The sequence below is a fragment of the Tiliqua scincoides genome, chromosome 4, assembly GCF_035046505.1.
Source record: "Tiliqua scincoides isolate rTilSci1 chromosome 4, rTilSci1.hap2, whole genome shotgun sequence".
In the NCBI taxonomy this organism is placed as follows: domain Eukaryota; kingdom Metazoa; phylum Chordata; class Lepidosauria; order Squamata; family Scincidae; genus Tiliqua; species Tiliqua scincoides.
In genome coordinates, this window is record NC_089824.1 from 14,570,184 (window position 1) to 14,630,845 (window position 60,662).

The following is a 60,662-nucleotide window of genomic DNA, read 5'->3' on the forward strand; positions in this document are numbered from 1 at the left end:
TAAGCATGTGTGGACTTTAGTCCCCTTGAAGTGAATCCCTTTCCTTCAATTGCTTATTTACTTACATGTAGGATGGTTTTTGCAACAAGTTGGTGTAGGATGGTTTTTGGAAGATCAAATTAAAGCAAACACTGCAGCTTGAAGTGCATCATAGAAAGGTCAGGCCACAGGTCATGTAGCTTCCTACTGTTGATACAGGTAGCGGTTTTCCAGACTGGCATAGACAAGAATCCTTCCCCCTGCCTGGAAACACCAGGGATTGAATACAAAACCTGCATGCAAAATAGGCACTCTGTCACTGAACAATAGCCCTTCCCTGAAAGAACAGCCCAGGATTTTACCACCACTGTCTGCATAATATGTAGTAAATTAAGTTTTATGTGTGAGTGAAAGAGACTGCACAGATATGTATATAGCAGTTACTAAGCTCCCTGTGGTTGTATGAGACTACACCAACATGTTTTTGTCATGAAGCACTTTAACAGGGGTGACCAAACGGGCTTAGGAGCCCCATGTGACATATAATGTGCAGCTCTTGGAAGCAGGTCGGCTGAGCTCCTTTTTGCATCACAATTAAAAGGTAAATAAGGAATTTTCAAGCTTTCAAATTATTTACTGGCTATAAACAGAATCCACTGGATAAAATGTGTGTTTAATGTTCATGGTGGGTAAATACATTTAAGAATTTTAATGCTTCTTAAATACTGCAGCTCAAACATCTGAAGTTAGTCATATGTAGCTTTTATGATAAGTAAGTTTGGCGACCCCTGCACTACAAGGTTGTTCCTTAAGTAAGACAAATTGGTCTCTCCACTCCACGTCAGAGTGACCAGATGTCCTCTTTTTTTAACCTTGTATCCTAGACCAAAACTTAAATGTTCTTTTTCCCTGCAAGCTGTCCCTTCCAGTCAACTCATAGAAAGATTAATAAATTATATGTAATTATATGCAATATTAAATTTAAAGCTTTAAGTAACAGCATTTAAATTAACCAAATGAAATCAATGTATGAGTGTGTTTGGCTTTTGCTTTGTCATGTCCCATTTTTCTTGGATGTCCTACATTTTGGGGTGTCTTGTCCTTTTGCTGTTATGACATCCGGTCATCCTGGACTCCCTTTGCAAAGCGGGTGAACAGTTACTCTTGAGTTTTTACAGCCATCCACCCGTGCAGCATAAGTAGAACAGCACCCCTGAGCATGTGCCGAGTGTTTTCCATAGCACTGATGGGTCAGCTGTCAGCATGTCTCCCTCTTAAAAAAAAAAATTAGAACCCAATTCTATGCATATCTACTCAGGAGTAAGCCCCATTATACTCAATGGGGCTTACTCCCAGGAAAGTGTGGATACGATTGTGGGTTATAGCCCCAGTGGCTGGAGATAGGAGCTGCATTTTGGGGCCATTCTCCAGTTCCCTGTGGCCAGAGCGACCTCTTTGGGCCAATCAACTGCTTCCTTTCTGTTGGGGCTGCTTTGCTACATCTGGCCTGACCCCACCCACTCCCTGGGTTCCCACACTCCTGGGAGGGGCTCCAAAGAGGCTCTGCCAGGACTGGATTGGCTCCTCCCTCCCTCTGTTGTTCCTGCTTTTCCCCCTCTGTGTTGTGCATGATGCAGACACACACAGGAGCAGGGCTTGCTGCAAGTACACTCCTCCCTCTGGCTTTGCAAACCTCTCCTGATGTCATGGGGGAAGGGGCTTAAAGCCTGCCCTTTGCAGGCTGCATGGAAAAGGTGCATCAGGAAGGTGGGCTTGCAAGAAAAAAGTGCTGCCTGCTAGTTCAAAGTTCACAAAGCATCACCACCACCACCCCTCCTCCTCCCCCCCTCCAAAAGTGCAGTAGATGTTTTAAAATGCAAGATGGCGGCCCTGCACTGAAGAGGAGGCAGGAAAACAGAGGGAGGCATTCAGCCAGCCAGCACTGCAAGGTAGGGGGCCTTCCCAGCCTTTCATATGGGGGGTGTGAGGTGCAGGGGGACGCTGGAGGCGTGCATCGCCCACCAGGCTTTGCAGAAAAAAGGTGCAACCTTGCAAAGCCTTTTTCTCTAACATGTACACGCAATTCTACGAGTCGTTGATCCTGGACCCTAAATTTGGGGGTGCTTTAGGCTTGCACCCTCCTGCGCACCCTTCCTCCCCTTTGGATCTCCAAACACTTTTGGAGTAGTGGAGGAAGGGGCTGGTGGCTGAGGGCACCCTGCTTTCTCCTCCCTGCCCCCACTTCTTTGTGCTGTTTGGGTAAGGAGGGCTTTTTTTGGAGGGGGGAGAGAAGATCAAAGCATCCGATGAACCTCAAAAAAACCACATTTAGGTGATGAACAGCTTATTTAAAACAGGCATGTATCAGGGGTGGGGAGAGGAGATTTCAGTTTAGTATTCTAGCTCTTTCTGGTCCCAGCTCTTGGCTTCTCCATTGTTTGCTAGCTGTGTTGTGTTCTTTCCTTGTACTGGTTCGGAGGGAATTAAAACAAAAATGTGTAGTGGAGGAATGGGGGTCGCACTCAAAATGTAGATCCAGGGATGGGAAGAGAGCTTCTTAACTCAAAATAAACTCCGTTAATAATCCATGCATTTCCTTTTCCATTTAGATCCCTTCTGCAAAAACATGCTGTAAAATTCTCCATCTGGCACCAGGTTTGTTGAAATACTATTATAAACATTTTAGCTGCTGTTGATTGGGGATGAGGGTGCCTTTTCTGTCTTTCATATGCACTGATTCTCCCCCACCCCCCATGGTAGTTGGGGAGGGAGTAGCTTGTGTGTATCTATTTTACAGGATGTGTTTAACCAACAGACTACTAGAGGGAAATTAAACTAACCGAATTAAATTTGTTGCATCTGAATGGTTCCCTTTCTTTAAGGGTGGTTATATGGGCTTATCTCTGTTGATTCTCACAGCCTGAAAGGGGAGATAAACTTGAGAGAGCCTAACTTTCCAAGGCCCATCTACTTAGCTTTATGACTGGGTGGGGATTTCAACTCCCTTTACTAAATCCAACTGTCTATTCACAGTACAGAGGTACATTATCCTGTGTTCTTCTAGGCCAGTGTTTTCCAAACTGTGGGTCGGGACCCACCAGTGGACCATGAGCTGATTTTTGGTGGTTCACAAAAAGTTTCTGAAATAATTAAAAAAAATTCTTTGCAAGGACCCTTGCCCCGGAAACAAAATTGCAGTTCAGGTGCAGAGACAACTCTTCAACTGGAATGGAATGCTAACCTGTTGTATGAGGTCATCTTCTTACTCCCAAATTAAAATGTCACATTTTCCAATTTTTTCCACTAATTGGCATGCCGTTGTGTGAACCCAGTTTCAACCATTTGTCTGACCTGGAAGTCCCTAGCTGCACATCTTGCTTTCTGGGTACCCTGGAATTACTGTAAAGGTGTGGGGGGGGGGACTCCATTTCTAGGGAGATTCTAGCAAATGTCTACATGCACATATAGTATGTAAGGTCTCTAGCAAGCCTTGGAAGCAGCCAGATTTCTAAATAATAATTTAAAATGTTTCTTTCTAAATCTTTTTTTTTCTGTCTAGTGAAGCTATGTGAGTCGTGGTAGATTGTCATTTTTAAAAGTGGCTCTGGTGGTAAAGCATTTGGGAAGCACTGTTTTAGACTACTTTAAGGTCTGAATTCGCATGCATGATGTGTACAAAGACATTCCCTTTTTGGTTAAGTCAGTGGTGTCTGTGGGACTTTAGGCTGTCTTTGAAATGAAATGGTGTTTAGCAATATTGATATTTTTTTTTCCCAGTGTGCTGATCTCTGCCCTGGTTGCTGTGTGGTTGATGACACTCCCCCTCCTGCCCCCCAAGGGCAGGATGGATGTAAAAAGCTGGAGTCTCTGAGGAGACTTAAGAACAAGTGTAGAATTGCAGAAGGTCCTGCTGCTCCGAAAGCCTACTTGAACTCAGTGGTAGGTACTTGTGTGCTGTGCCTTTTCCTGGGGTGTGTGTGGCATTGTTAGTCTCAGTTCCAGCTGGCTCTCTGATCATCTCTCAGCTACTGTGATCAAATTCTCTCTGCCAGTCCCCCTACTTTATCCAGAACCTCACTGCCAAAATCACTCACCTGTCTTTCTCTGTGGCACCCTTCCTCAAACAGCACACTGCCTTCAAATCTTTTTGTAACCAGCACAGCTCTGTGTCTCCATGGTCGAGCCACATATACAATTGCCCCACTTCTCAGTGTGTATTGTATTGCCTGTCATGACGCTTGCTCCTCCAGCTCAACCACCTCCAAGTATCTTGCTCTTTCAGCTGTTTTTCCTTTCTTCCTACTTTCCACTAATGTCTTGAACCTTCTAGAACACTTAGACGTACACATATATACTCCTTCTCTACAAATCCCGCCTCTTTCAAAGAGCTGTTGCTTAATCCCCAACTCTGAAGAAGTATCTGTGTGTATAGGCTTATGTTGATCCCTGGCCTTGCCATTCTTCCCTCTGTTCTCTCCCCATTGTCAAACTTTAGCTTGCAAGTTCTTTAGTGGCAAAACTCTTACTTTTTTGTTTCTGTTGTAAACTGTAATGTGCATCAATGAGACTCTGTAAATAGTAGTGGGGGGGCAAAAGATATCTTGGCCTTGTGCCTATGGGGAAAAAATATGTGAAGATGGGTTGTTAAGAGATTGTGTCACATAGGCAGTCTACTTTGGATTTAAAATTTATGTTCAGTACAACCCTATGTGTGTTTAGAAGTAAATCCTGTTACGTTCAGTGGCACTTACTTCCAGATAAGTAGGATTGCAGCCTAAATGTAAGAGCAGTTATATGGCAGAAAACACATTGGGAGAAATCTCGTTCAGTGAAGTACATGTATCTTAAATTGGGCATGGTGCAGAAACTTTACCCAGCCTCTTGGGAGGGTGATATAAGCTAAACGCCCCTGGATGCTTCCAGGTGGTTGCTGCTTCAGCACTTGTGGGCACGGCTGAGAAGAAAATTGGAGCTTGCGAACCATTGCCGCATTCTATTGCTGAATATTCCATTTCCATCTTTCCTTTAGTGCAGTAGCCAGAGACCATGACTTTTCTCAGGTGGCCAGCATAGGCTCAGGAGTTTCCGGTGACCAATTTTATGCCAGATCTAAATCCTGGAAGCAATACAAAATGGTACATAGGTGTCTGGAGCAACAATCTTTTGTATGGATTGTGCCCCCCTCCCCAATTCTGTTCCTACCAATTCTCTTCTTCCATTAAGCATAGCAAGAGAGATTCCCATGTAGCTTTTTGGTGTTGACTACACTGAACATCTGAAAAATTCTCTGAACGTTGTTTGAGTGATGTTTTCTGCGTTTCTTTGTTGTAATGAAAAATATCAGTATTTGTATATGGATATAAATTTGGGTTTCAATTGAGGTCTAGGTTATTATGAATATTTGGCACAGTACTGACAGCGGAAAACAGCATCTCCTTAGAGAGCTTCAACTATTCTATTGCCTCTGTGCAGTCATATGTAGTGGAGTTCTGCACTGACACAGAGCCAACCTCGGAAACATCCAGAATGTTGCCAAGTGTTCTGCCCATGTGAAAAGTGTGGGTAATCTTGTGCACACCACAAGAGTGTGGCTAGAACGTCCAATCCCTCAGTTCCTTGTCAACTGCTGCTAAAGTTGTATCATGAGGAACGCTTGTGATTAGTCTTTCTGTCTCGTTCTGTAATGAAGTCAGTTTAACCTCTGTTTTTAGTCTTGGTGCTTTGTTCTTTAAAAAGAAAAAGGGGAGATAATGTCTCTACCATGGAGCCAACTCCCTTCCCCCATTGGGCACAACTCCTGCCCATTGTGTGTTGTGGAAACCCACGTCATGGAGATTTGTGCTGTTTGTTAGTAGTTCTTGTGGTTCTTGTTAGTGGTTCAGAAAGAACCATTGACTTTTCCTGGTGCCTGCACTACAGGAGTTGGTGCTCACCTCCCCCCCCTCCAACAGTCCCAGGCTTCATCTGTTTTTTCACCACTGACTCATTGGTAGCTTTCTCAAGGCAAACAACCACTGCTTCAGAAAATTCAGAAGAGATGAATTCATGTTAACCTCAGTACACAACTGAGGCCAGGGCATGTTTTCTCAATTAGAGCTACTTAAACACTCTTGATCCTGAGAGGCATTCAGTCTTGTGCAAGAATCCAAGAGCTGGATGTAAGTCTTCTGAGTCAAAACTGCCTAAGCTGGTTTAGTCCCAAGAGGGACTCCAGCATCCAATCTCATGAAGTGTGAACCTTCTGTATCAAAGCTATTTGAACAGGCCCCATCCTATATTCAATTGATTGGAGTCCTGCTGGATTTTACACACTGTCCTGCCTATCTCCTGGAATTGGAGAGTTGGACCTTGTATTATGATAGACTGTAACTGTCCTCAAACCAGGTGATAGGGAAATAAGGGAGTGAGAGACAAGGAAGGAAGGGAGTAAATACTGTTCTGTGTTTAAAACTTGGATACAGTTGTGAATAAGGATTGAGAGGATAAGCCAAAGGTCATGTGGAAAAGTTCTCAGGAGGAACTTGAAGAAATGGGGAGAGAGGTGGAATTATGTACATGTTTAGAGATGCACATGTTGGGGGCAGCAAGGGAGGAGTCCTAGTTGGAGCAGCAGACTTCTGGTTGGCTGAGAGTTGGATGAGGACTGGAATCAAGGGACATAATGAGAAGGCAAGATATGAAACAAAGCCATGGGTGGTTTCAGTAGTGAAGGCAATGAGTTTTTCCTTTGTATTAGCGATTTGGTGATGGGGAGACAATATACTGAATGTTAAGAGTTAGTGGTTCAGCTTTGCACATAAGCCTGCAAATGTTGATGCACATGCACACAGATGTACTGCCCTGCTTGCCCTCATACCTTACTCATTTGTGGCACATATTTGCTGGAAGAAAGAAAAAGTCTTAACTTCTTACCTGTTTGCAAGTACTTTTTTGTTTGTTTTCCCAGAGAGAATTATTTGTTGTTTTAGAGGATCAGGAAAGTGGCTGTTTAATCCAGCTATTATCTAAATATCTTTATTTAGGTACTTTAAGAAGAACATGAGAGATCACATTGCCTGAAGCCACAATGTAATATTGCTTAAAAGTTCTATGTGCCTGATTCCCAAGAACTGCCTTCTCTCATTTGAGCCCGCCTGAGAGCTTGGGTCATCTGAAAAGGCCCTGCTTTGAGTTCTTCCACCACTGGAAATGCAGAGGGAAGTGACACCACAGACAGGGTCTTCTGTGTGTTGGCCAGGGCCAGCCCAAGATCTCCTGACCCCCAAGGCAGCATGCGAAATCCTGCCCCCCCACCCAAAGATGTGCCAGCCTCTGCTCCTCCCAGTCTCCAGTGTTCTAACTCAGCACTGTCCTCCCCTCCACATTTCCTCTTGCTCTCTGTTCGCCTCTTCCTTTTCCAGTCCATGGATTGGAAGGAGAAGGGGGCAATGGAGGCAAGTAGCAGGCAGAGATGAGTGCCTCCCACTAATCTGCTGCTGCTTCAGCTGGTCTTATGGATGGGTCAGGCCTGGTGGCGGCACCAGGGTTTGGAAATTGTGCCACCTTGTCCCTTCTTTATTAGTTTATAGACACTGTGTGAAAACTTTTTTTATTTCAGAGGTTGTGTAGTAGGCCTTGCGCATATCTGATATGCCTTTTATATGCCTGTCTACTGAGAATTTAACTTCATGCATCTAATGAAGTCTACAAAAGCTTATGCTCAGTGCTTTTTTGTGAAAAAAATGGTGCAGGAACTCACAACTTGTTAATCTTTTATTTATTTATTTATTTTTAAACCATTTTTTATTGGAGAAATAAAAATTTTTTTATGTGCTTCCCCCCTAAAGATGAACTTACTTCTGAGTAGACATGCATAGGATTGGGCTGTCAATCTCCACATCCCCTTCCCCCTAGCTACTTTTTCTACACATGGGGAAAAATACTGTACAGGTGCACTTGTAGCGTGTAGTATGTAGTGTGGCACTACTTCGAGGAGAGGAAGCAGTGAATGGATTCCGAAAAATGGCTTATGTGAGTTCCATGTAGTAAAATTACTCTAAGCAACTGTGGGAGTAAGAACAAAAAAGGAATTCTTACATGAAAGGGGTCCTTAAGTGCACATAGAAACAGCTACTTTTGCAAACAAGCGATTAAATATGGTTTAATTCAGGTATCAGAATACTCTGTGTCTTTGGGAAGGCGCTTGGCATGCAATTGTATGTTCTCTGCTGCCCTGAGCAGCTGCTTTGCATTGCTGGAGAGGAGCTGCAAACGCTGGCTGGCAGAGGGCATGCTTGTGGGGGAAGGACGAGGAAGATCTCTGGCAAGGCTGGACAGCATGTTGTGCACGCGTAGAATCACTTTTCACCTGCCCTTAGCATGTGAAAACGGGTGCAGATCTCTGCCAGGATTAAGAGCCCAATCCTAGGTATGTCTACTCTGAAGTAAGTCTCGTTCTAGTCAATGGAGCTTATTCCCAGGAAAGTGCCTATGATTGCAGCCTAAGAGCCCAATCCTATGCATGTCTACTCAGAAGTCCACTTTAGTGAATGGGGCTTACTGTGGATAGGATGGCAGCCTTAGAGTCCAATCCTGTGCCTGTCTACTCTGCCTCTGTTTTGCTCCCCCCCTGGAATGCCTCCGAAGGGGAGGGGCCCTTGCAAAAAGGTGCCGGAACTCCGTCCCCCCGCGTTCCATTAGAAAAAAAGCCCTGCTTATGCTAAATTTAAATTGGTTTGGTTTTAAGGTGCTGCAAGAATCTTTGTTGTGTTTGCTGCAATCAATTAACACAATTTCCCCCCATTTTTTACAGTTTGGGACTCTGGTACCTAAAGGACCATCTGCACACACATGAATCTGCCCAAGTTAAGGTAATCTTCTGAGTTCCTTCTGCTGGTTTCCGGCAACTTTGAGGGTAGGTGGGTGACAGCTGGAGAAAGTGTCTTTTTTGTTGTGGTATCCTGTTTGTGATAAGTGCCCTGCATGGAAACTTGTTGTCTGGCACCACATTGTATGTCTTTCTGTTACCAGACAAAGACCTTACTTGGTCAGGCCTTTCATAATATCTTTTCGACATATTCAGTGTTGCTGCTGGTTTGTGGGGCATTTTTTAGCTACTCTACTGCTTTTAATAAGCAGTTTAGTAAAATTTAGTACAATTGGCTGGGCTAATTGTAAGATGCTCTGGAAGTTGTGAAACTGAAGGATAGGTTATCACCACATGTTTTAAACACATTGAAGTGCAATCAACAATATTTTATAGATTCAGTCTTTTTATATACTTTTTTTTATCCACGGATTAGACTCAACAGTGATGGCCACTGCAGATAAGATGGACCTGTCGATCCCTGAAGAAGGGGGAAAAACACGTCCCCCTTCTAAAAACCGCTTTTCTAGTAAACAGTCAAGGAGTCAGGTGATCACAACTGCTATTTCAGCTCACTCTGAGAAAAATAACCTCCTCCGTTTGCCCTGGCCTACCAAAGAATGGAATGCAAGTGTGGAATGTCAGACCCTTTCGCATGTCACTGCCAACCTAGGCTCAAAAGTCCGTGGAATGTACAAGAGAGCCTTTCTTCCAAATCTGATTTGATGGTAGCAAATGGAAGGAGATGGTCCTTATGTATCTTGGTCTGAACTTTTGCAAGTTTTCACAATTTTAGCCAGTAGTGGTGTCCCCCACCCCTCAAGTGCATCACCTGCTTTCTGCACCCAGCGCACCCCCCTAGTGATGCCAGTTGTTAAGCAGCACCTTGAGCCATGTCTAGAAACAAACTAGTAACTAGTGCAGCATGATAATAAAGTCTTGCATCAGTCAGAAGCCAGACAACAGCCTCGTGTACCAGTTGATGTTTCTGAGAGGTCTTTGGGGCAGCGTCATGGTGACTGAGGCATGAACCGCTATTGCCAGGTCTGTCTGAGGCAGAAACAGACACCATTGCTGCACCAACCGAAGCCAGGCAAAGGTATTCTGGGGTCACAGCTGCCCTGGACAACCAGGAACAAGGCTGGGGGACCTCTTGTACCCAAACAGTGAACCTGCTCCTTCAAAGGGAGTGCAGCCCCACATGGAACAGGCTGACACACTGTTAGAGAGCCAGCAGATCTTCTGACCAAGAGAATCTTGGTCTTGTCAGGATGTTGTTTTAGTTATCCATCCCTTTGCTTGACTGATGCTTTCATGGGTTGATGTCGTTTTTTTTTTTCTCAATTCAGCTTTTAGGCTAGGCTTTGCACAACTGTTATCCTACTAAATTGAATAAAGCTCACTAGTCGTGTATAGCGGCCTGCCAGATGCTAGACAACCCCTCTCTTTGTATAAAGCAGCAGCAGGAAGCTTATTGAGTCCCTCATAGGCCTCTGTATGTGACTGAAAAGCTGCAGGGCTACAGTATTGCTTTGGTAGCCAGACTGAAATGTTCAAGAGTAAAACACTGAGAGGGGCAAAGCCATTTTGGCTTAATGCAACAGCAGCAACTCCCTGAAAAATCTAAATGTTTCTTTTCTTTTCTTAACACAGGTGGCAGATGCAAATGTTAAGAAGCTGCTGCTCGTTCTTTTATCCTTCAGGCTGCAAGTTACTGTCTTAGATAGTTGCACTATGAAAATGTTGCCAATAGAATAGAGGTTGAGAAATTACCATGCGTTGACATTGTACCAGAAGCCATTATAGTAAAGCAAGCATCCAGGAAAGCCCAAAAGTAGTGGTATTGGTTCCAGTGTGGTCTTTTCACTAAAACAGAATGGCAAGTAAGCGAAAATCCACCACGCCCTGCATGGTCCTAACAAGTGAACCTGATCCAGACCTAGAAGTGGTATCTGATGTCGAAGAAGGACCACCCGTGATTACACCAGCAGGAAGCATCTCGAGTGACGAGGACTCTGGAGAATTTGTGGACTCAGACAATCAGCAGAATAAGAAAGTTGAAGGTGGCTATGAATGCAAATACTGCACATTTCAGACTCCAGATCTCAATATGTTTACTTTTCATGTGGATTCGGAGCACCCCAATGTCGTACTAAGTTCTTCCTATGTCTGCCTTGAATGCAAGTTTGTTACCAAAAGATACGATGCTCTTTCGGAACATAATATAAAATACCACCCTGGGGAGGAGAACTTTAAGTTGACCATGGTGAAGCGTAATAACCAGACAATCTTTGAGCAAACAGTCAACGATCTTACTTTTGATGGGAGCTTTACGCAAGAGGAGAAGGCCAAAGAACTGGAGGCTTCTGAAGTTCCCTCATCAGGTGGCATCTCAATTAGCAAAACCCCTATTATGAAAATGATGAAAAACAAGAATGAAACAAAGCGAATTGCTGTCTTCCACAGCACGGCAGAGGATGGTCCTGCAGAAGAGAAAAATACTGAAAGTGACCCTGACTGTGAGGAAATAACAGAAAAACCAGCCGCCGCAGACCCCAACACAACCAGTACGTTGCCTGCGGAAACAGTTAGCACAGTTGTGAATTCTACAGCAGTGATTCAGCCTACTCAAGTGATAACAAGCATAGCTTCCCCGCAGAACTCTAACTTGGTTTCTAAGGTCTTGATCCCTATCAATAGCATTCCGACCTACAACACAGCTTTGGATAATAGTTCCCTCTTACTTAATACTTACAACAAGTTCCCTTATCCAACGGTGTCAGAAATTGCACTTCTTGCCACTCAAGCTAAATACACAGAGGAGCAGATCAAAATCTGGTTCTCTGCCCAGCGTCTGAAACACGGGGTCAGCTGGACACCAGAGGAAGTAGAAGAAGCCAGGAGAAAGCAGTTCAACGGCACTGTACATACCGTCCCTCAAACCATTACAGTTATTCCAGCACACATTTCAGCAGCTAGCAATGGTTTGCCTTCCATCCTGCAGACATGCCAAATAGTTGGCCAGCCAGGACTAGTTCTTACACAGGTTGCAGGCGCTGGCTCGCTTCCAGTGACGGCCCCAATAGCTTTGACTGTGGCAGGAGTCCCAAATCAAACCCAGCTGCAAAAAGGACAGGTCCAGGCCACTCAGCCTGTTACTGAAACCAAGCAAGTGGCTGCTGTCCCAGCCCCTCAGCTTACCAAATCGGAAGTGGTGGTAGCAGCTGCCGATACGGTTGGAGTCCGTGCAAAAAAGACAAAGGAGCAGCTGACGGAATTAAAGATCAGCTACCTTAAAAATCACTTCCCTCATGATTTGGAGATAGTCAGGCTCATGAAAGCAACGGGGCTGACTAAAGGGGAGATTAAAAAGTGGTTCAGTGACACCAGGTACAACCAGAGAAACTCAAAGCATAACCATTACAATCATCTCAGCAACGACTCCTGTACTATTGTTATTGATTCAAGTGATGAAACAAATGAGCCCCCAACAATGGTCCCACTGCAGCAGAAATCATCATGGAATGCCTCTGATCTCAGTCCCCAGAAAGTCAAAGAAAAGACAGCTGAGCAACTTCAAGTTCTCCAAGATAGTTTCCACAATAATCCTGTCCTTACAGAGGACGAGCTGAATCGGATAAGGTCAGAAACCAAGCTAACCGGGCGAGAGATTGATACTTGGTTTGCAGAACAGAAGAAATCCACTGGCCTTCAAGATGAAGGTGAGGAGTTAAACGAAAGTAATACCACCAGCTCAAAGGAAGCGTCAGCAGAGACATCTGGGGGAGAAGGAGCAGGAGCACAAAAAGCGGTAAAACTGGCTAAAAAGACACCAGAACAGTTACATATGCTCAAAATGTCATTTGTTCGGACTCAGTGGCCATCAGCGGAAGAGTATGACAAGCTGGCAGAGGAAACTGGGCTTCCTCGACCGGAGATTGTTGGTTGGTTTGGAGATACTCGTTATGCCTGGAAAAATGGAGGCTTGAAATGGTACTACTACTATCAAGGGGCCAATGCAAATAGTATGAATGGTCAAAGCTATTCCAGAAGGAGGGGGAGAGGAAGATCAAAGGGAAGAGGAAGAGGAAGGCCTCGCGGACGACCAAGAGCAAACAGAAGGATTAAACACTGGGACAGAGCCCCAGTCATCAAATTTAAAACTGGAAAAGCAATTCTTAAGGATTATTACCTGAAACACAAGTTTCTTAATGAACAGGACCTTGATGAGCTGGTTGCCAAATCACACATGGGATATGAACAAGTCAGGGAGTGGTTTGGGGATAGACAAAGAAGAGCTGACCTGGGCCTTGAGTTGTTTGAGGAGGAGGAGGAAGAAGAGGAGCTCCTGGATTACCAGGATGATGAAGATGATGATGATGATGAAGATAATGAAGAAGAAACAGATGACAGTGACAATTGGGAACCTCCTCGACATGTTAGGCGTAAATTCTCAAAATCAGACTGACATGTAAGTTTTGGGGTTGTGGGAACATAACTTTTGCTGTGCAGTGGCCATTGATTGATGCTGGCCCTCCGTTCTAGTGATCACCTGCTTAGAAATCACTCCACTTTGGAAGGGGGAATGATAGCTAGCTCATATAGCAAATAGCTGTTTTCGCCTTGGTTAGCATAGATGGAAAAGCAACTCCAAAGTTTGGGAATTACAAAGCCCACCCCAAATTCAGCTCCCTTTCACATTTTTGCTGATAGAAGGAGTTTATATTGAATTGCCTTATGTTTGATTCCAAAATCTTTTAAGGATACAGGTTTTTTTTTATTGCAGGAGAAAAATTTCTGCAAAATGAGGGCAAAAATACAGTATTCCTACTGTACAACTGTTTCAGTTTTCTTCCCTTCCTAGCATAAGAGGAGGAAAATGAGATGGGTTTGGGGGTAAAAGATATGAATGAAAAGAACAAGCAACAAGTGGGGATTGCTTGAAGTTTTTTTCTTTTAGGACAATAAGAGAAAGAAATATCTGTTACATATGGAGCCCGTGTGCTAGGTTTACAGAAGTCATGTTGAAGGTCTGTCTTCAAGGAGTTGAGGCTGAAGTGTGTTTTTTATATGAAATCTAAACGGTGTATATCCTGTTTCAATACTAGAAACAATGAATGCAGCAAACACCAAAATTTTTTAATTGTGCATTCCTTTAGAAGCTGCAGTGTAAGGGTTGCTTCTGTACATCAAGTCTCTCAGAATTCTGTGTAGCATGTTTCTTTAATGAAAGACAACACATATTTGAAACCATGATGGCCACTTTCTTCAACCTGTGGAAGACAGATGCTCTCTGGGTTTGATATCTCCTTCTCTTCCACATATCAAGCAAGAACATCTGGTTAGTACCCCTCCTGTCCTACAAGAATTGCCTGCCAGCTTGACATGGTCTCTAGAGCTTGTTGAAGTGGCATTGCCAGACCAGCTTCAGCCACGTTGCACAGTTGGAAACCTGGCAGTTTCCAGCTTGACATTTCATTTTGTGATGGATGGGCACTTGCCAGATTACAAGAGGTGGCGTGTATTTCTGCCCTGGCTTAAGGATGGAGGGGCCTTTGGAGATATGATCATAGCTTAGTAGTAGAGCACATACTTTGCAAACAGCAAATTGCAGATTAAAACATTTGTATCTCCACATAGGGCTGAGAAATACCCTTCTCTGAAGCCTGATTGGAAAGCCAATGCCAGGCCAAATGGATCGTACTGAGCAGGACAAATTTGACTTGGTATAAGGCTGCTTCATGCATTGATTAGAATTGTGATGGGAGTTGGATGGGGCCTGCAGGTTACCAGTTTGCTGTCCCTGGTTTAGAAGAGCCAAATTGTAAAGTTTTGTCAGGATAAGACTCGTATCAAGAAGTGTATGAAGCTTTGCTAAGTAAATTTAAGACAAGCTCAGCTGGCTATAGGTGCTGTGGGTGTGTCGCTCTGTGAATAGTAACATTGAGCAGGTAGAAAGAGTTGGATCAAGACCATTGCACTTTGCATGGTGCTTTAAAGCAGAATAGAGCACAAATATAAGAACATAAGAACAACCCCACTGGATCAGGCCATAGGCCCGTCTAGTCCAGCTTCCTCTATCTCACAGCGGCCCACCAAATGCCCCAGGGAGCACACCAGATAACCTGCATCCTGGTGCCCTCCCTTGCATCTGACATAGCCCATTTCTAAAATGAGGAGGTTGCACATACACATCATGGCTTGTAACCCATAATAGATTTTTCCTCCAGAAACTTGTCCAATCCCCTTTTAAAGGCATCCAGGCCAGATGCGGTCACCACATCCTGTGGCAAGGAGTTCCACAGACCAACCACACACTGAGTAAAGAAATATTTTCTTTTGTCCTAACGCTCCCAACACTCAATTTTAGTGGCTGTCCCCTGGTTCTGGTGTTATGTGAGAGTGTAAAGAGCATCTCTCTATCCACTTTATCCTTCCCATGCATAATTTTGTATATCTCAATCATGTCCCCCCTCAGGCATCTCTTTTCTAGGCTGAAGAGGCCCAAACGCCATAGCCTTTCCTCATAAGGAAGGTGCCCCAGCCCAGCAATCATCTTAGTTGCCCTCTTGCACCTTTTCCATTTCCACTATATCCTTTTTGAGATGCGGTGACCAGAACTGGACACAATACTCCAGGTGTGGCCTTACCATAGATTTGTACAACGGCATTATAATATTAGCTGTTATATTCTCAATACCCCGAGAGCAGTCATTTTTAATATTCTCAATACCTTTTCTAATTATCCCAAGCATAGAATTGGCCTTCTTCACTGCCGCTGCACATTGGGTCGACACTTTCATCAACCTGTCCACCACCACCCCAAGATCTCTCTCCTGATCTGTCACAGACAGCTCAGAACCCATTAGCCTATATGTGAAGTTTTGATTTTTTGCCCCAATATGCATGACTTTACACTTACTTACATTGAAACGCACCTGCCATTTTGCTGCCCATTCTGCCACTTTGGAGAGATCCTTCTGGAGCTCCTCACAATCACTTCTGGTCTTCACCACTTGGAAAAGTTTGGTGTTGTCTGCAAACTTAGCCACTTCACTGCTCAACCCTGTCTCCAGGTCATTTATGAAGAGGTTGAAGAGCACCCAGGACAGATCCTTGGGGCACACCGCTTTTCACCTCTCTCCGTTGTGAAAATTGCCCATTGACACCCACTCTCTGCTTCCTGGTCTTCAAGCAGGTCTCAATCCAGGAGAGGACCTGCCCTCTGATTCCCTGACTGTGGAGTTTTTTTAGTAGCCTTTGGTGAGGGACCATGTCGAACGCCTTCTGAAAGTCCAGATATATAATGTCCATGGGTTCTCCCACATCCACATGCTTGTTGACTTTTTCAAAGAATTCTAAAAGGTTTGTGAGGCAAGACTTACCCTTACAGAAGCCATGCTGATTCTCCCTCATTCTCTTGTTCGTCTGTGTTTTGAGATTCTTTCTTTGATGAGGCATTCCACCATCTTACCAGGTATAGATATTAGGCTGACTAGCCTATAGTTTCCCGGGTCCCCCCTCTTTCCCTCTTTAAAGATCGGCATGACATTTGCTGTCCTCTGGCACTATCAGCAACTTCATTCTTCAATTCCTTAATAACTCTTGGGTAGATGCCATCAGGGCCTGGAGTTAGTGTTTGTGGTCTATCCTTGCAGTTCAGTTTTGACATGGCCCTGAAAAGCTATGCTCTGAGTGGGAAGCAGTGGCCCAATCCAGGCTCTTAGCAACCAAAAAGGCAAGAAGTTGTCAGGGCGCCAACAGCCTAAAGCCTTCCTCCTGCCTTAGGAACTTGGATTTGAAATAGATGTCTAAACTGAAGGGAAAGAGCATCTAGAGCAGGGGTGTCCAAACATTTTGGCAGGAGGGCCACATCATCTCTCTGACACTGTGTCGGGGGCCGGGGGGGAAATTAATTTACATTTCAAATTTGAATAAATTTACATAAACGAATATGTTACGAGATGGCACTTATATGAACGAATGAAGGTCTTTCAATAACTCAAGGCCTATAAAAAGCCTTGCACAAAGCAAGGCCAGCCTTTCCTTTGCTGCCGCTGCTGCATCACAGATGTGAAACAGCAAGCAGTGGAAGGAGGACTTGTCCCACAGTTCACACAGGAGGTCGAACCATGGGCCGTCACGCTTAGAGCAGTTGCATCAGGCCAGTGAGGGCTCCACAAGTCTCCGTAGGGCCAGAGGCTCATTGAAGTCTGGGGGCTCCCTGAGGGCCAGATTGGGAGTCCTCAAGGGCCGCAAGTGGCCCCAGCGCCGGGGTTTGGGCACCCCTGATCTACAGCAATGATTTTCAATCTTTTTCATCTCATGGCACACTGACAAGGCACTAAAATTGTCACGGCACACCATGAGGTTTTTGACAATTGTCAAGGCACATCATGTCACCAGTGGGGGGCTCACATCCCACATAGGCCCTACTAATAAATTACCTTCTCCCAAATTCCTGTGGCACACCTGTGGACCACTCACAGCACACCAATGTGCCATGGTACAGTGGTTGATCAAGAGCAGTCATTTTTAACCACTGTGCCATGGCACACTGGTGTGCCACAGATATTCTGCAGGTGTGCCACGGGAGTTTGGGGGAGGATCATTTGTTAGTAGGGCCACTGGGGGATGCAAGCCCCTGCTGTCAGTGTGGGATGCTTTGTCAGCTGTCAAACTAATGGTGTGCCTTGACAACTTCAGTGCCTTGTCAGTATGCCATGAGTTGAAAAAGGTTGAAAATCGCTGATCTAGAGTATCCAATTATTTTTGATGGCTGATCTGTTACATTTTCATGTGAGTTACCAGAATAGTAGTTCTGAGCCAAAGGCATAACTTTGTTTTTAGGTAATACATGTGTGTATCTTAGAAGGCATCACCTTAATAGAACCATTTCCTCCTTTTTGAGGGAGAAGGTGCGGTGTGCCAACACAACAGTTGCCTCCTACAGTTTCTGCAAGTACTTTAGTACTTGCATTATTACTATAATAGTGCAACAAATACTTGCACTATTTTTAAAAAGTAAAATAAAAAAAGATCTTCTGCCCAATTAATCAAGGCATTGTTTTGAGTCAGTCAGAAGCTTTCCTTGACTCACTTAAGCCTTGCCTCCCAAATGGCACTTACTGATTTGTTGAAAAATAACTTTTTAAAAGCATTTTTACCTGTGACCCCAGTACTTAAATTTGTGAAATATTTGAATATTTGATTTGAAATAGCATAATATTTGAAAACCTTTCCTGCCTTTCTGGTTTTAAGTGTTGCTAAATAATTTGTGCAGTTCTTAAATGCCTCATTTTTCTGCCTTTGCAATAGTAGTCAAAATGAGTGAGATTATGCAGTTAGTTCAGGGGTGTCCAAAGTTTTTGGCAGGAGGGCCACATCAGCTCTCTGACATGATGTCGGGGGCTGGGGGGAAAAAGAATTAATTTACATTTAAAATTTGAATAAATTTACATATGTTTACATAAGTGAATATATTAAAGATGAAGTTATATGAATGAATGAAGGTCTTGCAATAGCTCAAGGCCTATACAAGTCCTTGCACAAAGCAAGGCTGGCCTTATCTTTGCTGCCGCTACTGCATCACAGACATGAAAAAGCAAGCAGTGGAGGGAGCCCTCATACTACAGCTCACGCGAGAGGTCAAACAGTCGCCCTCACTTTGAGAGCAGTTGCATCGAGCCAGTGTGGGCTTCAACAAATCTCTGGAGGGCCAGAGGCTCATTGGAGACTGGGGGTTCCCTGAGGGCCGCATTGAGAGGCTTCGAGGGCCACAAGTGTCCCCAGGGCCGGGGCTTGGGCACCCCTGAGCTAGTTGAACCAGATTTCATGGTAATAATTGAAATAGTCTGTGCAGTGCAATCAAACAATACATGTTTGGAAGTTCTCCTCTCTTGATCAGTGCTGGTGGAATACTGGCTCCCAGTAAATCATGGTTTGCAATCTGGGGGGAAAAAAAGTTAGAAGTGTGTGGTCTCTTCCTTTCCCTCTCCCTGTGGTGAATTCCCCTTTTGCTTCCCTTATTGATATTAGCCATGGCGTAGTATTGAATGTGCAGCAAACATGATTTTATGCTAACCATGCTCTCAAAACCATCACCTGCTAGCTAACTTCAAATTGTGATTAATGAGACAACTATTGCTGGTGTTTATGCACATGGAATGTTAAACCATGGTTAATGCCAGTATGAAAAGGGAGGGGGGAATTTACTCCAGAGATGAGACAAGGAAGGAAGCAGCATTCCTAGACTGATGCCTGGCTTCTGAATTGGCATGATTGGCAGGAAGCTAGTATCCATCCACCTTGCATTCTGCTATACAAGCCCTGCCCTCAACACTATGCACACCAGCTGGTTCTTGTTTGAACATACCTAAAGATGCTGCCCTTCAGCCTGTCAAGCATTACAGAGTACAGTCTTTAACATGCTGATGAAGTTATGCATGATTCCTGTGTTTGTATGTTATGGGAAAGTGATCACATGGTTATTTTTCTGAGAGCCCAATCCTATGCATGTCTACTTAGAATTAATTCCCATTAAAATCAATCGGACTTCCTCCCAGATTAGTGTGGATAGAATTGCAGCCTCAGCCCAGCCATACAATGAATATTTCTTGGGAATATTTCTCTTCCCCACCAGTGGAAAGGGCTGACTTGGTTCTCAGACTTCTCACCTGTCATGGTGAATACAGTGAGCCCTTGGTATCTGTGAGAGATCCGTTCCAGGATGCCCCCCCCCATGGATACCAAATTCCAAGGATGATGAAATCTGTGGGGGGCTGTGCAGTGCCATAATTATTTACCTGAGGCTGCACCCATTCCTCCGAAAGTCACACATAGCCTTCCAGCCTCCTCAGAATCCCCCAGTTGCGTTTGGGAGGTCCTCTGAGGCCCTCCAGCTGCAGGCTTGGTATCCACACATTTTCAGATCCGCAGATAAGAAGGGCCCACTGTACCTGCTTATCACTAAATGAGGACTATGTTCATATGGGCATTCATCATGAAAATGACATAATAGAATCTTGTTGCAATAGCTTTGCCATATCAGAAGTGAATACAAGAACCAAACTTAAGAAAATGGGAGACACTATATTGGCTGAGATAGGTTTGACTTGTTAAAAAGTCTGAGATTTTCAAGGTAATTGTTTGTATGTATAGGTGGGGCCTCAGTATCTGCAGGGGATCTGTTCTTGGACTGCCCCTTGGATACTGAACATCGTGGATACAGCGATTTTTGGTCCCTTTTGGCTTCTACGAGTTTCAGACTGGTTCCTAGAGCTGGAAAAACATGACTTCCAGTTTCCTGAGGGACACTGGAGGTGACATTGTAATGCCTTTTAAGGCATTCTGAGGTCCAGGGAAGCCGTCTTGCATTCTTTTGGCTTAAGAGCCAGGCTGAAGCCCACAGAGGAAGCAGGTGGACACACGCTTCCTTTGTAGGCTTCAGAAAGCCCTCTGGAGGGGACCAGTCCTCCTCAGAGGGTTCAGGTGGGGACAAGTCTGGCCCAATGTGGGTTTACCTGCATTAAATCTGCAGATAATCAGGCTCCACCTGTATTTAAGGAACTTTTTCTTCATCATGGTTTTAATGGAAAGTGTGTAAGTCCCGACTGTTAAGATTTAAAAAACAAACAACCAAAGCTATACTGAAAGGAATAGTATGGGCAAGATGTCACCAGCTATGGATTGATGCCTTTCATGTTCTTTGCACTAATTCCACATGGACAAAATACAGGCATCAGCTGCAGACCTCTAGTGCATGAGGCTTTTCTTTGGTGCTAACCAGAGTTGCCCATTCCTGACTGAGGCACAGTTTATTGTTATTTTCAAAGATTCAAAAAAATCACCGTGAGGTGACATTTTCTCACAAAGTCTTACAAATATACACCTTTGCTTAATATTACTTCCTTTTACCACATTCAGGAAGAATGTAACCCTGTATAGAAGATAGTAAATGGTGAACTTTACTGCTCAGAACAATGAAAATTGCAGGGAGATGTTACCTCGCGAGGATTGTTTCGCCTCAGAAAAGTGCTATGTAAATAGGGACTTAAAGGACAGGCATCCAATGTTTCCCATTCTATTCAATCTCCTGTTAGGAGGACAGCATCTTTAGGTTTTATGAGCAAAATCTATTCAGATTCATCATGTTCTGAACAGGAGGACTTGGGGCTGTATGAGAGCCAGACTGTTTAGTGCCGTGGTTTTTAAGTGTTTAGTGTCAGGGACCCACTTTTTAGAATGAGAATCTGTCAGAACCCACCGGAAGTGATGTCATGACCAGAAGTGACAGCATAAAGCAGGAAAATTTTTAATAATCCTAGGCTGGAATCCTACCCACACTTACCTAGGAGTGACTATCATTGTTAAAAGTATATACACACTAACCTGTTAAAAGTAGAGATCCGTAACATTTCCTTAAATGCAGTCACATAGCAGTCTAATATATTAAAAATAAAATATTGAAATGAATGTGGACCCACCTGAAATGGGCTCGCGACCCACCTAGTGGGTCCCGACCCACAGTTTGAGAAACACTGATTTAGGGTGCAATCCTAACCCACTTTCCAGCACCAACATAAGGGTAATGCAACTTCGAGGTAAGGGAACAAATTTTGCCTTACTTTGAGAAGGCCCCCATGATTGCCCCTCAACTGCAGGATGCAGCAGATGCCCCACTGGCACAGCTATGCCAGTGCTGGAAAGTTGGTTAGGATTGCGCCCTTAGTGTGTCTGTTTTGCTTCAGTATTTTGTTAATCTGTTCCATTTAGACTGTTAGAAAATGGCAGAAAGTTGCAGGATTACTCTTAACGATGTGACCCAAGCGTGTCAAACTCATTTTACATAGTGGGCTGAATAGCATCCATGGTGCCTGGGGAGGGCTGGAAGTGACATCATTAAGCCAGGAGTGATGTCCTTAGGCAGATGATGCCCAGAAATGAGAACTTCGTTCTCTAGCAAAGCAGCACTTTTCAATTGGTGCTGCTCTTATATTTAGGAGGGGAGAGTAACTGTCCCTCTCATCCCAGCATAGTGTCTTTCTAGTGGCAGTTTGCTGGTGTTCTTCTGCATCATTTTAGATTGTGAGCCCTTTTGGGACAAGGAGCCGTTTAATTATTTGATTTTTTTTTTTTGGTCTGTAAACTACTTTGTAAATTTTTTTGTTGAAAAGCGGTATATAAATACTGTTAATAATAATAATATTAATGAAGGAACTCATTAGCTGCAAATGACAAAAGAGAAAATGTGCAAATCTTGATATTTTCAAGATATGGGAGAGCCCAATTACCATACTGGGAGAACCCAATTATAATGTGAACCATCCTTTCAGCAGTGCAACTTCTGCCACAGTGTCACTGCACAGCTCAGCAGCTGAGAGGTGGTCTGTGACACCTTGGCAGAAGCAGTGCTGCTGAGAGGGCAGTCAGTGTAATAATTGGGCTCTCCTAGCACCTTGGTAGCATCTCCCTTTCTCACCCTTTTGGTCTGCCCCCACGCTGTAGCATTCCTTGCCTTGTATGGCCTCCTTCCATCTCTCCCTGCCAGTACTTTGGCAGAAGCAATGCTACTGAAAGGGCAGTACTGGGGGAGCTCACTTATGGGGGGGATTAAAAGCTTCCAGGGGAACATATCCAACCCATGAGCCTTATGTTTCTCACCCCTGGTATAACCCATCTTTTCAGTAGCTGTACATTCATGGAGATATTGTCCCACCACACAGGGAGATAAACTAGGAAGAAGGGTCTTATGACCAAGAACTGCCAACATTTTCACCTGAGAACCTCTGAGCTGTAACATATAAAGGGTCCGATAAACCTTGCTAGAACTGTCACCACTTTGGATGTTCTATACACTCTGGTGACATTAAATTCAAATCCTCTAACTTCGGTCCTGAGGTGAGGTGAGTTGCCTCAGTAGCAGATTGTGAGGAAGGGGGCAAGATGGCGGTGGATTCACCTTGCATCTGCCGCCTGCTGTATGTACAAGCCGTATTGACCTGCCATGAGCAGGTAGAAAGTAGCTCATCCACCTTCTTACCCTGCGTCTGGCTCTGTTTCTTCAGATGCAGAAGTGCAGGACATCCAGTTTGATTTATAAGGACTGTGCAAATGAAGGAGCTTCTTCATTTGCATGAGCCCTTTAAATATGGAAGTCCTGCACTTTCAGCCTTTGAAGGAACCAAGCCAGGAGCAAGAAGGTAAGGGGCTTTTTTTTGGTATGTGCACAGAGGTATTGCAGCAGATCTGGGGTGGCATTGAATGGTTTTTCTGGGTCATACTGTCCTGCTGGAGAATTGAAGTTTCCCATTCATATGGGGTTCTTGTGTTACCATTAAACTTTCAGAAGTCCAGACCTGCTCACTTCAGATTCCACTGCCCTTGAACCTGTTCTTGGGTGTCTGGTTGCTGTGTTCTGACTTCTGTCTGGCTGTAAGGTTCACTAATACCTAGAGATGTTGTCCCATACCAACCCCCTGTCTCTCCACACTTGACAATACTGCAGGCCTGTCCAAATTGGTAATCTGGTTTTCCATCCTGTGAGGGTTCAACATTCTGCAGTTGGCAGGTTGTATGTATTGTCAAAAATGCCAAAGACACTCAGTGTTTTTTGAACAATTCTTTGTCGGAGATATCAACCCTACATCACATTCGTCAAGTGTCAGGTTACTTGTGAGGAGTGTTTGCTTTTAGCATGGATTTTGATAAGCCTTTATAAATTGTAGCACTACAAGTTTGAATTGATTAGGTCAGTCAACTAAAGCCTTAATAGATTAATATGCAGGATATCACAACACCTTTATGACCCCACTCAGCTGTTCTGTAGGGAAGAACCAAAATCCTGCCAGGCCAGCTGAGGTATCAGTCATGTGTTGGCTTGAAAAGACCACAGATCAGCTAAACTTAGCCCAAAGGTAGACTTCTACCACCCTGTTACTAGCGGTCCTTAAACCCAGGAAAGGCAAACGGTCTCATAGAATCCCAGCTGCTCATAGGAACAGAAGCACTTAAGCCTCATGTCTCCCTTAAGCCTGACAGTGCTGTGGGATATGGTTTCATCCCGGATTTGTTTAGAGCCCAATTTTCCTAACTCTTCTAAAAGCACAATGTGTTGCAAGGCCGTGACCAGCACTGTGAAGAGACAAGCAGCAGGACTTCCTGTTGTCTTACGCTTTCCAAGTGGCTTTTTCCCCCAGCTTCTGGAAAATCAGTACAACACACACTAATTCTCCATAGCAGGAAATATTTGTGTATAATACAGGGTGAAATAATTGCACTGAATACAAAGGATTTAAAATCCCAAATTTACTTTAGTGAAACTACTGCAGCTTTGTTCAGTACATCCATCTTATTTGTCCTATTTTATGATTGAACTACTACATTTGTTTTGAATCTGAACCCGTGAGACTGGTGCTTCTGTATTTGCCAGTAAAGATTTGAGATCAATATGTAGCAAGTTACTAAATCTGTTCCTAGTGTATTGTACTTGCAGATGACTGATGCTATTAGGCTCCTTAGAAATGAAGACTTTTTGCTTAACTGGTGCACAGCAGCTTGCAGTTCTCATTTTCTAGCTGCCCAGTGTGGTGAAGGAAAAGCAGTTCAAGGGAAAGAGGGAGGGGAAGAATATACGAGTCCTAGAGCTCTGGTTTACTGTGAAGGGGGGGAGGGGTGCCTGTCCTTTAATGAAAGCAAGAGAAGAATTGGATGCGCACAACCCCAGGATTGGAATATGTCCCAAGGACTGGATCATCCCTGTCGTGCCAAAGCTAAAAACTACTGCAGCTGGTAGAAGTTCTGCACTGTAAATAAGAATGGTTAAATGACACCTTGTAAAAAGGAAGAAAAAGATTTTAATACAAAACATTTTTTATTCTGCTACATGATGGAAACTTTCTGTCTTAAAGAACTTTATTTGGAAGGGGAATCAATTACCACTAGATTTTCGTCTGGCTTGTACTGAACTGTATGTTCCTAGCATAAAGATGGGCTTTATCGCCTGTGATCTTTGATATGTGATTTAAGCTTATAGCTTTGAGTGACCAAACATTTTACAGAGTAAAAGTTCATAGAAATAAGTAAACTGATATTTCTGAGTCTTATTTATCAGGACTTGTACATGTATTTGTACAACTGTTTAGAAAAAACACACCAGGATATTCAGTGAATCTCTAAGTATCCTGCAAACTTCTGTGGCACAATGGATGCTACAGATAATTGATTTTTTTTTAAAAGCAGATACTACTGCTTTAAGATGTTTGTAATATTTCAGAATGAATAACTTCCCTTTTGAACATGCAGCTGAAGAAAAAACACACTTGGGATTGGGAGTGAAGGGGGGCATAAATGTTGCTGGAAGAGGTGCCAAAGGTGAATGCAGAAATAAAACTCTGTACCAAAAAAATGTTGACAACAAATAAATATTTTCTTGTTGGTTGTATGTTGTTTTTCCCTGATGGAAGGTAGGAAAAACTAGACAATGTGTGTGCAAAAGTTCTCACTTTTCTTCACCTTACTGTGACATTGCACAAAGTATAAGCCTCGCAGGCAACTAATTTTTAATTGAGCAACTGTTGAAAGGATGCCTTGCTCTGCATAGCACCTCTACTCTTGCAAAGGATTCTTCCTCCACCTGCACACTATTAACAATGACAGCTTTACATTTCTATTTTATCTTGCCCTTTCTCCATTGACCTCAGAATAACACACAACATTGTCTACCCTCCTGATTTACCCTCATAACAACCTTGTGGGGTAGGCAAAGAAGTAGCTTCTGGGGAATTTTTACAAGATCTGTGCATAGGGCGGTATGTGTGTGTGTTATATTTCTGCAGAAAAGTCCCATAAAATAATACTAGATGCAGAGTAGAGTTGTCCCCAAATCACAAGCTGTCATTGCAAATGTCGCTTTTGTGATTGCAAAGTTGTACTTGGAAATGTATGCACAACAGCAGTGAAATCTTAGCATCAGATTTCAGTGTTTGGAGTCCCTTGCATCTCCTCATCCCTTCCCAGCTGGAATTATGCAAAATTGGGGAGACATGGCAGGGTACTCTGCAAATGTTCGTATTTTATAGTGGGTACAGAAATTCAGGGTTTTCTTTATGTAGAATTTGGATTACTTTGACATAGAATCTTAATTTTTTTTTTTTTTTACAGAGTACACTGATCCCTGCCTATACCTGAATATAGCTAGACGGTACTGGCACATTGTATTCTACCATCAGTCTGTTTTACACAACCTGCTGTACAACGGTCATTATAAATGCACTCATCTTTTTGCCTTTAAGAAAAAAATTAAAACATTTGTCTCTTAACAAGAATTTTTTTGAACAGTCTGGAATATATGTACGTCGCTTTCATTTTTGTAAACTGTCACCTTTTATAATTGCAGTTAAACTATAGTGATTTCACAATATACCACAGCTTAGTTTAGTAGTATTGGCCCCATTCGCTTGAATGGAAACAGAACTTCAACCATGCACTTTTAAGGATAGGGCCAGACTGAAATTTGTTTAGCAGGTGAGCTGGATTGTCTAGGGACGGTTTTCTCTGGATCTTGATTTTTTTCATATTAGTCAACACTTTTAAAAACAAGAGTTGTGCTATTTTTGTTTTCATGTGTGGTCATTGGCTCAGCTTGCCAATTGTCAGGATTTGATCCAGATCTTGGGGCACAGACCACCTCTAGGGTGTAAGTAGGTAGCATAGTTTAGTAACTTACAATGGATAGGGCCAGCTCCTGCCCTCTTCCTTTCCTACATCTTCAGTTCCTTATTGTAAAAGTGATGTATACAGACAGGGTTGCATCACACATGTATGTTCATCAGGATATTAAGTCTTGCAGGTGTGACTGGGATGACACAGATTTCCCATCACTGAAACAGCTTTCACACCTTTTCAGATGCAGTGCTTGTCTGTATGGTTCAGCCCATTCATATATTCAGCAGCCATTCATAAAGCATACCGTAATTGCACAATCATGTATGTATTTATGCAGAATTAAATCCTGGAATGATCCATAGAGCTAACTTCCAGGTAAACATGGACTGGATTGCACTCCAAGTAAGGTGCATGCTTTTAAAGCCCAAAGTATTGCCTTTTAATAGCATTGTTCCCAAGCATCTAAGCACAGCATGCACTACAATGCTTTTCTTAAGAAAGGATGAAGTTTACCAATTTGAGAATTTATTGTTTTGGGTTTTTTTGTTAACAAGAACCAAACTTCTAGTCCTCAAGTTAGGCCCTAAAGATAAGATAGAAAAAGTATGAATAATGCCCATTGTAATTCAAAAGTTAAAGGGGTTGGGGGTTATTAGACCAGCTTTCCTGTGGTTAGATCCTGAGAGCACTATTCTATGCATATCTGCTAAGAAGTAAATCTCACTGTGTTCAATGGGACCTGCTCCCAGGAAAGTGTAGAATTGCAGCCTGAGTAACTGCCTATAAGCACTTATATGGAGATTTGCATAATTTATACAACATAAAATTCAACCTCTTTTTTTGTTCAGGATTCTGTTTTTAAAGTGCACGGTTGTCTCTATAGAGATAAGGTTGTCCTTGCTGAGGAAGTGAACAAGGGCATCCCCAATAGTGTTGTGCCCTGAAAATGTGGGAGAGTTGAACAGCAACAGTCAAATGTTGATTTAAATATGGCATGGGATCAATGGAGGATCAATCAACTACTATGCTCCTTGGCCCAGTGACATAATGGCAAATTCACTGTCTTCTGTAATTTTATTATGTTCTCCTCTTTGCTGATTATGTTCTTTGGTTGGTCTGTAATCTCTTTTTACAGATTTATTTGTCATGATTCACATGGTGTAAAATGAAGCCTTTGAATATATACTATCACCCATTTCCACTGTTAACGCAACTGCCTGGTAAACGGCCTTCTTACCTGCCTGTGTTTCTTTTTCAGGATTGATGATTGCTAGCTTAAAATGTCTGGAGAGGACTGGTGGAGAGGGGAAATCTGCCCATATTTTATGTGTCATCTCATAATAAAGGTCAGCATTCCATAGTAATTCTCTTTCATTGATTTTCCATTCTTTTAAAGTGAAAATCAAATAGAATTACAATAATGAATGTCTGAATATACCAACAAAATTGGGATATTTATCAGGAAAGGAGTACATTATAACTTTTGGAGTTATTACTGTGGGTCAATTCACAACGTGTATTAACGGGATGTTGGGAAGTTTAACCATAGGACAGACCAAACAAAACCCTCAAATAGCTAGTATCTCAAGAACCCGCCCATTCCACTCCCAACATGTGGCTTTTGATATGCTTTAGCTACTAGTACTGGCTGGTTTTTCTCATTTTTTATTTAGGCTATGTCTTCACACTTTCAGTGCTCTTTCATCACAGTCTAGGAGCCATAGCTGTGATGTTGGGACACCTTTATGGGTGATAACTATTCCAAAGGCATCTGGAACACAGACTGGTACAAGATGTTCAAAGAATTTGATGCACTTGCACTCAGTTGGAGAAACTTTCAAGCTGGTTTGTGAGTAGAAACTGTGGGTCTATTGTGTTGCACAGTCCTCACCAAAACTACCTGAGAAAGGACCCACAGCTATATTTCACCGCTCATTGTTTTAATCTCACAGCCTGCCTTATGGTTCAGGCAAGGATTCTTGCCCATTAAGAAACTGCTGTTCTCATTGCATGAAGGACTATGGGAATCATGAAATGCACAATATTTTAGTAGGAGTTTGCACAAGTTCCTACTGTGCCTAGAAGTTCCATCCTTCCAATCTGGAAGAACAGGAGCTTGCACTGCTCATATACTAATGAGGAAAAGGGAACTCTGAATGTTTAGAAGTATTATTGTATTCAGCCATGGTTTGGAAGGGAGGAAATATTTGTAGCTCAACACTTAACAAGCAATAATCGGCCTTTTCAGCCACACTAGACGCTGTTCCAGAACCACTATTCAGAGCGCGATACCATAGTCTTTCGAGACTGAAGGTTGCCAACTTCATATGGAGAGACATTCCATCTTTTTAGAGATAACAAGAAAGAATAAAATTTCTGATCTTTCTGCACCCGATCTTTTTAAGGCCTGTACAAAATATTTCCTGTTAACTGCAGGATTTTTCGTAAGTCTGCACTAATGAAAGTGAGCTTCATCACTGTGTGTTTTGGAGTAGGAAGGAGACAGCTGCAAAGAGCAAGGGAGAGAAAATAGGTAAAGAGGACTACCAATCAGTTTGCACCTCAGGCAAGATGTGATTTGTCAAATCTGTTTGTAACAGGATAAATGAACTATATCTGAAAACATTCCAGGGTAAATTGATACTAGTGCCAACAATATCAAAACATGAATTGCCATATAGCCAACTCTTAAAGTTGCTGACTTCAAAACTACTGTGCCTCAGTAGAGGCCACACTAGCAACTAAAGCCTTTCACGTTTTTATATGAATATATAAAAATCAGAAGTGTTAGTTTTTCTAGGAGATAGGCATCTATGCAGTCCAGGAGTTTGGTGACTCCCTAGGGGTTATATCACCAGCATTTTTTCTTAGGCTTTCAATGGATTTGGTCTATCTTGCCTCAAGAAGTCAGTTTAAGGGCAGTGTGACCTACTTCAGGGTAAATGTGGTTAGGACTGAGCAACATAACAAGAAAAATTTCACATCAGTCTATATCACAGGATTGTAATTTCACAAATATTGCTATTTATATTGTGCATACCAGATTGAAATGAATATGGACCCAGAAGACATATCAGGATTATCTCTCAAGCATTATGGAATTGTGGTGTTTTCTTGCACAAACCATAGAAATGAAAAGTAACTGATATCTGGAGGCTACATGACTGGGTTCACCACCTAATATGCTTTCTTGAGTCCACCAATTGTGGATTGTGGTGTTGCTATTTATTTATTTTCACATTTTTAAAAGGGAGGGCATCCTTTGTGTGAGCCCTGTAAATCAAACCAGAAGCCCCACACTTCCAGGTTAGCAAAAACCACACAGTGGAGCATGGTAAGGAAGCTGATGAGCCACTTCCTGCTTGAGTGAGCGAGAAGTGCATTGTTGCAGCTCACAGCCATAGCATGTTGGGAAGGAAGCGGTAGCAGACTTGGGATGAAGTGCACGTCAAACCCACCACCCTCTCACATCCCCCCCCCCGCCATCCGCCACTGATCAACATCAAGTAGCCTCATGGCTGGGCTGGCTGTGATTATATCAATTCTCTTAAGAAAAGTTGGAGAGTACTGTACCTCTTTTGCATGCAGAAAGTCTCAGGTATCATTCCTGGCATCTCCAGATAAGGCAAGGTTTGCCTGAAATCAGTGAAAGGTTTGTCACTCTTGCCTGAAATCCTGTTGAGCTGCTGCCAGTTAAGGCAGGTTTATGGTACATTTATGGTCCAATCGTAGCCAGGGCTGGCCTGGAGCGTGCAGCACCACTGGCAGAATCGTATGTACTGAATACTATGGGCCAGCTTAGCATTCAGTGAGAAACATTTTACTTACCTCTCCATTGGCTGCCTCATCCCCAACGGTTCTCCTCAGAGTCACGCCAGCTCTTGGCTCAGGGACTCATTTCATTCTGTCTTCTCACCCACCCTAAAAGTGCCTTCCTGTTAAATCCCCGTCCAGTCAGGAGAATTCCAAGTTGGGATCTTAACAGAGTCCTCCAGGCATTAAGAGCACATCTTTTTGAACTCATGGCCAAGATTCCTCTGAAAGAACCCATAAGTCCTTGTTCCTAGTGACAAGAACATTGGCCAGAAGTTTCCAAGCTAGGTGCCTCATCTGTTCATCTAGCTATGCTATGCACCTTTCACAAACATAGGCTTGTTCTCTGTACTGACCCACATTTCATTCCAAAAATTAACACCTCCTTGCTCATAAGGAGAAAGAGGTGACCCTTCCCTCTTTTTCTCCTTGTAGGCAACCTTCAGTCTCGAAAGACTATGGTTCTCCTAAGTCCTCTCATTCAAGGGAGAAAATCTGGCATAATCTGGACACCAGAAGGGCACTACACAGTCTGGTTAGGAAGGGGAGATAAGATCTGATGTGTGGCCACTGCCAAGATCCAATCCTCTCCTCTCCCCCCCCCCCCCCCGGTCTGGCCTGATTCCTGCCCCAATCCATCTCCAATCCACAATTACATTACCTGTGCTGGTGGAGATTCTGTGACCTGCTGCTGCTGGCTCAGGGCTTACTGGCTTCCATGTAGTTGCTAGTGGCTGCAGAATGCAAGATCTGCCAGCATAAGGCCAAGATAGAATTGGGCTCAGTGGCATCACTAGGGGGGTGCGGGTCGCACCGGATGACACGCATGGGGGGGATACCACTACTGGCCAATATTTTAAAAATCTGATTTGGTTATTCATTTCATGGATTGTTACTCATCCCCTTTATATTCTGGCTTCGCTCCAAGGAGCTCAGGACACAATGCATTGGGGGACAAACACTGCTTTCAGCTACTGAGACTAGGTTAGTGACTTGCCCAGGTTTTAGACCTGGGTTTCTCATTCCAATAGTCCGCATAGCTGACAGTTTTTCTCTTCCCAGCTCATCACAGAAGTGCTGCAAACATACCAATGCACCTCACCCTACCAAGAGCAAAATACAGAGATTAAAGTGACAATTAAAGTTTACTGGCAGGACTTCCAGTAAAAAGCAAAACAAAAAATCAAAAGCTGCTATTGCATTGACTATGATGGATGCAGATGGTCTTGCTCCATTCTATGCCATCATTGCTATGGCAACAGCTTCCGGAGGGGCAGCCATATTAGTCATAAACCGCAAAGAGTTGCAACATCTTTAAGACTAATAAATTTCCTTCTGCATAAGATGTGTGGACTACTGTACACTTTGTCCAATGCATCTCTGTGGTGAACTCATGGGGCAGGGTAGGGATGCTACTCCATAAGTATGGTGCTACAACATAAGTAATATGGTGACATGCAGTCCTTATACAGATGAGAACATAGTGTGTGTCTTTTTCTGTCTCTGTGGAAAGTAGGTCTTTCTATGGGTCCCAAAGGGTTCCGAATTACAACCCATGGGCCACATCCAGACTACCAAAATATTTTGACCAGCTCACTGAGTACAACAGTATTATAATTACATGTGCCCTCTCACTCCACACTCCTCTACCCCCAGCTGCCGCCACACACTACCCTTCTTCTGCTACATGAAGTGACTGCTGGATCAATTACTTTCACTGAGAACCCAGCTGAAAGAGAGAGCAAAATGTATGCATTATTTTCTGCAACTGACTTGTTTGCCCTACCAAGCACCAGACTGAGTGGTCTAGCCCTGGTAGCTGAAGGTTTGGGGATTCCTGTTCAATGGTATAGTACAGTGGTTCTCACACATTTAGCACGGGGACCCACTTTTTAGAATGAGAATCTGTCAGGACCCACTGGAAGTGATGTCATGACTGTAAGTGACATCATCAAGCAGGAACATTTTAAATAACCCTAGGTTGCAATTCGACCCACACTTAACCAGGAGTAAGTCCCATTGACTATCATTGTTAAAAGAATATACATAGTAGCTTGTTAAAAGTACAGGTCTGTAACATTTCCCAAATGCAGTCACAGACTATGGTAGCATCAAGTCTAATATATTAAACATAAAATATTGAAATGAATGGGGACCCACCTAGTGGGTCCCAAACCACAGTTTGAGAAACATTGGTATAGTATGTATGGCAACAGCTTCAAATTTTGTCTGTGATGGTTGTGATAGTCCAGTGGTTCCCAAACTTTTAAGCACCAGGATGCACTTTTTAAAACAACACTCTAACAGGACCCATCCAGGTTTACTGGAACTTTTAAAAAAGGAGATCCAGAAAGAAATTTTATTTATTTATTTATAACTAATAATAACCAGGAAAAAAGAGCCTCAAAGATTTATCTCCTTATATTTACACATGCTTGCAAACTTCAGGAGCTCAGCAATTAGTTATCAGATCTTTCCATCAACCTTTGGCTACCCAAAATGGCTCACAAACAACAAAATAAAACAAAGTTTACAAGTATATATGTATAGATATATTATGAAACACATATCTATTAAGTATGTACAAAAGTAATATTAAGATACTGTCATAATTTTAATTGTTTCATAATACATATGTATGTTTTATTTTGTTTGTGAGTCATTTTGAGGGGACCAAGCTAATATAAAGTGGTTCTGAAACTGTGGGTCAGGACCCACCAGTGGATCGCAACTTGATTTTGCTAGGTCGCCAAAGGGATCTGATAACTAACTGCCTTAAGCCCTGAGGCTATCAAAAAATCAGATATTGTAGCTGCTAATTAACCTGCAGCTCCTGCAGTTTGTGAAATAGCTGCTAATTGCCCTGCCTCACTCCACTCCCTCTCCTTTTCCTGCAGGTGGGGAAGATTTTAAAAAGCAAAAGCTGTTTGTAGAACTCAGTGGCATCTGTAGGGGGTGCAGGCCGCACTGGGTGACATGCACGGAGGGGGGTGACACCACTACTGCCCAAAATGTTTAAAATCTTGGTATTTTTGAATATTATTGTAGGAGTTTGAGGCAGGCGAGCCCCAGCGAGAGGCCTCAGACTTGCTTCAGGGGAGGGGGTTAAGGCACCCTGCTCTGGCTGGTTTGCCCTGGTCTGGGGCAGGTGCTGTTGGCTGCACTGCCTCCTGCCTCAGCTCTCTTTCTGCTCCCCCATCATCACCTGCTTCCTCTTGCCCCTCTCCTTCCTGCCTGATGGAGCATCTGCTGGCCCTTAGGCATTCCTGGTCCGGCCCCTGGTATCCACTGACCCAGTGTGGGGCCTGGCTGCTGGTCTCTGCCTTCTGGGACCCCTGCTCTGGCAAGTCGGGGTCTGGGGGGACCCTGACATCCTATATATACATGGCTGGCCTCCCTGCTCCAGGTGACGCTGACCCTGGAGACGACATTGGTAGAAGTCAGTGGCAACGTGACTGTGAAGCGCCACATCCAGCAGGAGCGAAGCCAGGCAGGGAGTGCAGGCCCTACTTGTAATTTTTGTGAGCAGTTTAAACCTTTGGGAACTTCAAATCTTCGGAGCAACAGTGGAGCACAAGATCCCTGTGTGCAACTGTCAGTGCTGTTTTGCACTGACATACTAGACCTGTGTGCGTCTACTCAGAGGTAAGTCCATTGAGTGCAAGGGGACTTACTCCCATGAAAAGCCTCTTCCCATGCATGTCTGCTCAGAAGGAAGTCCTCTGCTAGTCAATGGGGCCTGCTCCCATGTAAGTGTGGCTAAGATTGCAGCCTTAGAGCCCAATCCTGTGCATGTCTACTCAGAAGGAAGTCCTATTACAGTCAATGGGGCTTCCTAAGAATCTGGGTCACCTAAGCAGGCAGCCTCTGCAACACACATTCCTCCAATGCAAACCCGCAAGTTCCCTGTGGAGACCCTGAGACGTGTCACTCTGGCAGGTTCTTATCTCTACGGCGCGTGGGTGTGGCCGGCTTGTGGGTGAGGCGCTCTGGCCAGTGTCTATGGCCCTGGCGGAGCCGCTCTGGCAGCGGAACCTCCGAGACTCTCTCTGCACCTCCCCTCGCCTGGCTCCCGCAGGAGAGAGGATGGAGCCGCCTTTCGGGGCCCAGTTCGAGGAGTCGGTGTTCGAGGGCGGACGGCGGGGGGAGCCCGAGGGGCGCGGCGCCCCCCTCTCCCGAGCAGCCTATCGCGCCCGCTGCTGCGAGCCTGAGGTGAGTGGCAGGCAGTCCTGGTATCCTGGGCAGATGGAGACAGCCGGCTTGTCACTGCTCAGAGGGAAAGCTGAAAGCACTCTGCACATGCTCAGGGGCAGGGCTTAAAAACACTCTGCACGTGCTCAGGGGCAGGGCTTAAAACACTCTGCACGTGCTCAGGGGCAGGGCTTAAAAACACTGCACATGCTCAGGGGCAGATCTTAAACACTCTGCACATGCTCAGTGGCAAGGCTTAAAAACACTGCACATGCTCAGGGGCAGGGCTTAAAACACTGCATGTGTTCAGTGGCAAGGGGAAAACACATTGTACATGCTGAAGGGTGAAGCTTAAAAACACACTGCACATGCTCAGGGGCAAGGCTTAAAAACACTGCACATGCTATGAGACGAGGCTTAAAACACTGTGCACATACTCAGGGGCAGGGCTTAAAACACTGCACAAGCTCAGAGGCAAGGCTAAAACACTGCACATGCTGAGGGGCGAAGCTTAAAAACACACTGCACATGCTCAGGGGCAAGGCTAAAACACACTGCACATGCTGAAGGGCGAAGCTTAAAAACACCCTGCACATGCTCAGGGGAAAGGCTTAAAAACACTCTGCACTTGCTCAGAGGCAAGGGTTAAAACACCCTACACATGCTCAGGGACAAAGGCTTGACCAGTGATGCTTATTCCTTGCACTGTATTGTGGTGGCACTGAACAGTAGTACAGTGTTTGTTACAGGCCCTTATCCAAAAATCTGCAATCCAGAGTGTTCTGAAATAGGGAACTTCTTGAGCACCAACATGATTTTTTTGCCTGAAAGAATAAAGTCACACACTGTTTCATGCACAAACCTTGTTTCATGCACAAAACCATCACCCACATCTTTCTGTGCTGCCCGCACTATGCTGAGATGCATTTAAGACATCTGGACTCTGTGATGAGAACTGAGTGGGGGTTGCTTGATTCTGCTATGATCTCCTATATGTTAAGTGATTTCTTTACCGTTTACCGATGCATTTGTTTAGCTCAGTATCAAGAGAAAGAGTGTCGGAGATTGTTGAGCCAAGGTACACAAAGTCATGTCGTGAGAATGGATAATGACCGGATCCCAATGGATCTCCTCTATGGAGAACTCGTGCAAGGAAAGCGCCCTACTGGTAGATCACAGCTGCAATACAAGGGCATATGCAAGAGGGATCTGAAGGCCTTAGGAGTGGACCTCAACAAGTGGGAAACCCTGGGCTCTGAGCAGCCCGCTTGGAGACAGGCTGTGCAGCATGGCTTTTCCCAGTTTGAAGAGACACTTGGCCAACAGTCTGAGGCAAAGAGGCAAAGAAGGAAGGCCCATAGCCAGGGAGACAGACCAGGGACAGACTGCACTTGCTCCCAGTGTGAAAGGAATTGTCACTCCTGAATTCGCCTTTTCAGCCACACTATACGCTGTTCCAGAACCACCATTCAGAGCACGATACCATAGTCTTTCGAGTCTGAAGGTTGCCAACAACATAAGTGATTTCTCAGTGGAGAATGTTAATCGGGTGGTAATGTTCTTGCAGCAGGTGATGGAGCTGCATACAACAGTGGTTCAAAACCTTTAGGAAGTCATGCACCACTAAGGCAAAAATTGGAATTGTCATGGACCACATACAATGCCAGCTGTGGGCATTTTCTGCCCTCTCTCATGGTCTGTGGGGAAGCATCTCCCAAGTGAGCACTCCTCCCACAGACCACCAGAAAGGATGGAGAATGGACAGCCCACACCTGCAGCCCTGGTGGTCCATGGGGAAGCATCTTCCAAGTGAGCATTCCTTCACAAACTAGCAGAGAGGGTGAAGAATGGAACACCCACAACTGGTACTTCAGTGCTGGCTGCGGACAGGCTGTTCTCCACCCTCTCTGGTGGTCCATGAGGGAGCTCTTGCTCGGCAAGACACTGGAAGTGATCAAAAGTGATTTTTTTCCTGAGGCCTTGGAGACCACTTCTCAGGGTCATGCAGATCACCTGTGGTCCATGGACCACAAGTTGAGAACCAGTGGCGTAGAAGGAAATTTCGCTGTGAATAAGTTTAGGTTATCGCTCATTAGTTTTCTTGTCTTGTATGTGTTATATATGACAATGAAGAATTCCGAACTGAAAAATCTTGTGTAAAATTACCTTCAGGCTATGTGTATAAGGGGTATATGAGATGTAAATGAATTTTGGGTCTAGATTTGGGCCCCATCCCCAAAATGTCTCATTATGTATATGCTAGTATTCTGAAATATGGAAAAATCTAATACCCAAAATGCTTCTAGTCCCAAGCACTTGGGATAAGGGATGTCCAACCTTTACTTACTACTGCCTAAGTCTTAATCAAGGAGGGTTGCAAATGATTAAAAACAGCTCAGTAACAGTAATGCCAGAACAAAGTTTTAAAAGTTTGAACAGCACTCAAAACCAGTAATGCCTTAAGTCATACTCTCTTGGGAGATCATTGCCAGTAAGAACATCAGAAGAGCCCTGCAGGTTCAGGCCATCAAGTCCAGCTTCCTGTATCTCACAGTGGCCCATCAGATCCCTTAGGCAGCACACAGAAAAGATACCTTCATCCTGTTGCCACTCCCTTGCACCTGGCACTCTGATAGGCTACCTCTAAAATCTGGAAGTTTCATATAGTCATAATGGCTTGTAACTGTGACCAATTCTTCCACTATAAATCTATCCAATCCCCTTTTAAAGACAGAAGGAGATCCAGGGTATCACAACAGAAAAAGGCAAATCTCTAGTATAAATTGTATGAGGGGAGAAGCTGGTGGAAGTACAGTTAGGTGTGAACTGTTGCAGCAGAAGCAACGAAGGGGGAGCACTTTACTAAAAACATATTTGTTGTGGCATAGGTTTTCATAGGCAAGAGCCCACTTCATTAGATGCATGATGTGGATAGTAAAAATTGGGTGGCTGTGTTGGAGTGTGTGTATTCGCACACATTCAGACACAGATGTGAAGTGAACTATTAATACATGTACACTTAGAATGAGAATACAGAAGTCAGTCAGTATGCCCATGACACAAACGTCAAACAGGGCTTGTTTGCTAGTATTGTTTCATACCTGAAGGGGATAGTGGAACAAAAGAAAAATGTAGGTTATTAGGAGGCCATGGTCCCCATAGAGTTTGAAGCACTTCTGCCCTCTTCAAGCTTAGTGATGATGACCGTTCCCCATCTTACCACTGGCTAGTGGGAGCATCCCCTAGAGACCCTGTAATGATGCAGAGGCATCTGTAGGACACTCCCATTTGTGCTGGTGTCACAAGAGTGCGACGCTCTCAGACAACTAATGACACACTGTGCTCATTCTAGGGGGATTTGGGCATAGCCTAACTGGGCAGGCCTTCTGGAGGGTATGAGCCCATGAGAATTGTCTAACCTGGCTGATCCCTGGTGTTGCTGAAGTGTATACACGATAGGAAATGATGACTCTCTCAAACCACTTTCAAGTTTCTCAAAACTATTGTCCATCTCTAGTCTTAACTGCGCATTTCTTAATAACACGCCCTATTTTATTCCCCACGCATAGTGGTTTTGTGAGGAAGCTGTCAGCGAAGATGATGCTGAAAGTGTCAATATGAAAAAATTTAGAGGAGATTTGGCATACAAGCAACAAGAATTTAAGGTATTTTATGACACCTTACATGTTCATTTTTTCTTGTAAGCAAAACTTCCTTTGAACGTTCTTGATATGCTTTTAGGCACATGATACAATTAGAAAATCAACTTTTCATTGATTAGTTAGTGAATCAATTAAAATGTTTAATCTATTAAACTATGCCCCAGTTAATTGGTTTTTTTAAAAACAGTACTTTTTTAAATAGTACTGTTCTCAATAGTTATTTAAAAACTTCTGCTGAGAAGTACCTTCTTGGAAAACATCCTCTCTATTTTCTTGCACAGGTTGTCTGCCATAAGGCAGACCTGTATCATTCAAAAACACAGAAAGTATGCTTCAGAACTATTTTCCAGCCCATTGTCAATTTGCATTGTCAAATTGATAGATTTCTTGATCACATACCCAAACCTCATAGAGATCCATGTACTAGTTTGATTTTGATACTGGCCATCTGTCATAACAGAAATGTAAAATGCAAGTGTCAAAAATAATTTATTTTTATTTTAATGGGCAAACGGTATGTCGAATAATTTATTTTTGTTTACAGTGCTCATAATGGTAACTTGCAACATGAGACTCAATTAAAAACAGCAAAGATTTTGATTATGCTAATACATGAACAGCAGGCCCAAGCAGTACTTTTAAATATCTGTTAGCTAGCAAATAAATTGATCTTTTGCAGAACCTACAAATTTTCTTTACCTGATAGCAACTGGGGCAGAAATTCATTGATCAGTAGTGTCCTCTCATGCATATCAACTAAGAAGGAAATCTCACTGAGTTTAGTGGGGCTTACTCTCAGAAAAATGTGCGTTGAATTGCAGCCTTAATTCATTTATCATGGTGAAACCTAGGTAAAAACTGCCCCAAACAAGCCGGCTGCCATTACCAGTTGCTGTTTTTACTTATTTTAGATTGGTATTCTACTCTTTCTCAAAGATTGAAGACAGCTTGCAAACCTATGAAAATAAAAGCCTAGGGAGTAAGAGATCAGCTGACTGTCAGGCTGGGGAGTCATCCTGCTCCTGATTTTGAAATGATCCAACTGGAATCCATCCCTGTCCTTGACCTGGATCTTGTCTTACATTTTATGTCCTTGCATAACATTGGATGAGAATTGCCTCAGTCTTTCAAAATTACACTGAGATTTTAAGTTCAGCCTTTGCACATCCTATTTCAGAAGGCTCTCTTCGAATATTCTGACTGCCTCATGCTGTTGGCGCCCAGCAACATTGCCATGAGAAGAGATATACAGGAAAGCCGGGCTCGCTGTTTAGTTCATCTGGGAAGACATCAGGAAGCCTTGGAGATTGCGGAAATGTTGGTTGGTAGTATTCCAATTCCCTTCCTCCTCACAGGGCTGCCACAATGGCTTGTTTTCTACTACTTAGTTTCCTGGCAAATGCCACTATTGACTTTTCCTCCCTTTCCCCATCTTCCACCCACAATTTTTTCCAGTCATTACTGTAGTCATTATGTTCAATATACATCTGCTAAGGATGAGGGGAGCATTTGCAGTCACTTGAGAAGAATAGATGGATAGGAATTATTTTATTTTTGTTTCTCAGTTGGAAAAAGTTACTTGATCCACACCCCTAATGTTTGAAAGAGTTCACCAGATGAATACAGCTGTCATCATATCATCTTATAATAAGATCTTGTGATTTTCTCATATCACGATAGCTGGAACAATTTTTAAATAGGCTGTCATTTGTTGCCTATAATGTTTACACTGGCCTTGTTAATTCTAGAAATTGTTAAGGATCTCGACTGGGTATTCCTTGTTCAGGAATTGAGCATTCTGTTTTTCCAGATTTTTTTCCTCCAAACTCTCTACTGCCTTCCTTATTCTCTCATGGCTTTTCTTTCTAGAGAAGTGGAGCAACAAACACCGACCATGTGACCGTGGTACTTAGCCTGCAGCTTGCCATTTACCGAACCCTGGAGCACATTGAGAAGATGATTGAGTGTTTGCAGAAACTGATTTTGCTGCACCCCTTTCATCCAGAGAACTGGAAGCTGCTTGCTGAGGCATACGTGAGCCGTTTACGGCTTCCAGCGTCACTCTCCGTGTTGGCCGCTGATTTCCAGGGAAGTGAAAGCTTAAACATAAATAACCATCTCCAGGTTTCGTCAAGTAAAGTTGGCTTTCAGCATCAGAAAAATCACAGCTGGAGGAAAGAGATATCTTTGCACCATTCTTCTAAAGCAACTGACAGTTTTGGGCCTTGTGAGGAATGCCAAACAGTAGCAAGACCCATCAGCCCCATAGACAAATTGGAGGTACAGGAGGAGTCAGAAGACAGTTGGATATATGCGTGTGCTTCCTTCATTAGAGCAAGGTACTGTATGAAATAACAATAGCATCTATAGCTTTATAGACTTTTCCGGGAAGGGGGGAACATGTAGAATATTCTACAATTCTCATTTTGGAGCCAAAACAAATGTGAAATGGAAAATCCATGATCTTCTAATTTTATTTTATTTCATTTCAAAGCACCCACCAGGAGCTCCAGTTCTGATGGAAGCAGAAGAGAGCACCCTCCTTTTGACTGAAAATGTTTTTCCTTTCTTAACTCTTTCTCCCTATGCCTCTTTTTCCAGTATACATTGACCCCACCAAAGCTGCTGTATGTTTTCTCAACACAGCAAACAGGTCCTTATATAGGGAGTGACCTAGATTGGGGGAAAGTGATGCAGGGGCAAAGGGTTAAAACCTTCCTCCCCTGTCCTTCCAGTGCTTGCTGCTTTATAGTTGCTGTTCTTTTTAAAAACCAGGAGCTCCTACTTCACATCTGTTTTGGTGCTGTATGGTACTTGTTGATATTGCTGTCAGAGGCTTCACAAGGGTTTGTATCACCTGGTGGGAGAACTCATTGCGTCACCTGCAAGATGGACTTCCTCCTGTACCAGACCATACAGAATAAATTACAATATCATATTCACAGCCTAAATGCAGTGGCATCTATAGGGTTGGTGTAACCCCCCCCCCCCATTAACTTTATTTATTTTAGTATATAACAGTACAGGTCACCCAACAAATCAGCCACCAAAAAAAAAAAGTGGCCAACTTGATGACACTCACAACATTCAATTCTATTTCTAGTATTAGCTCTGATACATAGAAATGAGAGCTGACACATACAAATACCTTATTGGTTCCTTGCTGTGTCATAATACTTCATTGGCTCTCAGAACAATCTGTCTCATTGGTCAGTTTTGAGTTAAGGAAATCCACTTTTTGTTACATAGGGCAGTGGTTTCCAAACCTTTTAGCACAGGGACCCACTTTTTTAAGTGACACTCTATTGAGACCCACCTAGGTTTACCAGACTTTTTAAAAAGGAGATCTAGAAAGAAATATTTTGTTTATAAGTAATAATAACCAGAAAAAAGACCCTCAAACATTTATCTCCCTATTTTTATACATGCTTGCAAACTGCAGGAGCTGAGTTCTTTGCAGGGTAATTTGCAATTATAGTATCTGATTTTTGATTAGCCTCAGGGCTTGAGGCAATCAGGTATCTGATCTTTCTGTCACCCTTTGACGACCCGTCAGTGGGCACCAGTGGGTAACTGAACTATGGATGGAGCTGAACTAACATTGCTGTGGGACAGCACTGCCTGTTTGCTTGTTTCTGCACCTCAGACATGGCTTGCTCAACCTGTACACTTTGTAAAAATTAAAAAATGTTCAGTTGCAAAATGCTCTCACTTTCAGCAGGACATGATCCTTTGAGAACTGCCCTCAACCTCTCACTGTTGAAGCCCAAACTTGAATTCAAGGTTGTTTGCATTGCATTGTGTTTGTCAAAGTTCTGTCTGTCAGAATCTGTCAAACCCCACTGTATGTTCAAACTTATTTTGTTTCCTTTGCCCTCAGGCTCTTGCTTCAGCTTGTACAATCGCAGCAGTCTTCTTTTGCTTTAGAGAGCAACTTAAAGGCACAGCAAGACATTGAAGATATAGTGGCATCCTTTGGATTGAAAGGAGATGTCTTGTTCTTGATGACTGAAGTAAGTGGAGGTTCTGGGCACTGGGTAGATGGGGCTAATTGTGGGATCTGCAGACATTATTCAGATTAAGCAAGCTTGCATCATTCTTCTTAAACAAGCCATGCAGAGCACTGAAGTCGTTGCCATCGCTTCTGCAAATGACCCTGACAGTGAGGGGAAGGGGCCACTTACACAGTGCATTGTAGCACCTGCTGTACTTTCTGCACCAGCCCACTAGCTATACTTTTGCTCTGGGGCAAGGCCAATGTTTTTTGTAGGGGTCTGGGCTGATCTTTATTTGTTATTGAATCTAAAACATGGTTGCTCCCCCCCTCCCCGTTTCCCTGCAGGCAATGGGAGAAGATCTTGTTCCAGCAAACCTTAAGGAGGATGCTCAGGGAGAGGTGAAATGCCTCAGCGCTTCAGCCCTGACCGCCTTAATGACAGCGCCTGAAACAGAATTTGAAAGAAAATGGTTCCAGAAGCTCAGAGATAATTTGTCTCTCTTGCAGTCTTCCACGTAACCCACAACAGCTGCACTAAGACTCTTGTTCTGTGGAATCTTATCCTCACTGTCCAAAAGACTTGTAGGGAAGTGACTAAAGAATGTATGTAGCCTGGTAACCCTGTTGCCCCATTTTTACTCTGGCCGGGGAGAACCAATTACCCGAGCTAATTGGGCAAAGAGGCACTTTTTAAAGTGGGGTCCTCTTATGTTTAATAGGGGGAGAGCAACTGTCCCTCTTCACTCCAGCATGGCGTCTTTGCCAGTGGCTGTTACTGGTGTCTCTTTCCCATCTCTTTTTAGACTGTGAGCCCTTTGAGGACAGGGAGTCATTTATTGATTTGTTTTGCTGTGTAAACCATTGTGAACTACTTTTTGTAAGTATTAATAATTAACTAAGTATTAATAATAATAATAATCAGTGACTCTTCACCTAAAGTGAGTTCCATTTATTCCAGCTTATGGCTATCTTTTCTGAAGTTGTACTTTCTGTTCCTGTCACATATAAGGTCTTCGCAATGGAGAGGCTGATGAACTTGGATTTTTGACAAGGAGCATGGATGTATTGTGACCAACACCTCCCACAGCTGTAATTCAGCCCCATTCACCTTTGCCAGCTGCAGGGCACCATGGTGTCCTCTTGCAAAGGTGCTGAAATGCTTTTTTAGAGTCAAAGTCAAGTGTCTTTAAAACAACAGGTGTGTTCATTGCTCAGACAAATAGCTTTGGAAGTGTAATTCTTACAGTGTTCATCTCACATGCCAAAGAATTGAAACCTAACGTAAAGAACCTTTGAAGGGGACTGTTGGCTTAGTGTCATTTTATTTTATTCCCCACCTCTTTATTAGAAAGTAACACAAGGAAGCCTACAAAGTACCAGTACAATAAAAGAGCATGGAGCAGAGGTAGAACTTTACCTTGTGGAGGTGAAGTAAATGGGCAGACTACACACACATGAAATGACAATGCAGTAGACCCTGTACTGTGCATATGATTCTGCTCAAGGTACATTCAGGTCCCCGATTTCATTCACGTAAGAGAAAAAGACAGGGCCTCTTTCACCAGAAAAGGTCATTCTGTGGAATCTTTCCTACCAGGATAACAGCTAGCCTTTTGTGTTGTATCTGCCACACTTTTCTTCCAGGCATAATGATCATGATGTGCTCAGGAATAAGCATTTTTTCTTTTGTTTCTACCTCAAAGCAACCCACATTCCAGATAATCAAGGCATGCAGGTGTGTGGTTTTAATTTTTTTTATTCTGCCTTCAGGCAGTTCTTATAGGTATTTTTTTTTTAATTAGCAGCAGTTAAAAATCTTGATGTGAGTTGATGCTTCAGGTGTCTTTGACTTCCTCCTTCCCTTTTTGATGTACTAAATATTGCTCTGTGGGTTTAAAGCATATCTCACTGTATAGGTGATCATGTTCCATGGGAGTAATAGCAAATATCGTCCACCTAGTTATTGCAGTACATCTCCTTTGCCCAGAAGACAAGGATTTCTCTATATATTCATCAGTCTATTTACCTTGTGTTCCATGAGTCAAATCCAAAGTGCCTCTCTGATGTGCTCTAGATACATATCCAGCCCCCTGTGCCTTGGCATAGTTGGCACTTGAATCCTGCCCTGTGCAACTTGTTACCCACCATGTTGATACATCCCATCAGAAGTTTGAAAAAGGGTCTTTTGCTGCCTGTCCTGGGTTTAAAAATGAAGAGATACCTGCATGTACTTGGCTAGTAGGCTGTGTTTGGGCTGTCAGATGACAGTGGTTGAACCCCAGACCCGAAGTCTGCAAAAAATATATTGTGCAGCCATCTTGCCCTGCTAGTCAATATTAGATAAGCCTACAGTTGTAGCATACAAATCAGTACTGCTCTGTGAACCTGAGTTGGAGTATACACACAAGCTTGGTCAACAGCATATTTGCCCATAAATTGCATAAACAACTTTCTATCTAACATTGCATATTTAGAGAACCTAGAGAACATTGACAAGGATTTGAAAGGAGACTGGGTCAATACAGATGGTGAAGCCAGACCTCTGGAAGTTCTGTTCAAGCTTCTCTATCTATTAATTTCTGTGTCTTCAGCAGACTCCTTTCAATCATTTTTTTCGTATAGCCATAAGAGCAAAAAACTTGCTTTGATGAAAGCCTTCATTCATTTTGAAGAAACCATATTGTACCTCTTCAGTGGAAGGTAGTGAAACCATCTAATGTCAGAGATCACGCTCTGACATCCCTCTTTCTTGTTTTTATCACCTTAATTTTGTTTTCAATTGCTATTTTCACTTTGCAGTTTTTCAAAGCCTTTCAATTAAAAGCATATCTTGATCCAAAAAGAGACTGGAAGCCAAGGCACTTCTACTTCTGTTACCTAAATTTCTTTAAGCTCACAGCACAGCACTAGTCCAAAAATGGTACTAATGTTCTTCTGTTTGTCTGTGTGTGTCTGTGCGTTTTGCCTCAATCCAGTTAATTGATGCAGGCTTGAATGCTCATAGAACTCTATTACCCCCTCCCCAAGAGTTTTCTCTTCAATGGAGGGGGCAGTTCACCTCTTTTTGGAACTTCTCTGGACCAGGGCATCCAAAGATCCTGAAGATACATATAACGCATGTTAGAAATGGATCTGCAAAGGTTTATTTTGCACGTGCTCAAATAACTGCTGTTCATTTATAATGGTTAACTTACGTTTGGTTGTACATGTAAAAGATCCTGTTGGTGTATTTGTCTGAATTCATTTAGAAATGCAGCTAGATTCTGTCCTTTTCCTTTTTCAAGCAGTCTTCTTGAGCCAAGGACTCAAACCTTGCTGAGTTCTGCTGCTCTTTCAAAATGATGTGTGTGCATTTATGCATGCATGCTGTTGAAAGCACATGTGTTGCATGTAGAAGGCCCCAGGTTCAATCCTCAATAGGGGGGGGGGAACCATTTCTGAAACCCTGGAGAACTGCTGCCAACCAGAAGTGACAATATGGGGTAAAATGGATCCATGTTCTGACTCTGGGTAAAGCAGTTTCATATGTATTTGTTCACGCAAACAAATACAGATAAATTCCTGGACTGAACCATCTCAGATTACTGGGAGTGGGGCAGAGTAGCATGGTTGAATATTTCCCCATGGGAAATGCTTGGCCATACAGTGTGCTTGGCCATACAGTACTGGCACATCTATGGGGAAAATAGGTTTGTGATATCTGGTTTTGTAGGTGCAGAAGGGTTTTTTAATTCTACTTTAAATGAAGTATTAAGCATTAATTTGATCCCACCCCTAATCAAGGTACAGTCTAGGAACATTTCACCTCTTCATTTGCTACACGATTGTGTAAACTAGGCTTTAAGGTTGCTTTTGTATACTATATAGTACTGCACTCTGTTTCAATCTGGCAAGAATGCAGTCTACTCAAGATAACTTAGGGAGCACCTCATTCTTGGCTAAATGATGTGAGAAAGTGTGCCATTAAACCGGGTTTCCTGCTAACAGGATCAATAAAGAGCTCTGATATGGAAAATGCCCATCAACTGTTCAGCGTCGATACCAACAGGTTAGCAGTGAAAAACCACCACAATGTTTACTCAAGTTTCTCAGTGACCTTAGGATCTAGAAACTTTTTTTAAAAAATACAGCTAGGGTACTTTGGCTACTAGCAAGATTCACTAGGACACCTAAAAATGTCCTGTGTAATATGTTGATTCTTGCCACTAGTTCCTACTTCTATGAAATATGCAAATCCCACACCCCAGTCATCTAGTAGTCAGTTTGGCTCTGTGAAGGCATCTCCAGACTGGGTTCATCCGTGCCCTGTTGACATCCTCTTGTTTCATTCTCACAGGCCTGTAGATATTGACATTGTTGTACAGGACTGCTGGGGAATCCATGATATACTGTCGCTGGTAGTAGTTGACCTGGATGCCATTCTGTGGCTGAGTCATCATGCGTGTGGTGTAACCGTGAAAAGAGTGGACTCTGTTGAGAGGCAGTGGTGATGCGGGTTGACTGCTATAAACAGGAGTCCTGGTAGGTTTGGGGCTCGGCGAGACGCTATCATTCGACAAGCAGCTAAATGGATCTGATGGAGTGTGGAGGCTGCCTTGGTTACTGCTGTTGGTGAGGCTGCCCTGTGTCGCTGCAGTGCTCTTGTTGAGCAACAGGAGTGATGTGTGCAGTGGAGGTCTCAGACCTGCGACGGGCTTGGAGAGAGCATAAAGATGCCGGAACTCTTCGTCAAACAGCTCCACCACTTGGCCTGTGTACTTGGACAGGAAATTCCGATGGACCTGGCCACACAACCAGGTGAAACTAGGGGTCGTGGAAGAGAAGGGGAAAAGATAGTTAAGGGAGAGCAATAAAAATGAATAGGGGAACACCCTTCCTACCAGTGTGATTGGGCCTTTAGTTTGGGAAGAAGGGATATCACAATCATGCATGGTTTGGAGAAAGTGAGTCAAGGGATGTTCTTCTCCCACTCTCAGAATATCAGAACTCAGGGTTACGCAATGAAACTGATTGGTAGTATTCAGGACAGACCAAAGGAAGTATTCCTTCATATAACACATAATGAAAGTACGAAATTTGCTATCACAAAATGTTAGTGGTTGGTGCTTTCCAGGGTGGCTTTTCAGGGTGTGGTGAAAATTCCTGTGTGCCCCCCCTCCATTTTTTGTCTATTTTTCACTTGGTTTGGACCTTCCTTTCACCTGGGAAGACTCCAATCAGCAACCTCAGGTCATGCAAACACAATAGCCATGTTTGCCCTCGTGCTGGCATTTATTGCTTTCCCCTTTCCCTCCTCCCCAAAATAACTGGTAAGAAAAATCTTGGATTTGAGTTAGGTTGTTGAATCATTACATGTACTTGATTCCCAAGAGCAGGAAAGTCAAGGGTACAGGTGACCCCCTCCAGCATTCATTCATTCATTCATTCATTCAAAAGATTTATATCCTGCCTTTCCCATGCCAAAGCAAATGCCCAAGGTGTATTCAAGCTGGCAGAAGAAGGGGGACAGACAACTCTTTTTACTATAGACAGTTGCCCTAGAAACAGAGCTGCAGAATCTGGAAGAATCTCCCGGAAGTCAAAAGTAATATCACAAGAGGCAAAGACCATAGAGATCAGTGTGCCATGAGAAGAAAAATTGCTGACTTAGAGTTTGTTGCTTGTAAACCTTCCAGACTTCCCTGGATTCCACTACCCCCTGGTTTTGGGTCTCCCTCCTCGCCCAAGAGTAAGGTTTTTCTAGGCTGCCTTAGTAATGGCTGCTACAAATGGGTTTAGACAAATCATGGAGAGGTTTGTTGCTCATAGGATTCAGACTTTTTTCACTCCTCACTGTTAACAATCTTTTTTCAACTTTCAGTATTTGGGGGCTTGGGGGGGACTTGGGGTTTCTGAACAACTGAACCCTGGAAGGTGCTACTAACAGTTTCTTAATACTTTTATATCTTTTCAAGATGAGACGTGTGTTCATTTTTTTGTTTTTTTATAATGGGTGTGGAAAAGACCTCTCCAGCCCAAAGCTAACACAGTTTTGTGAAAGTCAGGAGGAAACCTCTTTGGAATAGGTCCAGGGTTTTCTTTCAGAGAGAACAAACAGTGCAGTGTTTGCAATCACGTTCCTCATTCCCCACATTAAAATACTACAACTGTTTCTTGGTATCTGTATATTGCCTTGCAGTAACTCAGCTTCTGCATTCAGAGAGATCCTCACAACAGTTGATCTTCTCTGTGCTTGCAAGACTTTGAGTATATATAAATACATCTGTCTCAGGGAAGTGAGGAAACTGAAACTGAATAGTTCATCCTTTTTCTGACCGGATTAATTCTTACCTATTCATGGGTGCATGTTCACAATTTATATGCTGATTTATTTATTCTAAAAACTTAGGTCTTGCCCTTCTTTCCCCACAGGGACCACCAGGGTGGTTACACTGCTGAGAGATTCCAGTTTCCTCAGGACATTTTGGCAAACCCAAAAACCACTGCACAGCAGCGTGACACAAAGTGTGGCAAAGACCAAGCAAGCATCAATTTGGGAGCATTGGCTGGAGACAGTGACAATTCCAAAAAGTTCTGAATTGCCATGGATTTTTGCTGTGCAGGTTGCATCAGTGGCAGATGGTGAGGGGGTGGTGGTTTTGAAGTACCTTTCACTCCAGGTCTGCCACCACTGCTTACCAACCTGCTGCCAATTAAAGCCACAATGATCTGCTTCAGGTGAGCTCAAGCAAGAAGCAAATTGTTTTCTCCTCACCATGCTCTTTGCATGCTGCTGTGAAACCCGGAAGTGCGGGGATCCCGGTTTCATTTGCAGGGACAGCACCATCACACTGTCCTTGTGTAAATGAATCTGGAAGTCCTGCACTTTCAGGTTTCACAGCAGCATGCAAGGAGCACATTAAGGGTTTGGGGAGTGGCAAACCTGAGACAGCATCAGGTGACCTTCCAGTTCATGCCACCCCTGGATTCTTATTTACTTTGACCATCAACTCTTTCAGCATGTATGTCACAGAACTAGCAGAACAGCATTTTTGAGCTGTGCTGGCCCTGATATACTCTTAAAGAGTCCCAGAAAGAGTATTGTGGCTGCCAGGTGGCTGCTGCCACATACCTGTGTCCTAGAAGCAATTGCTGCTCACCTGGTATGTCCAGGAAATTCAGTACCAAGCTTGTCCTTCCTGGAAAGCTTAGCCTGAGTCGAGTTACCCATTCAGTCGTGTCCGACCCTTGGCAATTCCATGGGCCAGCTCTCTCCATGATTTACAATTTTGTACAGCTTCTTTCAATTGCTTTATATTTTGACCAGCGCCTGCTTTGATTACAGCCTGCCAATGCATTCTTTGTGGTCCTCATTGTCTTTTGCCACTGACCATAACATCTTTGGACTCTGAGTCAGTCTTGAATTAAACATGGTTACAAAAGCTGAGCTTACCTGTATGATCCAGAAAGGACGTATCTCCAGTCTGAGATGATGAATTTTTCTTGGATCTGTCCTGAGAACTTTCGGCCGGATTTGGCACAGTAAACCTCCCCAGTAACGCTTCGTACAGAAATGTTCTGGCAAGTTATGAAAGAACACGAGCTAAATTTAAGCTCTTATAGCAACTTGTAAAATACCATCTCCATTGTGTTATTTTTCTTGACTTTTACTAGAAATCCCTCTTTTGCATGCTGAGGATGAAATCCCTCATATGTGTGGGCTTTGGGCATATGTCCTTGGCTCTCACTTTGACCCTACTCTCTCCCACAACTGAAAGTTGCTCTAACTTGCAATGGGAACATCCAGCAACCAAACATTTCGTCCCACTTGTTCTCTGAGGGGGAAAAAATGGCCTGGCTTGCATCAGATTGGTTCCTGGTTCCCAACGAGCTGTTTCTGATGAGACAACATGGAAGACATGTGGCTACCCTCTTTGCTCACGGCGTGAAAACAAGGCCATGCCATCAGCTCCTGCAGAAATCTGTGAAATGACCTAATCTAGTCACTCTCACATCAACCTAAGTATACTAGATGTATATTAAACTGAGAAACCCCACACTTTCTGTGGAGTCACGATAAAACAAATGTATCTGGAAAGTCTGCTTGAAAAAATGTGATTTTCACTCTACATGCTAGAGAAAGAGCAGGCATTTATTCAGCTACTTGGGCTGCACACCTATGCACAGCTATTTACTATTTAAATATATGCTAAATATATGCTGATTTATTTAAATAAATAAATTCAATTTTATTATAAAGTATAATAAATAAATAATTTATTATTATTTATTATACTATTTTATTTAGTATAAGGCACTAATTCAAATTTAAATATATGCTAAATATATGCTGATTTATTTAAATAAATAAATTCAATTTTATTTATTATAAAGTATAATAAATAAATAATTTATTATTATTTATTATACTATTTTATTTAGTATAAGACACTAATTCAAATTTGTGCCTAGCCAGGCACATTTATTACCTGATATGGAAAACATACTTTGTCCCTAGATAGATAGATAGATAGATAGATAGATAGATAGATAGATAGATAGATAACTGATCATTTGGCACTCTTTAATACCATCCAATGCCGACTACCTGACGGCTGTCTTAGTCTCCTCCATTGTAGATCTGACTCTGAACCATACCCCAGTTTGAAGGCTGTGCTTCTCTTTTCTACAAAAACTAACAACCCTACATTATTATGCTGCAATTCAAGGAAACATGCATGAAGAAAGCAAAACAGAGAGCTGAGACAGCTGTACATGTTTACATCAGCTAGCGATACCTTGAAGTAATTCTCAGCGACATGCAGTTTGTCACACATCTCGGTGAAGAGTTTCAGGTTGCTGTGGTCGAGCAACAGGTAGACAAACACTCTCCGCTTGTTAGCTGCTTCCAGGACATCACAAAATATCTCGGCATCTGTGAATACATCCATCAAAATGGCCAGTACCTGGGGAAGAAGGACTGACATATGTCACTAGGCCCTGCTGATCAAAGGCATTGTTGCTAATAGCATCCCGAAGGAACTTTGAAAGCACCCCAAATGCTTCAGGGTCATTATTTCAATCATCCTTGTCACAAGGATTGTAGCATCCTTCTCTGCATGGTAGACCAATGTTGATATTTTAGGTGACTGCAGAGGATGGTTATGTAAAAGGCAGTATGGTTAAGGTTTTGGACTGTGAGTGGGGAGTCCCAGATTCAAATCCCATGAAACTTAGTGGGGGATCTTGGACCAGCTACTACATTTTGGCTTATCTCAACAGGTTCGAATAATGATTAAATGTGTGTGCAGGGAGGGTGCATATTTATAAATGACTTAATTTCTGCAGCTGAAGGTTATGAGTAACTGTCTCCCCCCCCCCCCATGTTTACAGTTGCTGGATATGAAAAGATACCAGGTAGAGTCTACTTTTTGCTTTGTTTTCTCAAGGCTTTTGGCTGACCCAGGCAAGGCACAATAGGGCATCTCCCTGCCTCCCCCAGCTGTACCGTTGCAGACAATTCTGGGGTACACTCCACATTCAATGAGAAACTGTGCATGCATGCCAGAGCTTGATCACTGACTTCACCACCCCAAACCTAGCTCCCCTGTAGGGTAGAGCTGGCTTTGCTCATAGAGATTCAAACCCCATACCTGGCCAGTCTTGCTGATGCAACGCCGTATGATGTCTCTGATATTACTGTTCTTGTCTGTTTGGAAATATACTGTGGCACTTGACTTCTCTTTCAGGTAGGGCTTCTCTGCGGCAGTCCAGCTGTGGAGGAGGGCTGGTTCACTGTTCTCAGAGATGAGAGGGAAGTAGGTTCCTGACTGGAGGGACCGGGCATCATTATTTGGCCTTGTCCCAGCATCACCCTCCGAATGAGCATCTTTGGAATAGTAAGGTTCCCTTGCATTCTGCTTGATGTATTGCGCTTCCACAGAGGACAGGAAATCCACTTCTCCCTCTTCCTCCAAAGCCTTGAGATAGGATTGGAGCCCACCATCCAAGAGGGCGTCCGTGGCAAGCCGCACACTCTCATTGTGACTAAAATCTGCTTTTGTGTGTCGGAAGGACCAGTTCTTGACCTCTTCCAGTCGCCTCTGGATCTTGCCCACATGTCTTGATCGATTCATTGTTCTTCCCAAGACTCATACACTCTGGTGGAGGGATGGTTCTGTTGTACCACTTGTTTAGGGGGAAAAAAATTCCCACTTCCAAGCTCTTGTAGAAGTGAAGGACCCACATCCAGCACCTGGATGTGCAATATTGCAAATCCGTTTTTTGCCAGGAGCATAATTGGTTAATGAACACACGTAGTACTCTCAGTCCCTTCTGCTAATTGTTCCAACCGTCTCTTTGGGTGTATACAAAACACTGCAGAATTAAACAAGCTTAGTACATTCACTTCATTAACAATTATACTCAAGGGGGGAGTCAGGTTGGTTCCACCTTCTCCCCAGGGCACAGGAAAGGAAAGGTTCATCTGCTCATTATCCAGTCTTGATTTCAATATGTGATAGCACTTGCTCCATCATTCAATCTGACAGGGGAAGAAATGGAAAGAGGAAAAAGAATTAATATTTCTAAATACTGCTAGACAGTTTTCAAAATGGCTCAGGGCTTGTTGGGCCTCTGATTGGATTTAATGCAATGGCGCCTCTGCCACTATATACCGGCACCAGCAATAATTGCAACAATCAAATGTCCCCGCAATCCAGAATAATGCTGTAATCCGTCACAGTGTCCTGGAACACTAGCTATTGCACTCCAACCAAGTGCCTTGTGCATTGGGAAGGTGCTAGCCATCCAATGGGAGAGCAGCTGCTTTGCACACGGAAGGCCACAGTCCAGTTCCTGGAATCTTTAAGTGGGTCAGGGAAAGGCACACTGCTTCTCTCTCTCCTCCCCCCCCCCCAATTTCAAAAAGGCAGAGGGAGCGTAGTGGATATGGAAGCATGTGGAGGAGGGAGGTAGTCCAGAGTGTTCAACACTGTCTTTTTCAGATGGTGATGGATGCAGAAGGGTGATGGGTAACAGCAGTTGCCGTAACGTAGAGAAGGGGGTACATGCACGAACATGAGGAGGGGGTGGCAACAATCTACCAAGTCCTCTCCCGTGCAGGGGATGTGTGGTTTGATTGGCCCTGTTTGGCAGCTTGATAGGTTCTTGTTCAGGTGACACAAATTCCACACAAATGCAGAAATGCCGCCGAATTTGCTATTGGCTACAAAATTCAGTGCTGGGAGATTCTCAGCCTTTATTAAAAAAACAAAAAAAAACAAAGTACAAGCCCTTATGACTGTAAAGTACTGAGTGAACTAAGAGTGCATTATTCTGGAACATTCCTCAGGAACCTGTGTAATGCACAGAAGTTCCTGGGTAGTGAGGTCCAACTGGAAAGTGTTCCCCTGAATGTCAAACATTTCCCTGAATGTCAAGCATTTGAAAATCATTCCTGAGTTGATTACACAGATTATGCCAATGACAGGCTGCAGCCCCTAGAATGGCATTGAGTAGCACTTATGTGAACAGAAGAGCCTACCAGAAAAATGCTTCTTCTGTTCAAGTGCACTTCCATTCACGGAAGTATTATTTTGGGTGCCACCCCAAGACCTTCCCCCATTCATACAATTTTGGGATTAATGTTACAGGGATTGACAGGTCCAAAAAGTCAGGTTATAGCAACACTCTTGTTTCCTGATGGACAGCACCTGTGCTTGTTGCCCTTGTAGCAAATGTTGTTTTGTACCTGTTTCTGGAATGTTTATTGTCACTTGGATAAAATGGAATCTGCCACTGGGCTCCTGCAGAAATGGGCACCTCCATACTTTTATGGCTGTTCACTGTGATCAGCAAAATTAGAATTGTTTTCATGGGTTGCTTTTCGTCTGTATTTTGTAGCACATTTCATTATATTTGGTTCAGTCATTTATTGTCAGCCACCTTGAACTGGATTGTTGCCTCCCCTTTTTAAACCTGGAAGTTAACAATACATAAAACTGCTTTTCAAATTGTTTAGCTACCTCTGGTAAATGGGTACATGAGCAACCCCTGTGAAATACCAGCTGGGCCATTGTACCCAGGCTGTTGGGCTGCAGTGGGCTTGATGAGGTCACAAATTGTACAGGCCTATCTTGAAAAGCACAGTTAGTTGGCACCCTTAATTCTTGCAAATATTTTCCATAGAAAGGAATATTTAAAAAGTGGTGATGATGGTCCCATCCAGGCACTTTCATTTATGCACCAGCCTTCAAGGGCCAATTGGTTACTTGGCATTGATGAGCAGCTGCAAAAAAGTAATTAGTCAATGACCTGCTAAGTGTAATCACACAGGAGAAAGTCATTTGGAAACATTGAGTAGATGGGTCAATAGTGGCTTGTCAGCTTTAATCATGCCCACTTGATCTGACAATGTATTACATATATCTGAATTATTTTGCATGTGTCACATGTCTCAACATATTGGTTGGTGTAGGCAGATTTCTGACTCACATAATCTACATGATTTTTTTTTTTTACACAAAAAACCAGGTGTGAAAAAGTGACTCTGGAGGGAGCCAGGTAGCACCTGAAGGTCAACATACTTGGGACTAGGTCAACTGAGGGTGGGGTCCAAAGTCAAAATACTCATTGCAGAAAACTGGGTACCAAGAGGTAGGCTTTGATGATTATCTTAGCAAGCAGCAGGTTGTAGGGGGAAAGTAGCCCTTCAGACAGTGTGTTAAAGGCCAAACAAAGAAAGCACGCTACTTGCTGTGTTATGAGCTTATGGTATTTGGCATCACATGGTGTGGTGATAGCTGCTACCTTTTTAAGAGAGTTTTTAAAGGGAGTCTGACAACTTCATGTAGAAGTCTATTTATATTGCCATTCTACTATGTAGAGCACCTTCCTCTTCAGAGGCAGTAGATCTCTGAGTACCAGATGCGAGAATAATGCCCTGCTTGTGAGCTCCTAGAGGCATCAGGCTAGCTTGCATTGGAAACAGTACCCTGGGCTCAGTGGGTCCATGGCAAGATAATGCTGACTAGGTTTTATGTGCAGGAGCCTCATTCAGCTTCACTCACCCACCTGGGAGTTAGTTTGCTAAACGACTTGAGAACTGTGACAAAATAATTGTTTACAGCACCTTTGTCTACTGTTCCTAGTGCAAATTGTTACTGAACTTTACATAATAAATGTAATTAACTATACCAGTGTTCCCTCTCTTCAATAGCTGAATTGTTTTTTTCAACCAGTGTGCCACAGCACGTTGGTGTGCTGCAGATGGTCCACAGGTATGCTGATGGAGTTTGGAGAAAGATAATTTATTAGTAGGACCTATGGGAGATGCGAGTCCCCCGCCAGCAGCATGGTGTGCCCTGTCACTTGTCTAAAAGTGTGCCTTGCAAATGTTAGCACGTTGTCAGTGTGCTGTGAGATGAAAAAGGTTTAAAATTGCTGGACTAGCCCCATCTGTGTATCTACACCTGCCTACTGAAGAAAGTGGAAATAAAGTAGCCTCTAAGTGTACTGAGGCTCTTTGCTGCAACACTAAAAACACACTACCCCTTTACATGTTGATTTCATGGTGTTAGCTTAGTGTTTCTCAAACTGTTAGATGGGACGCACTAAATCAGTGGTTCCCAAACTGTGGGTCGGGACCCATTAGTGGGTCCCAACCTGATTGTTTGTGTGTTGCCAAACAGTGGCGAACCTCCCCTTGAGGTGCCCTGGAACAAAGCGCCATGAAGCTGCCATCCCTTGCATGAAGCCACTCCCCCTCACCTAGATTGCCAGGGAGCCTTGCATCACTCTAAGGCCAACGGGAGAAGCCACCTGAGGCTTCCCCATGGTCTTAAACTGTGCTTCTGGAAATCTAGAAGCACAGTTTCCAATTGTGGCCTCATTAAGGCTTCCTGCGTGATCCTGGAGGCGCGTGAGCTCCATGCCTAGGGCATGTGCCCCATTCTTCCAATGGGAGGTTCGATGTTGTTGACAAAGGGTGGTGGATGCTCAGATAACTAATTGCCCGGAGCACTGAGATTATTCAAAAATCAGAGGACCTGAATTCCTGCAGTCTGCAAGCTACCATGGCATGTGACTGCATTTGGGGAAATGTTACAGATCTGTCCCTTTAACAGACTTCTATGTATATGTTTTAACACTGACAGTTAATGGGGCTTACTCCCTGGTAAGCATGAATAGGATTATAGCATTTGGGATGTTTGGTGAATTTTTTTTTAATAGATTAGCAACAGCTTGGGAGAGTTAGGAGAGTTCTTTATTTTAAATACATTTTTGAACTTATTGTAAACTTTTAATTAACTTATTTAAATTTGATTTTTGTCATATAGGGGGTGTTAAAAATTGTCCTGCTTGATGATGTCACTTCCAGCCATGACATCACTTGCAGGTGAATGACATCCTTTTTGGTGAGTCCTGACGGATTGTCATTCTGAAAAGTGGGTCCCAGTGCAAAAAGTTTGAGAACCACTGTAGTGTATTAGATCTTGTGTGTGTGTGAACATTATATGCAGCTGTAATCATATACAATATGTGAAAGCAGGATGGCAATAAATGGAAAATACTTTCCTTGCAGTCTTATTTAGCAGTGGGGGTGGCAGATCTTGCTGGGGAAGGGAAGAGAGAAATGTCCCCAGGTTAGCCCTGGGTCAGTTCAATGCAATTGCAACACAATCCTTCTGTAATGCAGAAAAGGGGAGGGTAGAAAATGAGCCAGAGAGAAGGAGATCTACACTGTTGCTTGTCTTTTTCCCCCTCCAGCTTCACTGGTCTGCAGCATGCATGCAACCCAACGTGGGGTGCAGAATTGTGTGTGGGGGGGGGGGAACTAGAGAGCTGCCCCATTGCAAAGGCAGAGAAGCCCAAGGGAAGGCAGCATGGCTTGGAACGCTGAGATGATCAGCACAAAGTTTGATCTGCAGACTTGTTGCAAGTAGCAGCAAGCGCCTCGTTAGCGCAGTAGGCAGCGCGTCAGTCTCATAATCTGAAGGTCGTGAGTTCGAGCCTCACACGGGGCAATGATATTTTTGCAAGGATAAATGTGGTTGAGTTTCCTTTAGTGTAGGATCACTGCAAAGAAAGTCAACAAGACTTCCCTTCTCGGTGCAATCCATTGTTGCAACCCACAGTCAGCAAAGGGGGCTTAAAAAAAGGGGGGGAATGCAGCAGCAAAGGGAGGATGGGGGAAGGGGAGTCAGGCACTTGCAAACTAGATTAAATTACTGCAAAAACCGTCCTGATAACATGCTTGTGTTAACCCCCTCCAAGCCAAAACCCATCCAGAAAGGAACAGAACAAACTTTTGAAGCTTTTTTCTAAAAGATCTAAATTTCTGCAAAATCTTGCAAAAAAGAACCAAACTTTGGAGACACAACACCTATGCAGTCTCGAAATGAGTTGGTTTGTTGATGCACTGATTTATTAGATTTCTATACTGCTTTTCTTATGTGCTGCAAGCAGTGCAAAACAATAAAAAAAATACAATTAATTAAAAAAAATTAAAGTAAAAACATTCAAAATTGTATGAACACCTTTTCAGTCACAGAGGAACTGCATACAGCTTGGAATGACTGGCCTGCAGGCAGTGGCATAGCCAAAAGGGGTGCATTTCATTAATAAATGAAATTGATGCAAGAAAATGCATTATTTATAGTTTGGATCAGGTTCTGGAGCAGGGGTGCCCAAACCCTGGCCCTGGGGCCACTTCCAGCCCTCGAGGACTCCCAATCCGGCCCACAGAGAGCCCCCAGTCTCCAATGAATCTCTGGCCCTCCGGAGACTTGCTGGAGCCCACACTGGCCTGATGCAACTGTTCTCAGCGTGACTGCCAACTGTTCCACCTCTTGCATGTGCTGTGGGACGAGGGTTCCCTCCACTGCTTGCAGTTTCACATCTGTGATGCAGCAGCAGCAGCAAAGGAAAGGCTGGTCTTGCTTTGTGCAAGGCCTTTCATAGGCCTTGAGCTATTGCAAGACCTTCATTCATTCATATAAGTTCCATCTCTAATATATTCATTTATGTAAATTTATTCAAATTTGAAACATAAATTAAGTCTTTTTTCCCCTGAGACAATGTCAGAGAGAGGATGTGGCCCTCCTGCCAAAAAGTTTGGACACCCTTGTTCTGGAGTGTGGAGAGTCATTGGGCTGGAGCAGTGAAGTGTTGTAGGTGAGTCTTGCTTTGTTGGATGCCTGTGGGCAGTGGCATAACTAGAGGGGGTGCAGAGCATTAAGTTTTGCAGGCGCCTGAGTGCACTGTGCAAGCGGCCCCTCCCTCTCCCCTTCAGAGTCATTCCAGGAGTTGGGAGCAAAACAGAGGCATTTGCCTCTTCTCTGGGTCCTCTCTGGCATTTGCCTCCATTTTGCTTTCACCACCCAGAATGCTTCTGAAGAGGAGGGGGCTGCTTGCATGGATGGCACATTCAGGCGCCTGCAAAACTTAGTGCTTCGCACCCCTGCTAGCTATGCCACTGCCCCCAGGCATCCAACAAAGCAAAACTCACCTACAACACTTCACACACACACACCCCCCCTGCAGTCCAACGACCCTCCAGATTCCACGTTCCAGAACCTGATCCAGGCTATAAATCTTGTTGTTTTTTTGCATCTATTTCATTTATGATTAAGCCCATCCCATTCCGGCTTTTATAGTCCCAAATTCATGGGCAGAGCACTTCTGTTTCCAGTGTGATTTAATCCACTAAAATATGACAATTGAAATGGAGTAATACCAAATAGCAAGCATACTTATTCAAAAGTAGGTCCCACTGAGTTCAATGGGACTCCCAAAGAATTTATGCATGACCATAGCCTTTGTGTGATTTATGGCCCAATCCTACCCTACTTCCCAGGTGGCTTCCTCTGCATCCCATAGAGCTTCAGAGAAGACTCCCTCTTTCTAGAAAACCTGGTTCTCCTTTTTAGTCTTTCCTAGCCATCCCTCCAATTTCCTGATACCCACTACCGTGGCATCTCTCTCCTTAACTACCGTGGCATCTCTCTCCTTAGCGTTGTAGGAAAGTTGTTTGCCCGAGTTGCACTAAAGAGGCTCCAGGTACTTGCAGAGAGCGTTTATCCAGAATCACAGTGCGGATTCCAAGCCAACAGGTCCACCACTGATATGGTATTCTCCCTTAGACAACTGCAGGAGAAATGCAGGGAACAGCGACAGCCACTCTTTATAGCCTTCATAGATCTCACGAAGGCCTTCGACCTGGTCAGCAGGGACGGCCTCTTCAAGATTCTCCCCAAGACTGGATGTCCACCCAGGCTCCTCAGCATCATCAGATCCTTCCACAAGGACATGAAGGGCACTGTTGTCTTCGATGGCTCCACATCAGACCTCTTTGACATCCGAAGCGGCGTGAAGCAGGGCTGTGTTCTTGCACTAACCTTGTTTGGGATTTTCTTTGCTGTCCTGCTGAAGCATGCCTTTGGAACTGCAACAGAAGGCATCTATCTCCGGACCAGATCAGACAGAAAGCTCTTCAACCTCTCCAGACTGAGAGCAAAGTCCAAAGTCCAGCTGAAATGTCTGTGTGACTTCCTCTTTGCCGATGATGCAGCTGTCACTACCCACTCTGCCAAAGATCTCCAGCAGCTCATGGATCGTTTTAGCAAGGCCTGCCAAGATTTTGGACTGACAATCAGCCTGAAGAAAACACAGGTCATGGTTCAGGATGTGGACTCACCTCCCTGCATTACAATCTCTGCGCATGAACTGGAGGTTGTCCATGACTTTGTGTACCTTGGCTCAACGATCTCTGACACTCTTTCTCTCGATACCGAACTAAACAAACGCATCGGTAAAGCAGCTACCACATTTTCCAGACTCACAAAGAGAGTCTGGTCCAACAAGAAGCTGACGGAACATACCAAGATCCAGGTCTACAGAGCTTGCGTCCTGAGTACACTTCTGTACTGCAGCGAGTCATGGACTCTCCGCTTACAACAGGAGAGGAAACTGAACGCTTTCCACATGCGCTGCCTCCGGCGCATTCTCGGCATCACCTGGCAGGACAAAGTTCCAAACAACACAGTCCTGGAACGTGCTGGAATCCCTAGCATGTATGCACTGCTGAAACAGAGACGCCTGTGTTGGCTCGGTCATGTCGTGAGAATGGATGATGGCCGGATCCCAAAGGATCTCCTCTACGGAGAACTCATGCAAGGAAAGCGCCCTACAGGTAGACCACAGCTGCGATACAAGGACATCTGCAAGAGGGATCTGAAGGCCTTAGGAGTGGACCTCAACAAGTGGGAAACCCTGGCCTCTGAGTGGCCCGCTTGGAGGCAGGCTGTGCAGCATGGTCTTTCCCAGTTTGACGAGACACTTGGCTAACAGTCTGAGGCTAAGAGGCAAAGAAGGAAGGCCCATAGCCAGGGAGACAGACCAGGGACAGACTGCACTTGCTCCCGTTGTGGAAGGGATTGTCACTCCCGAATTGGCCTTTTCAGCCACACTAGACGATGTTCCAAAACCACCTTTCAGAGCGCGATACCATAGTCTCTCGAGACTGAAGGTT

General features: G+C 43.7%; 3 protein-coding genes and 1 non-coding gene across 8 annotated transcripts; 3 read left to right on the forward strand and 1 right to left on the reverse strand.

Annotated features, from left to right (window-relative positions):
* Positions 1-1,636: 1,636 nt before the first annotated feature.
* ZHX1 (zinc fingers and homeoboxes 1) lies at positions 1,637-27,834 on the forward strand. 4 transcript variants are annotated; one of them, XM_066623358.1, is made up of 6 exons: positions 1,637-1,928; positions 2,589-2,634; positions 3,757-3,918; positions 8,771-8,876; positions 10,478-13,295; positions 27,747-27,834. In XM_066623358.1, the coding sequence occupies exon 5, from the start codon at positions 10,701-10,703 to the stop codon at positions 13,290-13,292; it is 2,592 nt and encodes an 863-aa protein (XP_066479455.1). In that variant the 5' UTR covers positions 1,637-1,928; positions 2,589-2,634; positions 3,757-3,918; positions 8,771-8,876; positions 10,478-10,700; the 3' UTR covers positions 13,293-13,295; positions 27,747-27,834. The 4 variants fall into 4 exon arrangements, with proteins under 4 accessions (XP_066479455.1, XP_066479456.1, XP_066479454.1 ...); XM_066623359.1 differs by having other exon boundaries at positions 8,771-8,872; XM_066623357.1 differs by having other exon boundaries at positions 8,771-8,828.
* Positions 27,071-43,043, forward strand: C4H8orf76 (chromosome 4 C8orf76 homolog). 2 transcript variants are annotated; one of them, XM_066623362.1, is made up of 6 exons: positions 27,071-27,834; positions 38,062-38,157; positions 39,332-39,475; positions 40,024-40,493; positions 42,035-42,167; positions 42,497-43,043. In XM_066623362.1, exons 1-6 carry the CDS (start codon positions 27,769-27,771, stop codon positions 42,668-42,670), a joined length of 1,083 nt encoding a protein of 360 aa, XP_066479459.1. In that variant the 5' UTR covers positions 27,071-27,768; the 3' UTR covers positions 42,671-43,043. The 2 variants fall into 2 exon arrangements, with proteins under 2 accessions (XP_066479459.1, XP_066479458.1); XM_066623361.1 differs by lacking the exon at positions 27,071-27,834 and adding an exon at positions 34,320-34,513.
* Positions 43,044-46,398: 3,355 nt separating this feature from the next.
* Positions 46,399-52,266, reverse strand: FAM83A (family with sequence similarity 83 member A). The gene is made up of 4 exons (XM_066623300.1): positions 51,784-52,266; positions 50,929-51,096; positions 49,584-49,708; positions 46,399-46,954 (listed from the first exon to the last, which is right to left on the reverse strand). The coding sequence occupies exons 1-4, from the start codon at positions 52,264-52,266 to the stop codon at positions 46,399-46,401; spliced, it is 1,332 nt and encodes a 443-aa protein (XP_066479397.1).
* A 4,817-nt stretch (positions 52,267-57,083) lies between these two features.
* TRNAM-CAU (transfer RNA methionine (anticodon CAU)) lies at positions 57,084-57,156 on the forward strand. The gene has a single exon. It is a non-coding gene; the product is annotated as a tRNA-Met (tRNA).
* Positions 57,157-60,662: the final 3,506 nt, after the last annotated feature.

Excerpts from the sequence above, each read along its gene's own strand:
- ZHX1 (XM_066623358.1), top strand. The coding sequence starts at position 10,701 with ATGGCAAGTAAGCGAAAATCCACCACGCCCTGCATGGTCCTAACAAGT.
- C4H8orf76 (XM_066623361.1), top strand. The coding sequence starts at position 34,388 with ATGGAGCCGCCTTTCGGGGCCCAGTTCGAGGAGTCGGTGTTCGAGGGC. Across the intron at positions 34,514-38,061 it reads CCCGCTGCTGCGAGCCTGAG|TGGTTTTGTGAGGAAGCTGT; the intron begins GTGAGTGGCAGG and ends CCCCACGCATAG. Across the intron at positions 39,476-40,023 it reads TGGAGATTGCGGAAATGTTG|AGAAGTGGAGCAACAAACAC; the intron begins GTTGGTAGTATT and ends TTTTCTTTCTAG.
- FAM83A (XM_066623300.1), bottom strand. The coding sequence starts at position 52,266 with ATGAATCGATCAAGACATGTGGGCAAGATCCAGAGGCGACTGGAAGAG. Across the intron at positions 51,097-51,783 it reads GCATCAGCAAGACTGGCCAG|GTACTGGCCATTTTGATGGA; the intron begins GTATGGGGTTTG and ends CTTCTTCCCCAG. Across the intron at positions 46,955-49,583 it reads GTCCTTTCTGGATCATACAG|TTTCACCTGGTTGTGTGGCC; the intron begins GTAAGCTCAGCT and ends CACGACCCCTAG.